General features: G+C 39.7%; 4 protein-coding genes across 4 annotated transcripts; 2 read left to right on the top strand and 2 right to left on the bottom strand.

The window, feature by feature from the left end:
• The first annotated feature begins 24117 nt into the window (after positions 1-24117).
• Positions 24118-29864, top strand: LOC131271178 (nardilysin-like). Its single transcript, XM_058272570.1, has 11 exons — positions 24118-24227; positions 25222-25477; positions 25578-25968; positions 26042-26626; positions 26712-26797; positions 26869-27335; positions 27429-27556; positions 28001-28137; positions 28206-28490; positions 28560-28779; positions 28853-29864. The coding sequence occupies exons 2-11, from the start codon at positions 25233-25235 to the stop codon at positions 29645-29647; spliced, it is 3339 nt and encodes a 1112-aa protein (XP_058128553.1). The 5' UTR covers positions 24118-24227; positions 25222-25232; the 3' UTR covers positions 29648-29864.
• Positions 29513-31201, bottom strand: LOC131271179 (GPN-loop GTPase 1). The gene is made up of 4 exons (XM_058272571.1): positions 30938-31201; positions 30276-30870; positions 29958-30184; positions 29513-29787 (listed from the first exon to the last, which is right to left on the bottom strand). Exons 1-4 carry the CDS (start codon positions 31140-31142, stop codon positions 29696-29698), a joined length of 1119 nt encoding a protein of 372 aa, XP_058128554.1. The 5' UTR covers positions 31143-31201; the 3' UTR covers positions 29513-29695.
• A 2221-nt stretch (positions 31202-33422) lies between these two features.
• Positions 33423-46745, top strand: LOC131271182 (calumenin-B). The gene is made up of 4 exons (XM_058272574.1): positions 33423-33558; positions 44224-44508; positions 44571-45092; positions 45159-46745. Exons 2-4 carry the CDS (start codon positions 44285-44287, stop codon positions 45382-45384), a joined length of 972 nt encoding a protein of 323 aa, XP_058128557.1. The 5' UTR covers positions 33423-33558; positions 44224-44284; the 3' UTR covers positions 45385-46745.
• A 236-nt stretch (positions 46746-46981) lies between these two features.
• On the bottom strand, positions 46982-54618 carry LOC131271209 (LIM/homeobox protein Lhx3-like). The gene is made up of 3 exons (XM_058272603.1): positions 54200-54618; positions 53979-54120; positions 46982-47415 (listed from the first exon to the last, which is right to left on the bottom strand). The coding sequence occupies exons 1-3, from the start codon at positions 54589-54591 to the stop codon at positions 46993-46995; spliced, it is 957 nt and encodes a 318-aa protein (XP_058128586.1). The 5' UTR covers positions 54592-54618; the 3' UTR covers positions 46982-46992.
• Between the last annotated feature and the right edge of the window lie 589 nt (positions 54619-55207).

Below are 55207 nucleotides of genomic sequence, written 5' to 3'. Positions count from 1 at the left end.
AGTAGTCGCTAGTGTAGAATCGCTAGCGAGTAGCGTATTGGCGGTAAGTACTTGGCGGTAATATTGGCGTAGTCTGTAGTGCACTTAAGACACCAACACTTCTTTTTTTTCTTCTACCACTTTCGCGAGGATTTACTACCGGACGGTTCTTGAATCCAACGTCCTGGGCTTTCGTAAGCCAACCTGGAGATGGCCATATGTCCGTTTTTCTGAAAACACTACACAAAATCACAATTTTTACTGTTCAAAACGCGCGACCGAACTGTAAGTTCACAGACTGCACAAGTTAGAAAATTAGATTGCGCTGCAAAGCCTGCTTTGGCAGTTTTTTACTCGCGCCGATCGACCCAAAGTACGCGGTTCTTCTGTATTTGTCCCGCAGAATTCAACTCATCGTTCGATTCTCTCTCGTGCAGGCAAACTTTTGCTCACCTCACCGCGCTTCCCCACGTTTCAGCCTACCGCAACGTACCCTTCGCCTAAGAAAGTACACTCTCTTTGCTTGCCGGGATGTTTTGCTGCGCTAGCGATCGCTAACGATCCATGTCCATGTAGTCCATACAAAAGTGTACTAGATATATATTATACCTTTAGCGCGCCTTTTTCAATCAAGAGCTCCGGTCTAGTGGTTAGCGTACACAGACCGGAGTTAGAGAGGTTGGGTTCGAAACCTGCTGTGTGCTCGAGGCGTGAGAGTGTAGAAAACAGAAGAGAAGAGAGGGCCCAACAGGGTTCCCTCCTCTTTTTCGTTTTTGCTGGTTTTGTTTCGAATGAATTCAATCGTTTAGAAAACCGGCTTCCATTTTGTATGGAGAAATGTTCATCTTGTGTTGGTCTAGGTAAAACGGCCCGGTTACACGGCCCAGTTACAGGACCCATTTTACAGGACCCATTTTACAGGACCCGGTAAGTGGGCCAGTTTACAGAGCCTAGTAACACGGCCCGTTTAAAGGGCCCGTTTACAGGACCCGGTTACATGGCCGGGTAACACGGTCAATTTACAGGGCCCGGTTAATGGACCCGTTTACAGGGCCCTGTAACACGATCCGTTTATAGGGCCCGGTTACAGTGGCCGTTTACAGGACCCAGTTTATAGGGCCCGTTGACAGATCCCGGTTACAGGGCCCGGTAACACGGCCCGCTTGCAGGGTCTAACCTTGTAGATGAAGTTTTACTGTTAATTTTTTTCTGCGTTGGTTCATCACGTTGAAGCACCACCTTTTTCCCAAGAGTCAATGCAATGTTCGATTCGAAATTGTCCCCAAAATTACGAAAACGTTTCATTTCCCTCCTATTACAAACTTTGAATGACACTGTGTCTGCAGATTTCCGCTTTGTTTTGTTTTATTTTCTGCCATAGTAACCATCGATAATCAATGTAACCATCGACTACCAAAATCTCGCTCATCAAATCGTTCAGCCGATCAGAGCGCAACAAAAATTTTCCCTTCATCCTTAGTATCCTTAGCAAAAGCAGAACGCGTGGGATAACCGGTATGCTGTAGTGCATCTTACTTTCGCGCTCGCTTCGCTCGTTCGTTGCTATATTGCTATCTAAGCGTAAGAAAAGCGTGAGATCAGTGCATCTCGCTCGCTTCACTCAACCGTACTGTCTAATGGAACCACTCACCCAAGCGCCACAAGCTTCGGGTTGAGGCTGGAAATCAATGGGCAAGAGCGAGATGGTGATATCCTTGTCTCTTTTACACCAACGCAGAAATTTCCCCGTCCCGCCAGCGCCAGAAATCTCTCCTTACCGCACCCATCTGTTGCCGCGGCAGCCGATCCGAACTAAAAAATCGAGGTTTGTGATTGGCTAGCCGTACCCTCATGTGTGAAGTCGCAAAGTGCGCATGCGCAATGCAATACAGTACGAAGTTTAAATGCCCTGCGCGATCGGGTCTTCGAAAACCCAGCGCGAGCGATCGAAAACCCAGCGCGAGCAATCGTTGACCAGTCGAATACCCAGCGCGGACGTACGGGTACCCGTACGGGTATACCCAGCGCGAGCGGTCATTCATTCATACGTACGCAGCGCAAGCGATCGCTAAATGAAGAGCAAAAACCGAAACGCGGTGGCCATATGAATTCGCTCCGCGAGAGGTTTAAATGGCTAGAGCGGGTTGAGCGTATACCGATGCATTCCCATACAGTCCATACAAACGACTACACAGTAGATATATATTGGGCCTTTAGCACACCGTTCTCAACAAAGAGCGACGGTCTTGCGGTAGGTGCGCAGAGACCGGAGTGGAAACAACGCGGTTCAATTCCGCGTAACAGCTCGAGACATGAGAATGTGTAGAAGGAAGAGAAGAGAAAAAGAGCGAGGGCCCCGAAAGGGGCCTCCATTTTTCGTTTTTGTCGTGGCAACTTCGGTTTTGCTTCGGCAATTTCCAACCCTACCAGCCATAGCTTCGGGTGGAGATAGGGAATTCAATGGGCCAGAGCGAGATGGTGATATTCTTGTCTCTTTTACACCAACGCAGAAATTCCCCCGTCCCGCCACTGCCAGAAATCTCTCCTTACCACGCCCATCTGTTGCCGCGGCAGCTGATCCGAACTGAAAAATCGAGGTTTGTGCATCAAAGTGCGCATGCGCAATGCAATACGGTACGAAGTTTAAATGCCCTGCGCGATCGGGTCTTCGAAGACCCAGCGCGAGCAATCGAAAACCCAGCGCGAGCAATCGTACCGGGGATGCAGACGACGTGTGCGCGTTCTTCGGGCCCGACGGACGCGCAGACGAAGTGTGCGGGCTAGCGAAACTCCTCCCCGAAAGAAATTCCTGCAGCGAGAGTGAACAGCAATATACTGCCTTTCTTTGCAACCTTACAGGAACCAACGAAAAATCCGAGCTGCGCGTCGGACTTCATTATATTTACCCACACAATCTTAAAAATGCCGTACATCCCTAGATATGCAACTTTGGTTTTTCTCTGGAACAAATTAACTGCCAAGCCTATTTTGTGACATTATTAGTTAACGATGCACGTACCGACGTAATTTATGCATTTGTTCGTTGTCAGTTCCTACGAGCTGACGCAGCGTGATCGGAAAGTTTACTGTTAGTCCTTACGGACTGACATGCCGGGAAATGTGTTAGCCATAAAGAAAATTTAGAAATTATGGTAGTCGTTTTTCTTGTAGATCCAACAGAAGAAAGAACAAGCATTGGGTGACTGTCCAAACCAAAAACTTCCGAAAGGAAGTTTTGAAACGAACTGAATTTCAATTTGTTGCTTTCTCTGGTCTCTTCACGATGCTCTCTTGATGGTAGTTTCCTACGGTGTTTTCTTTCCTTCGAAAGAAAAACTTTATTTATATCCAAACTAGAGGAGTTAGACTTTTAGTACCATAAATGAGTAACACTCAAAACATCTTATGGAAAGGAAATACCAAATTAAAAGTTGGTACCCTTATAACACGTTGGTTGAAGGACAACACAATCCATGGCAATCATTACGTTGGACTTAAGACTCATCAGATTACGAACGGTTGAGCAAACACTTTCTCTATACCGTGAGAAGAACACAGCAGCTTTCAACAGAGGTTTGCGAATTTTGTGCTTCTAATACTCATTCCTTGCCTGATCCACCAACAGTAACACAAAATCTTGACAGCAGCGAGATTGGGAGGTCCGAAAAGCCGAACATATTCCTATCCTGTCCAACTTATGATAAACAATGGACTACACGAAGGATTCCGAAACCAGGCCGAAAATTTCCGAGCGATTTTTCTCACTACCACTGCTTTGATTTGTGTACGTACACGAAACGACAAAATCGTTACTTCTCCCTTTTTCCCACAAAAATTTTTGTTCTTCCTTCTCTCTCGAAACTGTTAAATCGGCTGATGTTTCAGTACTTCGTGTTTTTTGCATGTGCCGAACATACATCGGAGAGGGAAGGAAGAACCAAAATTTTCGGTGGAAAAAAGGAGAAGTAATGAGTTTTACGTTTTGTGTACGTACACAAATCAAAGCAGTGGTAGTGAGAAAAACCCCTCGGAAATGTTCGGCCCGCTTTCGGAAACCATCGTGTCGTCCATTGTTTACCATAGGTTCGACAGGATAGGAATATGTTCGGCTTTTCGGCACTCTCACTCCCACTGCCACCAAGATTTCATGTTACTTTTGGCAACAGAGATGTGGAAAAAGTATGGAAATTGGTTAAGTACTTGTTTCTCAATGTTGCGACCTTTATAGCTAAAACCACTGTTGGGTGATCGTCGGAACTGAGATGAATCGCATGTGCAGAGCTACGGAGCTGAACGGTAAAGTAGGCAAAATAATTTCGTGGTGGAAGTTCTGAAAAGAACTGATTTTACTTTTGCTGCTTTCTCTGAATAACGTTGTTCTCTCGTTGGTGGTTTCCTTCGTTGTGTTTCCTTCTTCCGAAGGAAACACTCATTTTATACAAAACTAGGCGAGTTACGCTTTTTTTCTACCCTAAATTTGGCGAGTTAGACCAATCTACTATGAGTACCCTATCATTCTCCCTTTCCAGGCGAGTTATTATTTCTAGACGAGCTACGAGTGTCATCTCTCGTGTCACTCAATAACAACTATTTTGTTTGAGAATGATTTATACTTTATCCTATGTTTTATTAGTTTCAGTATGTACATGTAGATTCTAGATAGTTATCATTGTTGGAAATAGACACAAAAATTGTCCCTTACTTCAGATGCTTTTGGTGAATCTTCAAATTCCTCATACACTGAATTTAAGGGAATGTCTTGTTCCTCAACTGAGTCAAAATCACTGCATGTCGAGGTCCTTCTTAAAAAGTTGTGTATGTAACATGCAGCTAAAACTATCTGCGAAGCCTTTTCCGGTTGAAGTTTCATGGGCTGCTGAAGTACTCCAAATCGGCTAGCGATGATACCAAATGCGTTTTCGACAACCACTCGAGCCTTGGACAACCGATAGTTGAAGTGACTCTTTTCGGGGGTTATTGAAGCTACGCTATATGGCTTCAACATGTTAGGATGTAGCGCAAAAGCTTCATCTCCAACAAATACAAATGGCGCCATAATGTTGCTTCCTGGTAAGCATTGGGCGGGTGGCAAGTCCAGCATTCCTTCGTAAAACTCTCTGCCAAATTGGGATCTACGAAGAACTCCTCCGTCTGAAATCCGTCCATTTGTGCCTACCGAAACCATGAGAAACTCATAGTTAAAATTTACAACGGCCAGAAGTACGATGCTGTATCTCCCCTTATAGTTGATGAAGTTTGACTCGGAGTTCGCTGGTTTTCTAATCAGGATGTGCTTCCCGTCAATAGCACCGAGACAATGCGGAAAGTTGCACTTCACGTTGAACCCATCGGACACTGTTTTCCACTCTTCACCCGTTTGAGGAAGCTGGAAGAAAAAAATATGTTTGTATTATAGCTCAATAAGCTATTTATAGGTCTGAACAATAAAAAAACATTATATACTTACAGAAATATATTCAGCTAACGAATCATTTATTGCCAAACACGTTTCGTGAACTATTTCAGCAATGCAACGTTCAGATATTCTCATTGTAGAAGATAGATCTTTGAATGATCTGCCAGTAGCCATGTATCGTAGAAACACTATTAAGCGATCCCTGGAAGAAACACTTAAGCGCATATTTGTGTCTTTTTTCTCGATTAAGAGTTTCACTTTTTCATGCAAAAGTTCAAAACACTCAATGTTCATTCGCACCAATTGTTGAAACCGTACTTCTTCTCCTCTGATTATCCCCAATTGTTGAATCATTGTTATTTCTGAATCTGCAAATCCTCTTTGTAGTAAATAATCTGAGGACCAAATACGAGGTTTTCGATGCACCTGCTGCACTTCTGAGGTTGTAGTGGCATTTGAATCATCCATTTCAATAAAACTATGAAACGATACTTTCAGTAGGCAACAAACACACACCAATAACTTAAGACACCACTATGACGTTGGAGAAAATGAAATAATTTTTAGTTTAGCTCTGAAAAGAGCAGTTTTTTTTGCTATTTTATCAAGATCGTTGTTCTCTCGTTGTGAGCTGCCTACGTAATAACAAGGCTCGTCAAGAAACGCTCTTTTTATACCCTTTTAAGGCGAGTTCCCCAATTACTTTTAATGTACCTGTATTTTGGTGAGTTCTCTTAAAAATTTGTCAAGCATATTTTAAAACGTTATAAATACGCATGTTTTTTTTGCAGAGCTATCAGTTCCACAGTGCCCGTAAAGCTTGGTGTACGCTAAAGGTGTTCTATGAAAATGACAGAAATCGATGATTCTGAACAAGCTTTTGTAGAAGCTGTGAGTAACTATCCAGAAATATGGGATCCGCAGTGTGCAAACTACAAAAATAAATACGCAAGAAAGCGAGCATTTGAAAAATTGGCAGATATTCTTAAAACATCGGACGTTAGTGCTAATGAAGTAGTAGCAAGAAAAAAATTTACCTCGATGCGCAGTAGATACTTAAGGGAATTAAATAGACATAAAAAATCCCTGCGATCAGGTGCTGCCACGAGTTCAGTTTACATTTCCAAGTTGTGGTATTATGACAGTTTTAGTTTCTTGGACGACAGTAAAAAAGTTATGAATGAAGTTAGCAGTATGCCGAAGAACCGAACAACATCTGTTAGAGACAATACCACAGAAAATGCCGTCAACTCTTCTAGTTCTGCTGATGAATGTTCGACTATAGGCTTGATGATAACCGGCATGCTGAGACAACTGGAACATAATGAAAGGAGGCAATTCGTTAGTAGCGTGTTGGCATTATTTCATCACCGCTACTCAACAGCTGCTCCTTTTTTGATTTCTGGCCCATTTGCAACATTATCAACCATTAGCCCTGGCGAACCATCACACATGAATACAGACGAAAGATTGCTTCAAAATTCACCCAGAAATACAACAGAAATAGTCCAGCCTTCATTTACTACTGAGGAGCTACATGTCAACGCAGATAGACAAGGCCAGGGTTCTTCATTATTAATAGATGCAGACAATTCAGCACAACCAGGGTCGAACCAAAAAAAGTCGCATAAACCTGTAATTGCAAGAGAAGAACAACTTCGGGAAAGTGATCATACAAATATACCTTTCGTGCCATCTAGCACTTCAACTCCGGCAAAATCCATGGAACCTCCACCATTGATTTATTTTTATGAAAAATAAAAATATGATTCGAACTATGCAACATATTTGTTGATTATTTCTTGCGGAAATTTTAAAGAAAGGCAACAGCAGCTCCTCTAGGGATGTACGACATTTGTTAAGCAGTGTGCGTAAATATTTGGGTTTTGCATTGCTTCCCGTAGGGTTGCAAAAGAAAGCAACATATTGCTAGTCAGTCTTGCTGCAGGATTTTTTTTCCGGTTTTGCCGAAGCTAACCCGCACACTTCGTCTGCGCGTTAGCCGCGCCCGAAGAACGCGCAGACGACGTGTGCACACCCCTGTAGACCAGTCGAATACCCAGCGCGGTCGAATACGGACGTACGGGTACCCGCACGGGTATACCCAGCGCGGTCGAATACGTACGTACGGGTACCCGTACGAGTATACCCAGCGCGAGCGGTCATTCATTCTTACGTACGCAGCGCAAGCGATCGCTAAATGAAGAGCAAAAACCGAAACGCGGTGGCCATATGAATTCGCTCCGCGAGAGGTTTAAATGGCTAGAGCGGGTTGAGCGCGAACGATGCATTCCCATACAGTCCATACAAACGACTACGCAGTAGATATATATTGGGCCTTTAGCACACCGTTCTCAACAAAGAGCGACGGTCTTGCGGTAGGTGCGCAGAGGCCGGAGTGGAAACAACGCGGTTCAATTCCGCGTAACAGCTCGAGACATGAGAATGTGTAGAAGGAAGAGAAGAGAAAAAGAGCGAGGGCCCCGAAAGGGGCCACCATTTTTCGTTTTTGCCGCGGCAACTTCGGTTTTGCTTCGGCAATTTCCAACCAAATCTTTCTGAATATTCGTGTCCCGATTTGGCCACAATTTGGCTGGCTTTACTTCGTGCAGTGTTTCGGGGGAACCAAATCTTTCTGAATATTCGTGTCCCGATTGAGCCACAATTTGGCTGGCTTTACTTCGTGCAGTGTTTCGGGGGGGATGATGATGTACCTCCTCGCTTCCTGTCGCATCTTGTCCCTCTTTGTTGTTGCGATCGTTTGTATGATAGTAAGAGAAATGCAATCAGGGCTAGCAAACATGTTGTGCTTAATGACACACCACCGAATAAACTCCATTTCCAGATATTGTGGTAGTACTGTTGTAGGTAAACGTGGCTCAATCGATCTCGGTTTTGTAACGTTACGTTGGTAATCTGTTCGATGTCGTGCAATTTCTGTAACTGCCTGTTGATTACCAGGTTGTGAAAAGCGCCTTCAATAATTTGGAGTTCAACGGAAATTTCGTTAGAAGTGAACTCTTGGCTTTTGAATATCACAGTGCAGTTTGAGAACGTTAACAGAAAATTGCCTGTCAATGGTCTATTATCTGGACCGCAGTTGGTTTCTAACAAATCACCTTTTGCATTCGTGATCAAAATTTGGTTATCATTGACCAGTTTTACCTCTGTTGTTGTATCTAGTCTTGTAGCGCATAGACTATGTCTGCCGTTGATTAGAGGGTTAATGCATCTGTCTTTAAACTCTTCTATGAAACTGCTTACTTGAATGTATTGTTCAGGGTGTAGCGTAGTAAACGTTTGCTCGCCGTTTTTTATCAAAAAGCCGGATGATCTGCTATAACGGTGTCGTTATGTGTGAGAGCAAAAATTCTTAGTATGATTGCTTCTATTTTGCTCAGTATAGGTACACTTAAAATGTACAGTATAGCATCATTGTTTCGAGCTATTTTTGGCGTTACGTAAGACATTGCTTCTTCTGGGATGTGAATTTCGAACCCTTGTGTCTTCAACAAGTCTATTATGTTGTTGATTTCCTTGAGGTCAAGCAACTTTCCGCTGGCTTTGCCCATTTTCGACAAGGTTATCGTTTCATCAATATCTAGTAGTACATCGTTCATGATATCTAAGTGCAATATCAGTGCCATTGTATCGATTTCGTTGAGAGCCATTTGATTCATGTTATAATTTTCTGTCAAGTGGTTTACCGTCTCGCTAAGCTGTTTCATTTTTTTGTTGAGGTTTTCGTTGATTGCATATTGGTAGTTGTTTTCGTCTATCAACCGATTCATTGTAGTATTTATAATTCGAAGGTCCTCAGCATCTGGATTCCCTGCTATGAATTTCCATGCAGTGCCTAACAGATCCCATCTCTTGACCCTAGCTAATGGTTTGATTTTGTATAGATTATTATACGCTGTTCTAACTTTATGCAACATTATACCTGTTATTGGGTTTACGATTTTTGAGTTTTCAACGTATGCTACATTTGCAATTGAATTGATTGCTATTTCTATCTCGGTCATATTAATAGGATGTATTACTTTAGTATACCCTGACTGTATTTTGCAGGTTCCTACTTTTAACATTATTATAGGATCATTGTTGAGATTTTTTATCCCTAAACTCTGACTCTGAGTGGGTCCTACAACCGCGAGTAATAATAATAATATTATGAACTGCATGCTTAGCATCTTTCCTGAAATGATGGAGGAAGAAAAACAGTAAAAGAATTATAATTCGTTTCTTTTCCTATTTTGTTTTCATTTGATCCGTTTTTTTTTAATTCCAGTTCCTTTTTAGAAAGTTCCTGTTCCTTTCTTCTGTTGATCCTTGAGACTTCTCTGATACCTTCTTGCTTTCCTGGAACGAGAAATAAAGTATTAGTATCTTATTGTTTAAAATTTCTTAACCGTTTAAGTTTGTTTTTATTTCTCTTCACGTTTCTATTGATCGTTACGGTACGATCGTTTGATTTTAGGCATTTAGATTCATTGTATCTTCGATCCAGTTTTTTTCTTGTACCTTTTTTTATATAGACATTCTCGTCTGGTTTTACTTCTGGGGGTTGCTCTTTACCCTTGTGGTGATTCACCATGTTTGTTTGAGCTTTAGTAAGGTTTTGTTGACCCTTTATGAAAATGTTCTGTGCTGCTTGTACTACATAATTTGGGTCTAGAACATTCATTTGATTGAAAACAATTTCTTTTGGCTTGTAGCAAGTTGCAGAATGAACGGTGTCATTGTATAACGCTACAACTATTGCCATTATTTCTGTAGATTCTAGGTCGGAAAATTTATGCTTGTTAGTGTTGTACATCTCGATGATTGTACAATGAGTTTATTCAATTTGACCATTGGATTCTGATGATGAAGCAAACTCTAGTTTTATGTTAAGATCAGATAGAAAACTCTTCAATTGTAGACTTGTAAATGAAGCTTCGTGATCACAAACAATAGTCTTGGGAGTGCAAAAGCTTAGAAAATATTGAGAGAGAGCTTTTTGTATATCGATAATATTCCTTGTTTTAATCTCTACAAGGTGTAAATGTTTGGAAAAGGCACAAATTAGTGACAAGTAATTGTGTTTGTCCATTCCAAAAATATCCATGTGCACTCTATCAAACGGTGCTTTTTCGATAGGTCTAGGAGATATTTTTATATTATATGGTTTTCTTTCGTATTTATGCTGTGCACAAATAGAACATGCATTTGTATATTTACGAATTTTCTTCACCATTCTAGGGAAAAAATACGATCTTTTTATTTGCCTTTCGACTTCTTGTATACCACGGTGGGCACGCTCATGTTCATTTTTAATGATTTGGTCTTGTCTTTCTTCAGCGGTTATATCTTTAACTATGTTTTGTGCTATCACAAAATGTATTTTCGAATCAACAAAATGTTCTTTGTAGACATCTTGTATTAATTGAAACATTTTTTCTGGAGCATGAATAGCAGTTTGGTTTCCATTGTGATAACGCTTTAAAGCATCACTAATGCTTTGCTTATCAAATGATTGTTGGCAAATAATAGTTCTTTTATAGTTTTGGAACGGGGGTCCGCGACAGCCGAGCGGTAGCGCCGGTTAGAAAATCGTCCCATGAGCGCCGGGGCTCACCACCTCGACGGCGTGGGTTCGAATCCCAACCGAGACCGGACCCTCCCTTGTACGAGAGGACTGACTATCCACGTACAACAGGGAAACAAGTCTCGTAAGCCCTTAAACGGGCAGGCATGACCAAGAGGTCGTTACGCCAAGAAGAAGAAGATAGTTTTGGAAAATCTCTTCAGAGCTTGTTGAACTAGTATTTGATTCACGGAATATAATTTGATTCCTAAAGTTATTTATGGGTCTTTTGGTAAAGTGTACGTAATAATCTTTGGATGTGTTCCCAGAGTGTATTGTTTCTGGCACAGTTTCATTAGGGTTATTGACCTGTGAATCTTTCGATGATGGTGGTCTACCTGTTTCGTTCACGTTAATATCAGCTTTTCTACTTAAAGCATTGGCTACAACGTTGATCTTGCCAGTTTTGTAAATGACGTCATAGTCATAGTTTTCCAAATCTAATCTCCATCGAATAATCTTCTGATTTTTATTTGAGCTTTTTATGAAGGTCAGAGGCTTATGATCAGTAATAAGCGTGAACTTACTTCCATAAAGATGAGGTTTAAATTTTTCCACATCCCACATTATTGCAAGGGCTTCTTTTTCAGATGTGGAATAATTGATTTCGTGTTTATTTAGTGTACGCGAAGCAAAAGCTATTGGGTGGTCTTTCGAGTCATGTATTTGAGACAAAACCGCTCCCAATGCATAATTTGAGGCGTCTGTTGTTAAAACGAAGGGTTTTGCAAAATCGGGGTATCTCAGAATAGGATCTGAGATAAGAATATGCTTACATTTTTCAAACGCTGCTATGTATTCTGGATCATTAATATTGATGCTTGTTTCTTTTTTTAAGAATCTTGTCATAGATTTGGTAAGTTTAGCGAAGTCTTTTATGAACTTCCTATAATAACCTAAGAACTTTTTGATTTGTTTTTCTGATGTTGGCAGTTTCCAATTTTGTATTTCCTTTATTTTGTCGGGATTCGGTTTTATGCCGTGTTGAGTAATGATATGGCCTAAAAATTCTGTTTCTTTTTTCATGAATTTACATTTGTCTAATTGAATTTTTAGATTAAAATTGGAAAGCCATTTTAGAATTTTATTGAGGTTTTTGGCATGAGTATTTAAACATTTTCCCAATACAATTATGTCATCCAAGTAGACGTAACAGATGGTACCAATGTACTCTGCCAAAATGTTGTTCATCGCTCGTTGAAATGTCGCTGGGGCATTTTTGAGTCCAAAAGGCATTCTAGTGAACTCAAAATGGCCTAGCGCCGAGGAGAACGCTGTTTTCGGTCTGTGATCGGGGTCCATTTCAATTTGGTGGAATCCTGCCTTGAGATCCAATGTGGTAAAATATTCGGATTTTCCTAAATTTGCAAGGATGTCTTCAATTTCAGGAATAGGGAATTTATCGTTTACAGTTTTATCATTTAATTTCCTGTAGTCGATTACTACTCTTATTTTACGCGTTCCTGAAGCGTCTACTTTTTTAGGCACGACCCAAATGGGTGAGGAGTAAGGACTTTTAGATGGCGAGATTATACCATTTTCTAACATTTCTTTTATCTCTTGCTCCACTTCATTCTTCAAGTGGTGTGGATACCTGTATGATTTGGTATAAACTGGTTCTTCATCTTTTGTAATGATTTTATGTTTGATTAAGCTAGTGCTTGTCAATTTTTCATTAGTTTTCAAAAGGACAGAGTGATTGTTAAGAATTGTTGTAATAAGAACTTCTCGCTCTAGTGGAGATAAATGGTCTGTTCTTATTAATTCCTGTATTAACGATTTACTGGGGGGTTCCCCTTCATTTATCGGTATCGGAGAGATAGTGTCGAAATTATTTACTACCAACTCTAACTTTGGTATGATTGGTGCCTGTTTGTTTGTAGAAATTATATTAAAGGTGGTCTTATTTTCAGACGATCGATAGAGTCCTGGTTGTATTACAGTATCTTCGATAAGGTTTTGAAATTCCGGTACAAACCAATCACCATTTTTGTCAGTTTCTACTGTTATTGTATGGTTGAAATACTTTTTGTTAGGGTAGTATTTATTATAATACGTTTTGATTCCCTGTATTGTAATAGAGTCATCAAAGTAATCAATCTTTGTGTTAGTTTCAGACATAAATTCTGACCCAATGCTTTATGTTTGGTCCGAGAAGTTTGCAGGTTACTATCTCATCAGCTTTATGCACACCAAACATGTTTCGCACTGTACATTCCTGTTTAATGTGTGAATGTTTTAGAATTCCGTTTGCTATAATGTTTTTGTTCGCACCCGTGTCTATCAACATACGGATGTGCCGTTTTTGCGACTCATCAAAAATCAACAAATACGGAAAATCACACTTCCCATTTATGTTAGATTTGGTTGTTTTTCGATTATCCGAAAATTTCCGTTGCTGTTGTCGTTGCTCGTTGCGTGCAGTTCGACATGATTTATTTGTTTTTTATTAAATGTATGACCGCTTGTAATTGAAGGGTCAACTTCCATAGGCGTATCCCGACTCATATTTTTTGCATATTTAGGATTGCCAAAATGGTTCTTTTTGGAGCCTTCCGCGTGTGGAGGTGAACGAATACTGTTTTCGTTTTTATTATGAAAGTTGAATTTGTTGCTGTGTGCTGGCTTAAATCGGTTTTGCTGCTGTGATAAGTCAGCTGATTTTGCCATGCTTACACTTTTCCTTTGAATAGTTGACGTTGTAGATTCCCTAGATTGGAATTTACAAATAAATGCATAAGCATCTTCAATATCTTTCGGGCGCGCTGCTTGGACGTGGCCAAAGTATGGTTCTTTCAGTCCAGCAATAAAAGCGGCAAGTCCATCCTCATCAATAAATTTATTGATGCCAACCCAATGTTGGTTGTAGATTTCGGACTGTTTGGCAAGAGTCTTGATTTTTTGAACAATTTCTTTTGTTCGTTGGTAATACTTATGGACGCCGTGATGCTCGGTCATCCTGTTCTCCCACAATTGGCACTTATAGGTAGACAATTCTTGTCTGTCACCTAAAGCATTTATTAGCACAATTTTCATATCTTCAAAACTCTGTGGGTTTCCAGCGAGGCATAAAATGTCTTTCGCTTTCCCTTCAATTTTGTTCGCGATTTCCTGCACATAAAAGGAAAACGCTTGCTCACTTACTAACGGTTCGAAAATTGACAATGTATTTTCGACCATCGTTAGCCATGAGTTAAGTTGTTTGCGGTTCCCATCGTATCTCGGTATACCCTTGATCGGGTCCGGAATGCGGAACGCATCAAGTTGCAACTTAGGTGTTTCTTGCGACGACAAAACTTGTGCGGCGGACTGTTCATGAGACGGGGGGGTACTCGGGTTTCCGATCTGAGCGGCAATGCTCGCGAGCGTCGCGTCATACTGCGCCTGCTTGGTAGTCATCGCATTTAATGCAAGAGTCAGCTTATTAAGCTGCTCTGACACTTGTTGGATAAAATTGTTGTTTTCGTGAGCCATTTGTTCCGAAAAATCTACGCTGTTCTCACTTGAGTCGTCTTCACTGCTAATCAGACGGTTTGAGAATAGGGCTTCAGCAAGTTTCCTACTCATTAAAAAAGTATATACACAGTACACTTTTTTTTTTTAACCCCAAAGGTTTGAATCTCCGGAAGGTAGTGCGGAATTAAATATTGGAAGCTCACACAAACGGTTGTACTTCCCTACCTGACTATTACAGGACGTGAACAAATTTTCACACTAACTTAGCTAAATACCTGTTATTTAAAGCGTCTATCTGGTAGTGCGCTATAGTTAATTGTAAATAGCAGTTGTGTTAAAATTTGTCACGATTTTTTTTTAAGTTGAGTGCCGTGGGCCCTATCTGGTAGTTCTCCCGACGGCAAGATAAAAATACTCCTATCTGGTAGTAAGTACTTTTCTGCTTAAGAAACCCAAGAAGTGCTTCTTAAGGACGTAAGCACTTTAATTTTACTGCACTTAAGAGAAAATAAAAATTACTTACGATTTGGTTTCGCTGTCGTGTCGCGGGTTCGTAAATCGACGATGCTGGTAGTCCAGGTGAGTGCATACGTGGGGGATCCTCAATTCCTCGGCGGAGTTTGCTATAAACTCCTTTGCTGATCCGGATGCCGTAGCGGGAACTCTTTACTGGAAGTTTATTATTCTAACAGTTTTCCACTTTTTACGTTACACTACACTCGATTCACACCGGACGGCTGCGCCAATACACCTTTTACCACTGTTTAGCGCGATGGCCAAGGCCTATAGTGACACCGTCCAAAACATTAATACGATCGCCGGAGCTATTAAGACAGCGCGAGCGCCGTTTAGCGACTCCGTCCAAACCGTAACGAAGATGGCAGACCCTTCTAAGATAATGGGAGCACCCTTTGCGCGTTGCCCGCACCTATTAGACCGTTCGCCGCACCTTTTAGCGGCAGTCATTTAAAGTTAAAGTTAAAGTTTAGCTGGAAAGTTCTTTAAAATGTCTCGGGAAATTTTTTCTATAAATTGGAAATGAAAATATTAATTTCCATAAAGAGCTTTAATATTTATTTTCGTAAAGGGCGCCTTTTCAAAAACATTCTTATTTACATTTGTATTGTGTTTGGTCCATATTTACTCCACAATTGCTTCCTTTCTGAGGCATTTTGTGATATATGACCACATATTGCACATATAGCCTGCACAATCAGATGGAGTAATTAACGAAGCTGCTCCTGCGATGGCGTTCATCAGCTCCGCTTCGTTCTGTGGATTGGACCGTCGAGTAATTTGCTTCAACGTCAATCGAATACTCACTTGAATGACACTTTTTCCTAAAGGAAAGTAGTGCCTCACTTGAGATCAAGAAACATCTCGATAGCCCGCGCTATGAACCGTAATACGTAGGTTGGCTTTTAAGTTTCGGGATTTGAAAAAACTGGTGATGCAATCTACCAACTAACAATTTTATCGTAAGGTTTAACGTTTTTGAGGTTATACATACTCAGAACGTTTTGACATACGACCGCTATTTGTGTTGTTAAAAAAATTTTGAAAGTGTCAATGTCCGCCAAATTGTGGAATTGGGTCGTAGACATTTTCGTGCGATTATTTTTTGCAACTTTCGACGTGAATTGACACAGCAGTAGTGCATGAATGAACTTAATTCAACTTTTGGTGATAAAGCTCCATCAATGATCAGTATTTATCGATGGTTTGGAAAATTAAATCGTGGTCGGTGTTCACTCCAAGATGAATTTCGTGAAGGTCGTCCAAAATCAGTTGTCGTTCCGAAAACAATTGATGCTGTGCGTGAACGGATGTAGCAAGATCGTCATGAGACTTTTTGTGAGATAGAGACAACCTTAGGTATTACTGGGACCAGCATATACTTAATATTTCATAAACATTTAACTGTCAAAAAAATTTGTTGATGTTGGATTCCACAAAATTTGTCAATCTCTCAAAAAAAGACTCGTGTCGATTGGTCGGAAGAAATGCTCGAAAAATACGATTGCGGTGCTTCAAAACTCGTCTTTAATATCGTGACAGGTGATGAGCCGTGGATTTACGCGAATGATCCCGTAACTAAACTGCAATCGACTGTATGGGTGTTTCAAGATGAGGCGAATCCAACCAAAGTTGTTCACGCACGAAGCACTTCTAAGCAAAGGGTCGCACGTTTTTTCGGAAAAACTGGATATATCGCAACCAAACCTCTAGAACAACGCAGAACAATCTATTCTGAGTGGTACACAACAATTTGTTTGCCAGTTGCCTTCCAACTAATCAGGAAATTCAACCGCTGTCGACGGATCACCCGTCATCACGACAATGCGAGCTCTCACGCATCGGCTCAAACAACTGCATTTTTGAGTACTCAAAACATCGATTTGATGAGTCATCCGCCATATAGTCCTGGATCTAGCACCAAATGACTTCTTTTAATTCCCGTACGTAAAAAATAAACTAAGATTTCAACGTTTTTCAACACCTGAAGAAGCGAAGATCTCTCAAAAAAGACTGATCTCGATTGAAACTTTAAACTTTTTTTTAACAACACAAATAGCGCTCGTATGTTAAAACGTTCTGAGTACGGATAACCTCAAAAACGTCAAACTTTACGATAAAATTGTTAATTAACAGATTGCCTCACCAGTTTTTCCAAATCCCGAAACTTAAAAGGCAACCCTCGTAGTATCATTCATTACTCGATGAAAACAAGAGCCTTCAATCGAGAATTGTTTCTCGAATTCATCGAAGAACTGAACGAAAAGCTGAGCAGCCACAACGTGAACCACAGTGTGAGCATTATGGACAACGTAAGATTTCACAAGGGTGAAGCCGTGCAGAATGCCGTAGAGCAAGGCGGACATGAGCTGTTATTCCTTTCTCCGTACCCGCCATTCCTCAACCCGATTGAGAATTTGTTCAGTCAGTGGAAGCAAATTACTCGACGGTCCAATCCACAGAACGAAGCGGAGTTGATGAACGCCATCGCAGAAGCAGCTTCGTTAATTACTCCATCTGATTGTGCAGGCTATATGTGCAATATGTGGTCATATATCACAAAATGCCTCAGAAAGGAAGCAATTGTGGAGTAAATATGCACCAAACACAATGCAAATGTAAATAAGAATGTTTTTGAAAAGGCGCCGTTTATGAAAATAAATATTAAAGCTCTTTATGGAAATTAATATTTTCATTTCCAATTTATAGAAAAAATTTCCCGAGACATTTTAAAGAACTTTCCAGCTAAACAAAAAATATTCTAAAATATTGATACGTAACGGAAAATTCAAACCACAAAATGAAGCGTCCACCTCTACAATCGACTCTTTGAACAAAAGCGCTCACAAAAGGCTCGGAAAAATGACTGCCGCTAAAAGGTGCGGCGAACGGTCTAATAGGTGCGGGCAACGCGCAAAGGGTGCTCCCATTATCTTAGAAGGGTCTGCCATCTTCGTTACGGTTTGGACGGAGTCGCTAAACGGCGCTCGCGCTGTCTTAATAGCTCCGGCGATCGTATTAATGTTTTGGACGGTGTCACTATAGGCCTTGGCCATCGAGCTAAACAGTGGTAAAAGGTGTAATGAGTTGGACGCCGAGTTAATAAAATAAAACTAATTTTTATTCTACTTCATTAACTACTGAGGCGCGTCCTCACTCGTTGAGTTCTAACTTAAAACTAATCTTCTGCCCGACCCACTAGGTTGACTGTTCTAACCATCTCCTATTTTGTTTGCGCTAGCTAGCTCCTATTACGTTGCATTCTTTCCCACGCTCACGCTGGAATCTGCTGACGCGATGTTGTATTTGGAGTCTGGCTGGGTCACTGTCATAACTATATATTGGGCCTTTAGCACACCGTTCTCAACAAAGAGCGACGGTCTTGCGGTAGGTGCGCAGAGACCGGAGTGGAAACAACGCGGTTCAATTCCGCGTAACAGCTCGAGACATGAGAATGTGTAGAAGGAATAGAAGAAAATAAGAGGGAGGGCCCCGAAAGGGGCCTCCCCCCCGAAACACTGCACGAAGTAAAGCCAGCCAAATTGTGGCCAAATCGGGACACGAATATTCAGAAAGATTTGGTTGGAAATTTCCGAAGCAAAACCGAAGTTGCCGCGGCAAAAACGAAAAATGGAGGCCCCTTTCGGGGCCCTCCCTCTTTTTCTCTTCTCTTCCTTCTACACATTCTCATGTCTCGAGCTGTTACGCGGAATTGAACCGCGTTGTTTCCACTCCGGCCTCTGCGCACCTACCGCAAGACCGTCGCTCTTTGTTGAGAACGGTGTGCTAAAGGCCCAATATATATCTACTGCGTAGTCGTTTGTATGGACTGTATGGGAATGCATCGTTCGCGCTCAACCCGCTCTAGCCATTTAAACCTCTCGCGGAGCGAATTCATATGGCCACCGCGTTTCGGTTTTTGCTCTTCATTTAGCGATCGCTTGCGCTGCGTACGTATGCATGAATGACCGCTCGCGCTGGGTATACTCGTACGGGTACCCGTACGCACGTATTCGACCGCGCTGGGTATACCCGTGCGGGTACCCGTACGTCCGTATTCGACCGCGCTGGGTATTCGACTGGTCTACGATTGCTCGCGCTGGGTTTTCGATCGCTCGCGCTGGATCTTCGAAGACCCGATCGCGCAGGGCATTTAAACTTCGTACCGTATTGCATTGCGCATGCGCACTTTGATGCACAAACCTCGATTTTTCAGTTCGGATCAGCTGCCGCGGCAACAGATAGGCGCGGTAAGGAGAGATTTCTGGCGGTGGCGGGACGGGAGAATTTCTGCGTTGGTGTAAAAGAGACAAGAATATCACCATCTCGCTCTTGCCCATTGAATTCCCTATCTCCACCCGAAGCTAGTGATGGTAGGGCCATTTTTCGTTTTTGTCGTGGCAACTTCGGTTTTTATCTTCGGCTCGAGCTGGATATGATCTGACTATACTGGCGAGAATCCAGTTTTTACCCAGCGGCGTTTTACAAGGCGCAGTGATTCTAGGGCATCAAAGTGCGCATGCGCGTTGCAATACGATACGAAGTTGAAATGCCCTGCACGAAGACCCCCTACCAGCCATAGCTTCGGGTGGAGATAGGGAATTCAATGGGCCAGAGCGAGATGGTGATATTCTTGTCTCTTTTACACCAACGCAGAAACTCCCCCGTCCCGCCACCGCCAGAAATCTATCCTTACCGCGCCCATCTGTTGCCGCGGCAGCTGATCCGAACTGAAAAACCGAGGTTTGTGATGAATTCGCTCCGCGAGAGGTTGAAATGGTTAGAGCGGGTTGAGCGTATACCGATGCATTCCCATACAGTCCATACAAACGGCTACGCAGTAGATATAGGGGTAGATGGGGTAATACGCACCCCTTAAGGAAAACTATAAAATTTTCTAACAACTTGGCTCTTGATTGTTGATTTTATCACTGAATAGGGTTCATAAAGGTTCAAACTATATACCAGTTCAGGAATGTTTGCTTTTTTTGCTAAGAAAAACGTAATTTTTTCAGTTTTGAAAAAGTTTAATTTTTGATCGATCTGTATCTGGTTGAGGCAAAACGCACCTTTGCTAGGGGTAATACGCACCACAACAAAGGGGCAATACGCACCACAACAAAGGGGCAATACGCACCATAACAAAGAGGCAATACGCACCACAACATAGAGGCAACATCTACTGTCAAATAAAGATAGTTTGTTTACAAACCGGTGCATTTTACCCCGACATACTGGGTGCATATTGCCCCCATTCATAGTTGAACACATTTTAGACTAAAATATGAGTAAATCTGCATACTTTTCGCAATTTTCATGAACAATCTCAAGCACTGATTCTCAATTCACTAAATTTCGCATTCCTCGTGGGTAAATATAGGTTTTTGCACTTAATATTCCTTAGCGGAATAGTACATCACATTATAACAAAAACTGTCTGACCGTCCGTCCACACGGCGCTGCGACAATTCTGCGACCGGGGTTTCTGCGACCGATTTGTGCTCACCGGAAGTGTCAAAGTAATCAAAAGTAGCCCAAGTCGGCCATCTTGCATGTCAAAAGTGTCGCAGAAACTCCCGCCGGCACTGGGTCGCAGCGTTGGACAATCTGGCCAACGTTTTCGTCGCAACTTTCTGCGACATTACAAAAAGACCGTTATTCGTATGTAAAAATGGTCATTGTCGTGGTTTATTCGACGAGAATGAGTTTTGATATAGTAAATAAATATACTGGCGTGCTAATTCATGTTTTTAATGCGTTTTCTTATTTAACTATTGTGTTAAAATGAAAGAATGTAAATAATAATTTTAATGTAAATGCATATTGCATATTTTTATTATTCTAGAAAGTCAACAGCATTAAAGTAAAAACAAGTAACGCCGGTTTGTTCGACGAAAAGGAGCTTTAATATAGTAAATAAATATACTGACGTATTAATTCATGTTTTTAATCCGTTTTTTAATTTAACTATTGTATTAAAATGTATGCTTGTTTTTACATTAATGTTTTTGACTTTCTAAAATGCTTATCCATGTAATGATTCCCCAAAATATGCCATAGGGCGCATTTACATTAAAGTTATTATTTACATTCATACATTTTAATACAATAGTTGAATTAAAAAACGGATTAAAAACATGAATTAATACGTCAGTATATTTATTTACTATATTAAAGCTCCTTTTCGTCGAACAAACCGGCGTTACTTGTTTTTACTTTAATGCTGTTGACTTTCTAGAATAATAAAAATATGCAATATGCATTTACATTAAAATTATTATTTACATTCTTTCATTTTAACACAATAGTTAAATAAGAAAACGCATTAAAAACATGAATTAGCACGCCAGTATATTTATTTACTATATCAAAACTCATTCTCGTCGAATAAACCACGACAATGACCATTTTTACATACGAATAACGGTCTTTTTGTAATGTCGCAGAAAGTTGCGACGAAAACGTTGGCCAGATTGTCCAACGCTGCGACCCAGTGCCGGCGGGAGTTTCTGCGACACTTTTGACATGCAAGATGGCCGACTTGGGCTACTTTTGATTACTTTGACACTTCCGGTGAGCACAAATCGGTCGCAGAAACCCCGGTCGCAGAATTGTCGCAGCGCCGTGTGGACGGACGGTGAGCTGAGAATAAGTTTGTTTTACGTTTATTTCGCGTTTCTCTTGATGTAGAGATATCAAACTTACAGGGTGACCATATTATAGTTTGATCTTACAGGGTGACTACTTTTTACGCGTCCAAAACTCGTTTTTCAAGGGAAATGGGGAAAGGTGCGTATTGCCTCAGGGGTGCGTATTACCCCAGCCACCCCTACATTGGGCCTTTAGCACACCGTTCTCAAGAGACCGGAGTGGAAACAACGCGGTTCAAGTCCGCGTAACAGCTCGAGACATGAGAATGTGTAGAAGGAAGAGAAGAGAAAAAGAGCTAAGGCCCCAAAAGGGGCCTCCATTTTTCGTTTTTGTCGTGGCAACTTCGGTTTTTATCTTCGGCTTTTGCTGGATATTACCAGAATATGCACACGATTATGCGTTAAATATACAGCGTCGGCCCCATAGCGCTTCGTTCCATGGGATATTTAACACGTTCCGTACCGCGTCACCCAAATATGGGAAGGAAGAAATTAATGGGCAAGAGCGAGATGGCGATATCCTTGTCTCTTTTACACCAACGCAGAAACTCCCCCGTCCCGCCACCGCCAGAAATTTCACCTTCCCGCGCCCATCCATTCGCTCGGGTTTGTTCCAGTGCGACCGATCGCTATATGAAGAGCAAAAACTGAAACGCGTTGGCCATACGAATTCGCTCCGCGAGAGGTTCAAATGCCTCCTCTCTGGTCGAGTTTGTTTTGTTCTCCATCCGTTCAAACAGCTGTGCACTTAACTGCGCAATACGATACGAAGAAGTGATTTGAATCCCGGCCCCAAAAGGGACTTGATCCGACCGATCCGTCTTGAGATCGATCCTCCGAATCCGATCCGAATCCTTGTTGACTATAAAAAAGTTCATGCGAACGGTTTTGCTCGAATCAGTTCATTTTACAGGCTAGGGGTAGAGAGAATCCCACCTCCGCGACCCTCTACTGTGGACAAGAACAAGATAACTGCTATTGTTGCTATGCCCTGACTCTTTCTTCCTCATTGAGTCATGCATTTGCTGTTAACGTGGAATAAAAACCGGTTGATGGTGTGCGTGAAGCGAAAGGCATATGCATTGTATGCGTGTTGCGGAGTCTCTTTCAATGCTTTCTGCTGTGGGCAAAAAGAGCATGCCTCAAATGTGCTATCTCTTTCACTCTTATTGGACCTGTGTTTGTTTGTATGTGTTAGGATTTTTTTCTGTTATTGGCACAGCTGATTGCTGAGCAATGTAGCGGTCTCCAGATTTACAAACGTTCGAAATTGGTAGCAATCGCCGTACGGTTCTGTAAGTTTCAATAATGTGAATGACGATTATTAACCAAAGACTTTGGCTCACTTCTTTGAACCGAAATCTGATGAACCTTTACTCAAGCTGACACGTGCATACGTAAATTGAATTTACCTTAATCAACCCGTAAAATATGCATACAGCGATCAAAGGCATTATTGCGGTTGTTGTGTTAATGTGATAACGCGTTGCTACTATATTTCAAACCATTGCAATTAAAAAATGTTCAATTCTATAGTAAAACGTACGAAGAACAAAGAAGATGAAGAAGTAAAACGACAAATAAAGAAATTACTTAGTTTCATGCATGCAATTTCATTCCATTAGCTTGACGCAATTTCATTCCACAATCAAAACAATACCCCGCGTATGCATCGAACACATACACCATTCGTATCATTGACTGCGCCGTGATGGGAGAGAGAATGGAACGTCATGGAAAACTATGTCCATTCCTCTTAAATTACAGCCGCTACCGGCCAGCTCTGTCGTACGCTACGCGAACTTTGTCTTGTAAGCCCGATCGTTGGCTTCTGTGCCAATACGTTCAGCTTTCGCTCCGATTCGCTCGTCTTGTTCGTTGCTGAACAAAGTGACTAAACCAAGCTAAACAACTCGCGAAGGTTTATAGAACATCAAAGTCAAGGTGTATAGTTTTGGTGTCAAAAAAATAAAAAAATAATGGCCGTCGTAATGGCAGTAGAATTGATCGAAGTAATAATTTTCATACGCTTCATTAATCACTTGAAAAAATCTTTATCAAATACACAATTTGGTCAATTCTACTGCCATTACGACGGTCTTTGGTTTTTTATTTGTTTGATACCAAAACTATACACCTTGACTTCGATGCTCTATAAACCTTCGCCAGTTGTTTAGCTTGGTTTAGTCACCTTGTTCAGCAACGAACAAGACGAGCGAATCGGAGCGAAAGCTGAACGTATTGGCACAGAAGCCAACGATCGGGCTTACAAGACAAAGTTCGAGGAGCGTACGACAGAGCTGGCCGGTAGCGGCTGTATCTTGGCAGGCATTGCTCAGGTGTGCAAGAGTTTTTAGACTCCGTCAGATGGGATTCGAATCTTTGGAATCCGTTTAACGATTGAATGTTGGAATCTTCGGAATACTGATTCTGCCAACACTAGAACGTACGAATGTCAATGATAAACACGCCGCCGTGTTCGAGGATAAATAAGTGGAGCTTGCATGCTTCAATTGTTTCCCGAGCTGGAGTATCTATTGGTTGCATCGATTGCAGTTATTGATCACGCTACCATACGAAGGTATACCAAGCTATTAGTTATGTATTTTGCTAGTATGAAGAACTACATTTAAAAAAATGGAAAAAAGAGAAAGTGAAATCAAGAGAGTAACATTAAGGATTAGAGCGATTACCAGAGAGTTTCATGGGGGAAAGTGGTGATAAAACTAGTTTCTGTCATTGATAAAATGCTATTACCGTGTGCAGTAACAGGATAGACATAATTTGAATTCGATTTTAATTCATTCCAGTCCTAGCGCCGTAGTTCGGTTTGTCTCTAACCTTCCTGTCCGATGTGTAAATTGTAGTTGAATCCGTTTTTTAAAGGATATAAGAATATCCTTAGGATATAGGGATATTAGTTATACTATATGTTATATTAGTTATTGTTTATGTAGTCATAAGCATGTGAGCGAATAAATATAATAAGCTAATATTTGTGCAATAACTAAAGTTGTAATAATCCCATCATAGGCGAAAGAGTTACTTGAAATACGTAGGAAATGTGCAAACCGTTCATCAGATAAGTGCACATCAATATAGGTTATGCCGAATGTTTTGTTTCTTCTTTGAATTGTGTTTGAGCCAGTGACACTATCAAAAACAGATTCGAAACGGGTCAAAAGTGAAAATAAACAAGGTTCCGTGTGAAGCTATAAAGACAGCGTGGTATGATTTGAATTTGTCCAATTATTCATTTGATAGTGTTTTGTATTGAAGTCACCAGCAACAATAGCAGTAGCCGCTTGGTAAAGCAACATAGTTGTGCAGATAGTCGGTAAAGTCTAAAACCCCAGTCGGTCAAGTAGCGCGCTAATTAGTTAGATTCACAATAACCGTGAATTTGCTGTGGACCATTATTTTATCAGTTTTTGATTCGTTCCTTCAAAGATGCAGCGGTGTTCGTGGTGTAGAAAATGTGCGAAAATGTCGATTCTTTTCAAAACTTAGTTTTTAAATCATATTACTTATAAGTAGCAAAGACACATTTGCTAATTCTACTTTTTTGTTTGCAGGTCATGTGTTTATGTTTGTAGCATTTATCCTATTGTTTGCACGTGTAGCCAGCCGCAATCCCAGAGGATCGTTGATGACTCGGAAGCGTCCTGCACCAGAAGTAGGATTCATGAATCCATCTAGCAAAATGCCAACGAGAGAATGTTCAGTAGTTGATGTCCAAGCCAACGCGGATGCAAACAACACCAGTAGCATTCCTTCGGTGCGCTACCTCCCAGCTCCGGATCAATCGTTTTCCGACCGTAAGCAGTACAGGTAATGTACAGCATAAGACGAATCAAAACTCTTTGGTAGCATGTGAGATTTTCAATACTGTACTACTAACTCAATGTCACTTTTCCCTTTTCTTATACAGATCGATTCTGTTAGCAAATGGTTTGCATGCATTGTTAATAGCCGATCCAACAGAGAATCAAATCATGCGAGATGCTAACATAACGCAACGAAATGACGGCGTGTCCACGACGTCATCAGACACCGAGGAAGAATCAGACGGTGACGATAATAACGGACGGTCAAAAAGCGAAACCAGTGAAGAAGATTACATTAGTGATAGCAGTGCTAATGAACCGACGTCGATTGCCGAAGCCGAAGGAGAAAAGCTTGCGGCTGCTGCCCTTTGTGTTGGTGTTGGCTCCTTTAGTGACCCTAGGCATGTACAAGGCCTGGCGCACTTTTTAGAGCATATGATTTTCATGGGAAGCAAGGCATATCCTCAAGAAAACGAATATGATTCTTACATAAGTGTGAGTTGTGGAAATTATGTGCACAATTATCCGCAATCATTTGTTTGCTTCATTCTCTTATTCTTGTTTCCAGAAATGTGGTGGATTCGACAATGCTATAACAGATTTGGAGGAAACGACTTTTTACTTCGAAATCGACGAAGCTCATCTCGAAGGAGCTTTGGACCGTTTTGCTAGCCTTTTCACAGACCCATTGATGTTGCGTGATTCTGTATGTCGTGAGCGGGATGCGGTTGAGAGCGAATTTCAAACGAACAAAAATCGATTTTCTTCCGCTCGTGAGCAATTAATGGCATCGTTAGGACGTGACGATCATCCGTGCAGCTTGTTTTCGTGGGGAAATTTAGAAACTCTCAAACATAATATTACGGACGACGAATTGTACAAGACTCTGCACGAATTTCAACGCAAACACTACTCCGCGCATCGGATGCAGTTCGCCGTGCAAGCTCGCATGAGCTTGGACGATTTGGAAGCTCTTACTGTTAGGTATTTTTCGAAAATCCCCTGCAATGGTTTGCTAGCAGAAGATTTGTCGAAAGTCTACAACGAAAAAAATGCATTCCGAGATGAATTTTATAGCAAATTGTTCATAGTCAAGCCGATATCCGATGTGTGTCAATTGGATATTACATGGTGCTTACCACCCAGTGTAAAGGTATTTTAACACGTTGGTGAAGGTGTTATTAACATTAACTTGGAAAGCGAGCAGTTGATAACAAAATTTAATGATTTTTTTGCAGGATTATCAAGTGAAGGCCATTGATTACATTGCTTACGTTATGGGCTATGAAGGGAAACATAGTTTAACAAGCTACTTGCGGAAACAGTAAGAAGAGGAAGTCGACGAAAAAATTACCACGTGACACTGATTGTTTTTTCTTTTATTATATTCCATAGTTCGTTGGCATTGGATGTGCACACAGGTGCAAGTTCTGGGTTTGAGAAAAACTCGCTGTACACACTGTTTAGCGTTTCAATAGTAATGACGGATCACGGGCTGGAAAATGTTGAACAAATTCTCGATGCCGTCTATTCATTTGTCCGATTACTGAAACGCGAGGGTCCAGTTGAATGGATTTTCAATGAACTGCGAGACCTTGAAGCCACTTCATTTCGTTTTCGCAAGGAGAAGGAAGCAAGCGATAACGTAGAAGAGTTGGTAGTCAACATGCGTTATTATCCACCAAAAGATATCATTACTGGATCCGAACTATACTTCAAATATGATCCTGATGAGATACAAAAGGTGATTGATAATTTAAATGAGCCACGGTTCAACCTCATGATATCATCTACGAAGCCGTATCGAAATGTGACTTATAATCGAACTGAGCGATGGTTTGAAACCGAATACACAGAGATGGGTAAGAGCGTGAGATGCAGAAATAATTATTAACTAGTCTCGCTGACATTTATGTCGCTAATTCATAAATTTGTTATCAAATGTTGTTTCTTAGACATACCCGACCAATGGCAACGTTTATGGGACGCATCTCAACCAATCTCAGAAATAAAGCTTCAGGAGAAAAATCCGTACATTTCAACAAACTTCACCATTCTCGCAGATGAAGATCATACATTGCAGGTAATGCACCATGTGAACTTAAGTACTAATTGCATTATTTCTTCTGGAGAACACGAAGAATTTCTATTTCAATTAGTGTGCGATCGCTCATACGTGAGAAGTATACATTCCTAAATATTAAAACAAATTGCATTCCGAGCATTGGAATAATTAGAGTTGTTCGGAATGTTTAATTGTTTTTTCATTATGACCACAAAGGAATGATTTGATCCTACGCCGCCTATAGTATGATCCAGCGCTTGTGGGTTGATTTTCTAACTGATTTAGTTGCGCGGTTGCCCCGAGACTATCAAAAAAGATTATTGATCGATTAATTAAACGATACGAACGGTAGCAAAATCATCCACACAATATGAAGCCAACTTGCTGTCAATAGAAAAAGATTGGCCTGACAATACAAGAAATAGCATAATAAATAATGTATAACTTGTATACTCGCTACAGATACCACCATATCCAGAGAAACTATTTGCTGACGATGTATGCGAAATATGGTTTCGGCAGGATGCAAAATTTCGGCTGCCTTCCGCCCTAATGTATTTCTACATCATATCTCCTCTACCGTTCAATGATGCTAGAAGGTAAAGTATTTTATTTTTAATGTAGTAGATTGCACTATACGAGGCATTTTTTATAATTTTTTTTTAAGTTCTGCTTTAACTGGGTTCTTTGCTTCAATGGTAAAGTTTCAAATAGCAGAGGAACTATACCCGGCAGAAGTTGCTGGGTTAAACTATGAATTGTATTCGGCCGAGAAAGGGCTTTTGTTCAAAGTCGATGGGTATAGCGAAAAGTTGCCTTTCATTGTGGATGAAATTACTGCCAAGTTGGGACGTTTTGCGGCCATGTTCAGCGAAAGTGTGTTTGATGTGATCAAAGCTAAACTAGAAAAGGCTTACTACAATGAACTGATGAAGCCTAGTAAATTAAACAGGTACACGTACATTATCGTTTATGATGCATAGAAAATGTGTTAGTTTTGTATATTTTCTCACATTTACAGAGATGCCCGTTTGAAGGTTGTAAGTCCAAATCATTGGACGACGTGGGAAAAATTTGAACATTTGAAAAAGTTCACTCCTGACGATGTACGGCAGTTTGCAGGAAATTTTTTCAAAGGTATCAAAATACAGGCACTCGTGCAAGGTAACGTAAACAATGAAGCTGTTAAATCGACGATGCATAAGTTGTTACAAAATCTGAATGGAACATCCATCACCGACGTGAGTATGGATATTACAACTAACAACTATTGTCCGTTCGAATACATAAATATCTCCAATACCCTCGTTACAGATGCAAAGTATCGAAGCAAAAGCAAGAGAAATGCCAATTGGGGAAAACTACTTGAGGATAAGAAATTTTCGCGAAGCAGACGTGAATTCGGTTACTACTACATTTTACCAAGCCGGCCCAGTAACGCCTTTTTTAAACGCTTGCTTGGAGCTTCTAGTGTCGCTGTTAGAAGAACCATTGTTTGATATCTTACGGACAAAGGAACAACTGGGCTACGATGTTTCTACTTCACTGCGTGATAATGCCGGTATCCTCGGTTTCTCGATAACAGTACATTCGCAGGAGAACAAGTTCAGTTACGAGCACATCGACGAACGGATTGAGCTGTTTAATCGCCACTTTGTCGAGACGTTGCAGAATATGAAAGATAAAGACTTTGTTCTCGTTAAAACTTCATTGATTCATCGTAAGCAAGTGGTTGATACAGAACTTAAGAATGAAGCAAGCCGTCATTGGGGAGAGATCACGGCTGAGGAGTATATATTCAACCGGAACAAGCTAGAAGTGGAACACATTGAGGGTTTGTCCAAGTCAGACGTGATAGAGTTGTTTAGAAAAATGGTAATTGATCCATCAACCAGAAGAAAACTATGCGTACAGGTTGTCGGTAACAGTGGTCAACCTGTTGCAAATGATCCGCCAATAACAGTCACTGACTCGTGTAGTGAATTTAAATTGAATTATTTGTTACCAAACGTTTCACAGAACCATCAGTCCCACATACATGATATAGGAAAGTTTGTCAGTACGTTGCACGTTTATCCGTTTACAAAAATTAATTTTAATCGCGTTTAGTTAAAGTTCATTCAGCAAATGTTGATGCACTATGTACGGTGTCCCAAATTATTTGTTTTGCTTCAGTTGTTTCTCATTCTGCTGGCGACGGTGTTGTTCGATGAAACTGTTAAAATTCATATCCTCTACTTCGTCATCGCCTGAAAGAAAAGAGAAAACAAAGGATATGTGTTTGTCTCGTGTACGGTATCCAAATAAATTAATGTTTTTCGCCTTATTTAAAGTTATTTTTTCCATTTACATTCATCCGACAAATGCATATCATAAATATGTCAAATAATCGTGAAAGTGGAACAAATTTGGAAATTACCTGCTGTTACGAATGCTCCATCACATTCCTGCCCTTCATCATCATCAGAACTTTCGTTGGCAGGATGCCTTAAATATATTCTTTCGGTGTGTACAGTGGGTATATCCGAATTGTTTCCAAGTGGTATTTCTTCACCGATGTTGCCGCGTTGGGATAACTTTTCCAATTCCTTTTCCTTCATCTTTTCTTTTTCTATGCGCAGCTTTTCATATTCCTGTTTATAATCACTGTAACGGTTGTTGAGAGGAAACATAATGCTCGTCCAAGAACGATAGATGTTTTGTTATATAATATAGGTTTCTTCTCTATGAAGCTCACCTGTCGTATTCTTTAACTGCTTCACCGACCAGTTCAAAAAACCGTGCAAAGCCGATTCCGGTGATTGACGAGACGCCGCACGATTTCAGGTTTTGATAGAATTCGTCCAGTGTCAAGGACATTGTTCTTGTTAGATTACTCACATAGGCAGTTTCGTTTTCAAGCGCTTCTTGGAACGCCTCGAAATCTTGCATCCATTGCGTGGCGAACTCGCATTCCTGTACATCTATCTTATTCATGACTATCACAAAGGGAAGTCGCGATTTGTACAAAATCGAACAGGCGTACAACATGTTTGACATGAACGTAGTCGGGCTGGTCGATCGGACGATGTCCATAACATAAACGACGATGGTCGGAAAGGCAGTTGCCAAGGCTTCCGTTATTATTGTGCCTGATGCGGACCAAGTAAAGACTTCAATTTGGCCTGGAGTGTCCAGCACACAGTACTGATGCTTGTCTTTTGCTTTTTCAATCAGTTCCGTGACCTTACCAAACTTAGTGGAGAACAGATTCAGCGCTGTCACGATAGCCCCGTTTGGTCCGAGCTTATAGCGATTCATAACTTCCTTGTATTTTATCGTATCGCGAATGTCTGAAAAAGGTAATCTTGAGAAATTTTACTATTTTTTTTTACTAAAAACTGAAAATTGATTACACACCAACGTTTACAGGATACGGGGTTTCCCGGCAGGCAGGATCAAGATTGATAAGGTAAGGCAATGAGCCATTTGCGTGTCGATATTGAGCGAGTTTCTTTACAAATGTAGTTTTGCCTGATCCAGCCATACCTAGCACAATCAGACACACTGGCTTGCCACATTCGGGTTTAGACGACCCTGCTTCTCGTTGTGTTACAGAAGCCATATTTTAAACACGCGGTAAATGCTTTGTTTTCTTGCTTACAAACAAACTTGAATAATCCCCAACAAGGTGACAGCCAAGCGCCCAAACAGCGCTATTTATGAAGCATTCACAGAAAATCGGGTAGTCTTTTGTCTCCTAGCAAACGGCGGAACACTGAAAATCGAGCAATTTTTTGCCTTTTTCTGTCGGACCCCAAGATCGGGTACACGCTGGCAGCTCGAAATATCGGGCTTAAAAAGTCCTACTCGCGAACAAATGTCCTACTTTTTTATATGGGGATGAAACAAATGTCGAACGTTTTTCGTGCTACTTCGTTCTATCCCTGCGAACGGTTTTGCTCGAATCAGTTCATTTTACAGGCGAGGGGTAGGGAGAATCCCATCGCCACGACCCTCTACTGTGGACAAGATCGAGATAGCCGCTATTGATGCTATGCCCTGACTCTTTCTTCCTCATTGGGTCATGCATTTGCTGTTAATGCGGAATAAAAACCGGTTGACGGTGTGCCTGAAGCGGAAGGCATGTGCATTGTATGCGTGTTGAGGATTCTCTTTCAATGCTTTCTGCTGTGTGCAAAAAGAGCATGTCTCAAATGTGCTATCTCTTTCACTCTAATTGGACCTTTGTTTGTTTGTATGTGTTATGATTTTTTTTTCTATGTTATTGGCACAGCTGATTGCTGAGCAAGGTGGAGGTCTCCAGATTTACAAGCGTTCGAAATTGGTAGCAATCGCCGTACGGTTCTGTTTGTTTCAATAATGTGAATGACGATTATTAACCAAAGGCTATGCCTCACTTCTTTGAACCGAAATCTGATGAACCTTTACTCAAGCTGACACGAGCATACGTAAATTGAATTTACCTTAATCAACTCGTACAACATGCATACCGCGGCATTATTGAGGTTGGTGTGCTAATGTGATAAGGCATTACTACCATATTTCAACCCATTGCAAATCATAAATTTTTAATCTTTTTTTAATGTAGTTCTTTCATTCGTTCAATTCTATAGTAAAACGTACGAAGAACAAAGAAAATGAACAAGTAAAACGACAAATAAAGAAATTACACCTGAGCGGAGCAAAGTCGTGCGCCGTGATGGGAGAGAGAATGGCACGTCATGGAAATCGATGTCCATTCCTCGTAGTTTAATATTGGATGTTAAACCTCGGGCATCGACAACTGACTAATAGCCCAGAGTGATTATTGTACTGACTTATCCTATCGAGACAACATGAAGACAAAATAGTCGAAAAAGACGCATTGGTGAGAATTGAAGACGAGCTGGGAGAAAGAGTGGGGCTGGGCATAGTAGAGAGCGGAATACAAGAGCAATTATGTTTTTGCTCTTTTTTTGCCTGGCGCGCTTGGTGTGCGTGCCACCTCTGACTCAATGTTGTGTGCGTGTAATCCGACCCCCCGTTATACCCTTATTAGACGAGGAATTTATCTGTCATATTTTCCCAGACTTTTACTGCCAAAGTAGGCCCTGGCAGGGCGTTTGACATAAAAATGATGTCCGCTCGTGTAATAACTCAAAAGTTGGCTGTAAACGTCACATATCAATCTGTGCAGATCTTTGACGTCTACAGATTTCCTTTGTTCTCTCGTACCCATCGTCCGTCAAACATCCCTCCAGATATCCCGAATATCTCGAGGGATGTTGGAAAGAGCTAAGGAAAGGCTGTAGACGTCAAACATCTGTGCAGATTAATATGTAACGTCTACGGCTTGCTAAAGATCCAAAAAATGTGTTTTGCAGTTAATTGACCATTTGCATGTTTGAATTTAGCGTATTCTTCATCCTTGAGTAACGTACAAAATCCGGTGCAAACTACAAAGCAAACAGTAAACAAACCGCCACTTTGACATATAAATTCCACCCGGTTGACAAAAATTCAAATTTTTTGCAGCTGTCATGTAGTACCAGCAAGTTTTTCCATGGCAGATTGCTGGGACTCTTGCTGGAACTACATAGTACCAGCAACAATGTCAATTTCTGTCAACCGGACAGTCGAAAGAAAATCGGAACCGGTCGTACCTGATTCCGATTTTGAGGAAGGAGTGTATCTGTCAAACGCGTTTGGCAGAAAATTTCTGGAAAAATATGGCAGATACATTCCTCGTCTAATAAGGGTATTAAGCGGAAATCTGGGGGTCCGAAAGAAAAAGGCAAAAAACTGCTCGATTTACAGTGTACCGTCGTTCGCTGGGTAATTATGACAGATTACCCGTTCCCACATGGCTATTTGGGTTGGTTTGGTATGTCAGAAGGATGTTGTTTACTAATAATCTAGAATGCAGTTATCGAAAATCGTGTCTCGCAGCTAGTTTTTTAGTTGAGTAGAAGTGATTTACATAATTTTCCATGGTAAATGTATTAAACGTGCGTTTTTACGATTTAAAACTAAAAACGGTAAGAGCCAAACACAAATTTGTTTTGTTTTGTAACTTTAAATAGAAAAACTTATAATACTGCTGATAGTTACGTATGTCTGCACTTCTAAATTTCAATGAATTTAAGAAACTTTTAATTTGTAAGAGGCAAGTGGCAAGCAATGTGCACTGGAATTTCGAATGTTCAACAGCAAGAATCGGTTTATGCTTACGCATCATCTCTCGTATGATGTGGCTTTGCACCGGTATAATATAGAGTAGAGTTATAAATAGAACTCCGCATAGTTACACTAAACTGTGGAACCTTGCACTGGACAACTTGTTGGGGTTAGCAGGGATGCCTTTTTAAGGCAAAAAGAAAAATAATGTTATGGTATTTTGGTAGCTGTTTGGATAAACTTATCATTCACCAAACCATAGTTACAAATTCTGACTCCGTGTATTTTTCAATTACAAATGCAGAAACGGTGAAATTTACACATTAATTTCATTGGTTGATTTGATTTCATCTCTTTTGGGTTTTGAATAATTATCTTTTTTTACCACGAAATACCATTTTGACTTGTCAGCAATTAGGCTTATACACATGCGCCAGAGACAAATAATTAGCATGTTTTAGAGCTGTCATTGCCTTTTCTGGATTATTTTAAACTAATCTTAAAATTCTGTTTGTTTTTTTGTATATTAAACTTATTATAACACTGACAGGAATGTTAAGGATGTGCTGCTAAAAGAATGTTTCAACTGACAATACCTATTGATACCTGTGTTCGAAAACCAACCGAGACCGGACCCTCCGCTGTACGAGAGGACTGACTCTCCACGTACACATAGGGAAAAAGTCTCGTAAGCCCTTAACTGGCAGGCATAACCAACATGGTCGTTACGCCACGAAGAAGAAGAAAACCTTTTGATACCTATTTTAACTTGAACTGCATTAGACAAACATATTGATTATATGTAAAAACATTACAACACACGCTGTCGCTATCAATAATACTTTCATACAATCAGATAGTAAGGAGCATTAACATTATTAAAGCATGAACAACAATACAAAAGAGATGAGGAAAATCGTTCTATTATGCTTATGTCAGAACATGGCTTAATCCTGCTAGGCAGCTAGCAATATCGTTCTAGAAACGTCCTACGCGTGAACAAACGTCCTATTTTTTTGTATGGGGACGTTTTTTTTAAACAAATGTAGGACGTTTTTCGAGCAGACGTCCTACTTCGTTCTACTCACCATACAAAATTGGCTGATGTTTGTGTCACGTAGGACGTTTTTAAGGATGAATTTCTCGAAATCGTCTAGCTGGATGTTACTCCTATTCGGTTGCGTGAAGTCATGTCCCAGAGACGGCATCATTATCGACACCCCGCGATGCGGTTTATTTGTGGCACATGGTTTTTCAATCTCCAGGTTACGCGTGGAACACCCTAGGCACATACTACAAAGTTGCTTTCATTTTTGTTGTTGTGGAAGATCCATACATATGTTCACCCATATTGTTACATACATTTCATTTCATTTTCGTTTGAATTGAACGAGAGAAGGGTGAATATTGTATGTGTGTTGTACTAAATATTTAGTACAATACAAAAATTATTCGAATTTCAATGCGTGAAGAATAAACTTTATTGCTTCGAATGACTTTTAAAATCCGTTTTGCGCTGCAATAATAATAGGTCTAGTGCTTATGCTTTCTAAACTAAATCATCACTACATGCCAATTCGTTGTTTGTAATCTGATTTAATTTGTTTTTCATGACTCGGGGTTGTGTTCTATGATAAGAAAGCCAGCCCGACAGAAAAATATGCCCTAATCACATAATTTATCTCTGCAGCAGTAATTGCCTGGTCCTCAAGATGTGGTTCCGGTAGTAATGTTTCCAGTAATGTTCTAACGCGTCAATTTCAGTATCGCTTGGCGTAACGTGGCTAAATAAAGTCCACGCAAGCCGTCTGCTGGACAGTTTATGTGACTGGACTGCTGCTCTTCTTATTCTATTATTCTTTTTTCCCTCTCGATGAAACATAAGACATATGTACAGTTTACGCCTCCTCGCATGATCGCGTACTTGAACCGATGGGTTCAGTTTCTGCCTGGAATACGTCCGATGCACATCACGGAGTTTGTTTCGAAAACTAGGCTGCAAACACAAATTTATTTTTGGTCTGCTTGGTATCGTTTGGACCATTAATATAGTCAAAAGTGTGTGATCAGCAAAGCATTGGATATAGCTGAGGTTTGTTGGAATTCAGGGAGTGCATGTAAAATTGCATTTAAAACAAATAAGTGGTTGATAAATGGAGCAGAAAGTTGATACATCGATTATAAACTTGTTATGTGTGTACTAAAAAGAAACAGACTCGCGAAAAAAAACCAAACTTCTTTACCAATGAATGGATTTCATGAGTAGTGCGTAAATTATTCATAATTTATTGAAGCGACAACTTCTAATTCACGGTGCAGTCTGGAAAGCGTGTAAGACGAAGACTCAATTAAAATGGCTTCCATTCTAGTTCCCATATCTGTTGGCCGCGCCTTTATGAGTGTCAGTTTTTTGCGAATATTTTAAAACGGTACAGTGCATACATACGTCAAAAACTTAATTCAATTTTTAACATTTAGCTTAAGAAGAATTTACCTAAAACTATATATTATATACTGTGCCACTTTATTCGGATTTAGTGACCAAAATATAGTTTAAAAGTATTATCAGGCCGGAATTAATTAACAGACCGACACAGATGCGGAAAGAAACTTTCCAAGAAGCTTTATGCATCGAAGTTTGTTGAAATTAGGCCAGTAAAAAATGTATACTGCTACGATATCAGTAGCGATATAATTTTCTCAGCTTGAAACACCGCAACTTGAAATCAAAGCAGTACTATGCGCTGCATACATACTGGTGCATAACAAGCACGTTATCGATAAGAGCAATGGTACTTAGACATGGAGCACAGATTTAAATATTTTCGGAATTAAAATTATACTTTTGAAATGCCTGTTGCTGTTCTGTTGCTATGGCATTTTAAAATGGCAATTGGTTTGGATCCAATTTATTCAATTTATACAAAAATATTGAGGATGTGAATCCATATGGTGATTAACGCCAATATACACAGTTTCTTTGAGCCGTTTAACCAGTGATCACAGCTTTCCGCAACCGCATGCGGTTGCGTTTTTGATCTGTCAAACGAGCACAGCTTTTTGCCAAAAAAAATTCTTTAATGTTTGAATATACCACTTATATGAGCATACAATCTCATTAAAGTCTACTAGGAACAATGTTTACTGTTGACATATAAAAACGCAAGTGTCTGCGGCAAGAATCAAACTCGTTTGATTTTTTAGTACAGAAACCGCAAGGTCTTGCGTCTGCGGTGACAGCCAATGAAAGCTCCTATCTCTCCCATGGGATAAAACGCAACCGCATGCGGTTGCGCAAAGCTGTGACCAGGGGTTTAATGTTACTTAAATCTGGCTTAACACTAGAATACATTGCTTTGGAAACTTGCCCGAATGCTTTTTAGGGGTCATTTTGACCCCTATTTTGAAAACGCTATAACTTCACTATTTTTGAAGATTTTTCAAATCCGTAAACTGTTACGTTTTAGTATATTTATTGACTATCTTTTGGCGTTTTTAATTTTTTGATATACCACTTCACCATTTCGCTAGCTCGGTGTATAGCAAAAAAGATCGTTATGAGTCGAATTTGAATCCTTTTCAACTTTTATTCTTTGAAAACGTATCATGTAAATTCAAAAAAAAAATTGTGCGCTATGATGTTGATATATTAGGCCACCTTTGAAAAATAACTTCATATTTTTAACTTAACAAATAACGCCACAAATTGATCTTGAAGATGTGGATTTTAACATTTTCCATAGGAAGTTTCCGTTCTGCACTTTGTTCTGTTATTCCGTACGCGAGCGTTTCGAAGCGTTATGCGCGATGCGTTACTATGGGAATTGGCGTTATTTTTAATCTTTGCGGCCAATTTATGGAGTCATTTGTAATGGCAAAAATACCAATTTATTTTTGAAATGTTGCTCAACATACTAGCTTTCTAGCGCACACTTTTTTTCTAGATTGACATCAAAGATTTTGAATGAATAAAAGTGATGAAAAAATGAAAAAAACGCAATTTCGACCTTTTTTGCTATACACCGAGCTAGCGGAATTATGAAGAAATTCATCGTAAAAGCAAAAACGTCAAAAGATAGTTAACAAATAAACTAAAAAGTACCAGTTTACGGATTTGAAAAATTTTCAAAAATAGTGAAGTTATAGCGTTTTACAAGTAGGGGTCAAAATGACCCCTAAAAAGCATTCTAGGTATAGCCACGTTGGTTCTCGGAACTGGTCAAACAGAAAAATCTGAAATTTTTGTTTTAGATATAGCTTTGGATTTTAAGAAAAGCCTTTTTTTTTTTTTGTAAAAATATTCAGCCGTTTTCGAGATATTAAAATCGAAAACTGCGTTGGGGTCAAAATGACCCCAGTTTGGATTCTAGTGTTAAGGATCGGAGTTAAACGATGCGCTCAACGAGTACCGTTATTCGCTACTCACCACAAAAGGGTGTAGAGTCGCTATTACCTGTCAATGTAAGGTTATCTCTATTGAAAAACAATTGTACTGGTGAGATGAGCTACAGCAGGTTAAAAATAAGGTAAAGTGGGGCAACATGCCCCCCTTAACCGTAAAACATGCTTCGCTTCTCCTCCATTCATTAGAAACATTCTAATTTTTTATAAGAAAATACAGTTCAAAGTTATCAATTTCTTGTTAAATAAGGTTTTCGAAGGACCTTTTGGTTTTGACTTTGTTGACAATATTGGGGCAAGATGGCCCGAACGGTGGGGCAGCTTGCACTCCGGCGTAAACATGGGGCAAGCCGACAACAACAGGAGGACCAAGTTTGGTTGTTGAAAGGTTAGTCTATGCAGAGGCACAAGTAAACAGTCCGATATTGAACCCGTATAAGCCACAATGGTTTGAATGTTGTGGTCTCGCTAGAAATTTCCTAACGTTTTCTTTCAAAACTCTTCAGCGGAAACAAAAAAACTCGTTTTTTTGCCGCAAACTAAAAAACTTGTATGGGCCGAGGCCACCTGAAACAAAAAAAAATTTTTTTTTTTCGACCAACAGCTCCTAATTTTGTTTCAGCCCACCTCGGCCAAATTACAAAAAAGGTTCATCCAGACGATGGCAATCTTTTCGTCAATCTTTCGCACACATTCAAACATGGTTGTCAGCCATGTGCAAAAATGGCGGATTCTGTCCATACGATGGCAATCAATGTTCATCAATGTTTCCAACAATGTTCAAGGTTTCTAGACATTTTTCATGGCATGTAGTTATCTTGGTGAAATATGTATTAATAGATAATAACAACAAATGGTAACTAGTTAACATCACAAAAGTGAATTTGATTAGTGGCATGATAGAAAAAGTGAACCAACACTTGCCCAAATGAAACTGACTCGTTCTAATTAATAATGTACTTAAGGGTCGTACAGGATATAGCTTAGCTTCGTTACCTTGTTGAATGCCAAACGGATCGCTGTCAACATTGCTCGTCAATGTTTCTAGCTTATCCATCGACCCATGGATAGCTCGTCAATTCGTTCGTCAATGTTGCTTGGCACACACATACAGTCAACGAAGTCGTGTACGAATACGATAAACGTCAACATTGCCGAGAAACATTGCTGTCGTTTGGATGAACCTAAAGTCAAAGTTTGACGTTTTCTAATCCAGATGATCTGTGATATGAAAACACAGTTGACCGCGTGACTACATCAAGCGTACCATACCAAAAAACTGGTGTCAAAAATCGATTTTTCTCTTTCTAGCGCACCATCGTCACTGGCACGGTGTCACTAGACTGTACCAGCCCGCTAGGCGATTTTGAGCAATCGTCCTAAAAACGTTCTAAAATAAAACAAACATTGAGCAGTTTTCTATGGGAAGTAGGATGACTGCTTGAAAACGTCCTGCATTTAAATGTTTAAACAATTGTTTCACCCCCATACAAAATACCCAGCGAACGGCGGTACACTGAATATCGAGCAGTTTTTTGCCTTTTTCTTTCGGACCCAGCGATATCCGCTTAACGGGGGGTCGGATTACACACACACATTACGGATTGCTCTGGGCTATTTGTCAGTTGCCGATGCCCGAGGTTTAACATCCAATATTAACCTACCTCGGGGTCCACACTACAGCGCGACGTCCCGTCACGAAACGCGACGTCGCCTGACAGGCGGCCGAACTCCATACAAAAAAAATGTCGCACAAATCGCGCTAGTGTAGAGACAGATATTTGTTTAGCTACGTATTTTATGCACCCTGAGTGAGTTTGGCGCTTCTACATTTGAAATTCACTGAGAAACAAACTTAAACAGACTACGACGATATTTTGCCCCACCGTAGGAGGTACAGTCTGGCCTTGGTTTTCGTCACCAAACGGGACTTTGACAGCGACGAAAACCGAGGCTAGTGGACTACAGTTCTTACGTTTATAATACCTACTCCTGCCTTAACTGACACAAAACAAACATTGGATGTGTACATTCTTCTCGTCTGAATTTTAAGTGGTTGATATGAAGGTGTTCTTCAAACTATAACAAAGTTTGTGTATTTAATCATCAAATCAATGGCCATCAACCTTTTTATATTCCATTTTTCTTCTTTGGTTTCCATGCCGTGTAGGTTTACAATAATACATTCAGTGCTTCAATTGGAAGATATTTTTGATTAAGCAAAGTAGTCGGAAGCAAAAAACATGTACAGTAGATATCCGACATACGCGGTACTCGATATACGCGGATTCGGAAATACGCGGTTTTCAAAATTTGACAGTAGATTGGGTTTATAACATCGATGTAAATTCTTGAGATGTACGACCACACGAATAAATATGTAAATTACACATTTACATAACTTACGCATTTTATTTCGTTTATTGCAATGTTGTTTGAATACGCTTGCATTCCATTCATATTAATGGACAAAGTAAAATTTTGAATATTCTATGATACATGTACACAAGACCTCGATCTCGTAACTCCTAGTATAACCTATGTGCCAAGCAATATTCGAGATACGCGGATTTCTCTGGTCCCCACTATCCGCGTAAGTCGGATACTGACTGTACTACTTGTTTATGAGTCCATGTTCGGATCTTCTGTCATACAAAATGCATTGAATCATATGAGTAAAGAACAAAGCACGCTACTATAAACCAGCTTCGAACGATTTGTCAAACGACGAAAACCGAGGCTGACGAAAACCGGGGCCAGACTGTATATATTTTTCCGTCATCTCCTACTTGTTGAAGAGCAGTTTGTTTACGTTTCTACCCTTATTAGACGAGGGCTTTTTCTGTCATCTTGGCCCAGTATTTTTCTGCCAACATTAGCTTTTGACATAAAAATGCTGTCCGCTCGTGTAATAACTCAAAGATCCACAAAATGTGTTTTGCAGTTAATTGATCATTTCCATGTTTGAATTTAGCGTATTGTTCAACCTAGAGTAACGAAAAAAATCTGTTGCAAACAACAGAGCAAAAAGTAAACAAATCGACACATTGACATAAAAATACTAGTCGAAAGAAAATCGGAACAGGTCGTGTCCGGATCCGATTTTCTGACAGCAATATTGCTGTCAATGGCCATTTTACACTATCTTCCAAAAGTCGACGGACAGAAATATTCCTCGAAATTCCTCAATATTCCTTCTCGAATATTGCTTGACACATAGTTTATACTAGGAGTTAAGACATCGAGCTCTTGTGTACATGTATCATAGAATATTCAAAATTTTTCTTTGTCCATTAATATGAATGCACTGCAAGCATATTCAAACAACATAAATTGCAACAAACGAAATAAAAAGCGTAAGTTATGCAAATGTGTAATTTACATATTTATTAGTGTGGTTGTACATTTCAGGAATTTAAATCGATGTAAAAACTCTTGCACACCTGAGCAATACCTGCCAAGGTAAAACCAAAGCAATCCTTGACAACCTCTGTTTTTCTGTCAGAATAGCTTGCCTTGGCATTGCTCATGTGTGAAGTATCAGCGCAAGTTGTCGACAAGTTGGCGACGACAACATTGTTTTCAATTACATTCTATACTCGTTTTTACATTAAAAATAAACAACACCAGTTGTGTTTGAATGCGAATGGTTGTTTACGCTTGGTATACTGGTTTGTTTACCATTTCTGTACTAGGTAATATTGAATTGTTAAACATTGGCGAGGTTGCAACCAACATTTTTTGTTTGAGCAAGATTTGGTTGCAAATTTTTCCGACAGATGGCGATACCATAGAATCTGCATATTGGCAGTGAAAGTTGGCGCCATAACATTGGCAATGTGTGCAAGAACTTTAATAAACCCAATCTACTGTCAAATTTTGAAAACCGCGTATCTCCGAATCCGCGTATGTCGAGTACCGCGTATGTCGGATATCTACTGTATATCAATTAAAACGTAGTTTCATAACCGAATTACATTAATGAAGGCTAGAAATAAGTAGTACAACGAAAAATCCGATGTTTCGTGTAGAATATCGCTTGTTTTGTTCGCGTTTGTGTTTCGGGTTTTTTACGTTTTGTCCAGCTGTTGGAATGTTTACGTTTCAAATTGACATTTGACAAGAGTTAAGCAAGTCGTAGACGTTAAGCAAGCCGTAAGCTGGCTGTAGACGTCACATATTAATCTGTGCAGATCTTTGACGATGGGTACGAGAGAACAAAGGAAATCTGTAGACGTCAAAGATCTGCACAGATTAATATGTGACGTCTACAGCCAGCTTTACATATTAATCTGTACAGATCTTTGACGTCTACAGCTTTTCCTTAGCTCTTTCCAACATCCCTCGAGATATTCGGGATATCTCGAGGGATGATTGACAGACGATCGGTACGAGAGAACAAAGGAAATCTGTAGACGTCAAAGATCTGCACAGATTAATATGTGACGTCTACGGGCTGCTTTAGCGCGACGTTGCGTTTTTCGCTGTTTCTACACCTACACCGCTGTCTAGCATGATTTGTGCGATAGTTTTTTTTGTATGGAGTTCAGCCGCCTGTCAAGCGACGTCGCGTTTCGTGACGGGACGTCACGCTGTAGTCTGTCAATAGTATGTCAATCAAAACCTAGTAAATGGGCAAGGTGTATAAATTAGAAGGTGAAGCCGGTCGTCTATAATTATACACCTTGGTCTATGTATATACACCTTGGTAAATGGGTGGATTCGTGCACCCAACTTTGACTCATCCCTGCGAACGGTTTTGCTAGAATCAGTTCATTTTACAGGCGAGGGGTAGGGAGAATCCCATCTCCACGACCCTCTACTGTGGACAAGATCGAGATAGCTGCTATTGATGCTATGCCCTGACTCTTTCTTCCTCATTGGGTCATGCATTTGCTGTTAACGCGGAATAAAAACTGGTTGATGGTGTGCGTGAAGCGGAAGGCATATGCATTGTATGCGTGTTGAGGATTCTCTTTCAATGCTTTCTGCTGTGTGCAAAAAGAGCATGCCTCAAATGTACTATCTCTTTCACTCTTATTGGACCTGTGTTTGTTTGTATGTGTTATGATTTTTTTTCTATGTTATTGGCACAGCTGATTGCTGAGCAATGTGGCGGTCTCCAGATTTACAAGCGTTCGAAATTGGTAGCAATCGCCGTACGGTTCTGTTTGTTACAATAATGTGAATGGGGATTATTAACCAAAGGCTTTGGCTCACTTCTTTGAACCGAAATCCGATGAACTCAAGCTGACACGAGCATACGTAAATTGATTTTACCTTAATCAACCCCTACAACATGCATACAGCGATTAACGGCATTATTGTGGTTTTTGTGTTAATGTGATAACGCGTTGCTACCATATTTCAACCCATTGCAATTCATAAATTTTCAATCGTTATTTTAATGTACTTCATTCATTCATTCAATGCGATTGTAAAACGTACGAAGAACAAAAACAAATGAAGAAGCAAAACGACAAATAAAGAAATTTCTTTTTTCATGCATGCAATTTCATTCCATTCACGCAATTTCATTCCGCAATCAAAACAATCCCCATGATGCATCGAACACATACACCATTGACTACGACCAGCTGTGAGCGAAACCATCCGTGCTTACACCTGAGCGGAGCAAAGTAGTGCGCCATGATGGAAGAGAGAATGGAACGTCATGGAAAACGATGTCCAGTCCTCCTAGGTTAATATTGGATGTTAAACCTCGGGCATCGCCAATTCAGCTAAAAACATGCTGGTGCATCTTATCCCACCTTGCCCCATCTTGCCCCACTTTCCCCTACATATTGTTCTTCTGTTAGCTGTGCTTTGTTGCCGTTGAGGCGATCGCTGATATACTATACGATGTATTTGGTCAAGATTATTACAAGGAAGGAGTTGGGTCCAGTTACTGCAAAAGTTCTAGCAAACAACAAGATGCTAAATAAAATGAAAATATCTCCTTTGGTGGAGAAAGTGGTACCTTTTTTGTGCCAGTACGGAATTATCTCTTTTGAACACGACGGCAACAGTTGTTCAAATAAAGTTACAACGGCTCCTCTCATTTGTTGATATACATTTTATATCGATAAATCTATAAGTGGCTGTACATATATTTTTTCTTTCAGATTTTCTTCGACTGAAGGTTGATTGAAGGAAGTAAAGATTTGTTAAACTATCTGCAAAACCATGATTCTTGTCCATGCAATATGCATTTGTTTGCTATTTAACTATGCAGTGTCGGGCATCCCAAAGCCCGATGAAAAACGAGTACTGGATCATGATACACTAAGTCACGTTCAACATTACCAAAACGACGAGCACAATAAACAGTACGATCATGAAGCATTCCTAGGCGAAGATGCCAAAACGTTTGATCAACTTGAAGCCGACGAAAGTAGAAGACGCTTGGGGTAAGCCGTTTTTCTTATTTACGTAAAAAGATATTTTAATCTCTAAAGTGTTTCTCTTGCAGACTGATCGTTGATAAAATAGATGGTGACAAAGATGGTTTCGTAAATCTATCCGAGTTAAAATCGTGGATTCAATATACACAGCGACGTTACATAGATGATGATGTTAACAGACAATGGAAAACCCACAACCCCAACAATACCGACAAGATTCACTGGGACATATATCGAAAGAATGTGTATGGGTTTTTGGACGATTTCGCTTCGCAAGAATCGGAAAATATGGGAGAAGAACACTTTTCTTATCGTGCCATGCTTAAAAGAGATCGCCGGCGATGGAGCAACGCCGATCGTGATGGAGACGATCAGTTATCGCGGGAAGAGTTTACTGATTTTTTGCACCCAGAAGAGAGTAGTCACATGCGTGATGTTGTCGTGACTGAAACAATTGAGGACATTGATAAAGATAAGGATGGAAAGGTGTCGGTTGAAGAGTACATTGGGGATATGTACAGGCAATCGGAGGACAACGAGGAAGAACCAGACTGGGTAAAGCACGAGCGAGAAACTTTCTCGAACTTTCGGTGAGTTTTACTTATCGTTTATGAAACAAAGAAATTTTATCAATCAATTGTCAATTAAATATGCAGTGACAAAGACAAGAATGGCTTCATGGATGAACAAGAGGTGAAGGATTGGATAACACCAGCAGACTTTGACCACGCTGAAGCGGAAGCGCGCCATCTCATCTACGAAGCTGACTCAGATGCAGATGAAAAACTAACGAAGGATGAGATCATCGAGAAATATGATCTTTTTGTAGGATCACAGGCTACGGATTTTGGTGAGGCGCTAACAAGGCACGACGAATTCTAAATACATAAGGTATAAGGTGGACCACAATGAAACTCGAAACAACGCGCCCTTCAGTTAAAGAACGATTTCAGGTTCCTTCTTTTTCATGAGTCACTCATTTGTGGGTTCTTATCGATATGTTCGACTGCACGAGTAATTCATAACCTTATTTGGCATGTTAAAATGTGGTCACTTTATGTGTTTTAACCCATGTGTGCTAACAACGTTTAGTTGTTACCAATAACTCGTACCCTGCAACTCATGAAATGATATTATTTACCCTTGAGAAGATACCCATCCTCTACTTACATATTTGGTATAAAAATTTATCAATAAATAAAACTACTACTAACTACTTGAATAAAAACTAAAGTAAAAGAGTAAATGAGGCCCTGGCCGCCATATTTTCGATCGTGGTTACACCTCTTGTGGACGTTTAAACTGATATGTATGTGATACATTAATTCGTAAAATTCAACTTACGAGTATTTGAACCGTAGTTTGTACCGTTAATTTCGGCTACGCAATCAACCTAATGGTGCGGTATGAGGGGGGCCCACGGGCCCCCCCTTATTTCTTAAAACTATAACAAACTCTCTTTTTCGGTAGACCTAGCGCAGTCCGCTCGCTGCGGGCGCGCCGCCGTTTCCAAATCATTTCTTCGGGTAAACTCATTGTTTCATGCTGTCCATCATGTGTGGTATAGTTTAGTTACTAGTAACTTACAGTAACTTAACATGTAAAAGTATATTAACCCGCATTCAACCTCCACTGCGTGATTAGTTTAAACCGTTATGTTCTTTTAAGCGAACCGCGAGCGATCAAATATTTGAAAAGTATGCATGCGTCGCGCTTTGCATAGCTTCAGGCGCATAATGTGAACCAGTAGGAAGAGGAGAATCTAACCCGGGGCCTCATTTACTCTTTTACTATGGTGGCAAGAGCATAACTAATGCAATGAAATGAAAGGGTGACTAATTAAATTAAAGATCCAATCCTTGTTTACACATATTTCATAAGTCTGTTCTATTTCGACTCCAACTGTCTTGTTAGTAAGAAGCAAGCTCTCGAAAAAAAAAAATTTCTGTTTCAGAAACATCTTGTAATAAACACATTCTTCTGCCATGAATCATGTGCGAGTAAAATGTATTGACATGTAGTAGAATGTGACTACTTAGCCAAGTTAGCTTTCCGTATTGTTATCCATATTGCTCATATTCATAAAGAATGTCTAAAAATAGAAAAGCTTTTGCACGTTCTTGGTTTAGACCTAATTGTTTTTTTTTTCTTTTCTGGCAAAACCGTCGTCTTCGGTTTTGGCGGCCCTTACATGGGAAAAAAGGAAAAAAGGAAAAAAAATTGAAAAGATCTGGTGTAGTATATCGTGGATTCTGTACTGGAAGTTCTGATAAACAGTCTTCGAGAATAAAAAATACAATAATAACAAGTAGTATTTTGTAAAACAGCTTTCTTTCCTTCTGTGGTTTCTTTAATAATAGATTCAACCAACATAGTATCTGACTGTTTAGATGTTGTTCGTGGAGGCTTTTATTATTGACGCATAAGAACAATTCCATGGAGCTTTTTCAATCAGCGACGCGTTTTGAGCATTCATGCATTTCACGGGCGTCATTGGTTGTTTGGCGTTTCGAATGTTTCCGAATCAGGACTGCCATATCCGCTGGATCCATCGTCTCGGTTAAGTCCTAGGTTGCTTGGACGCTGCTGGTGCTGATGCTGCTGTTGAGATGCAGGATTGTGCAGGTGTGGATTGTTGTTTTCGGTTTGATGTTTTATGAGAGGTTGTGTTTTACCCGATGATGTGGCTGGACAAGGCGATGACTTGATGGATTGTACATACGAGGATGGCGCTGGTATGGCCGGCGCTTCCGTCATTTGTATCGTTGCAGCAACATGTTGATGACATGGTTGGAGTAGGTTCTGATTTGCTGCAATACTGCTTTTCTCCGTTACGTATGAAGATCGATTAGGGTATGCTGGTGGGAAACGTCCACCGTCGACAGTACCGGAGGGGTTATTTTCTTCGATTGACTGAACTTTTCAATTTTTGTTCAATGCCGGAGAATTCATTAAGCAAGAAAGAAATTTATTTAAAAAAATATTAACCAAAAGTACATTTTTTCAGTTTATTAAAAAATATAGGAAAAAAGTTACAGAAAATAGGCTAATCATTACATTGCATTAAAAAAGTTTTTCAAACATTACAGATTAAACTGATCAAGAGCATCCAAATGGTTTGAATAACAAAATATGTATGGAAATGCATTCTAAGGTGAGTGAGTGAATTTATCGTTTTGGACATTGTATACATTGTATTTTGGACATTGTATTGTAGTAGTGGCGGTGGATAAACTGAGGGCAGCTATTTTGTATCACTTCCAGTGGAAAGGGCAAGCTACCGTATTTCACTGTTCTAAGACTCTCACTAATCTTCCGAACGCATAGGCAAATTATATCATTTTAACTTTCATCAGAAAAAATTAAAAGACTATCAAGATGTATATTGGATGGGAAGAGATTAACACCAGTTGTTTTCTAGATAAAATCAAAACTTATTTTTAAAAGCGTGTCAGCTTTAAATAAAGAATAAAATACGAGCTTATGAAATAAACAAAATTATTAATTGAATAATAAATATCAAGTATAGCGTTTCAAAACTAAGGAGTAAAAGTGCGCGCTCCATTTAACATTCTTCTATTTGTCCTCTAAGTGGCGATGTTGTTCATAGTTAGAAACATATTTTTATTCTAAAAACTATTGTTCTGTTTTCTATATTTTCAAAACTAAAACATGAATTAATGTCAAAATGACAGATCAAATTTTCAAGTTTTAATGCGTAAAAATGAAAATAAATTAATTGACCTCCAAATGCTACAAACTATAGCATCCAAATAGAAATCATCTTATTTTAACATTCCCGATGAGTTTTGTATTTATCTATTTGATCGATAAATAGTGTATTTAAACATTTTATACACATTCTCGAGTAAAAAAGCCTTATAGTAAAACAACATATTTGTAACACATTAGCTCTAACTAAATCTGTTTTTTTTTTAAGATTCCCAGCATTGTTTGCACAATTAATACAAATCATCATTAGCAAATTTTTTTTTTATATTCCATCGGAGTATTTTTAAGTTAGCAACTCTCACAGTATATATTTTCCCAAAATATCAGACAAAACCAAAAATGATTTCATATAGGCATATAACTTCTTGAGTTGCAATAACGAATTAATTTTATTAAATGCCCACGATGCTGACATCAGAAAGGCAATTTATTTATTTATTTATTTATGTATTTATTTATTTATTTATTTTATATGAGCAATTGATCTCGAAATGCTACAAGTATGGTGAAATTTATTAAGTAAAAGAGTATTAGCGAAAGTACTTTAACTAGTAATACTGATTTTAAGCCAATTAGTGGAACTAGAAGCAATGAAACATTCAATATGTATTCTGTAGTTAAAAAGTGAGAAAGGTAAACAAAACACTTGAAAAAACTAGCGAAAAACATTGCGTACAAAAACATAAAAAACGAACCAGCTTGTATGTATAGATACCACTATATTAGTATTTGGTGCTGTTTTGGTTGTTGATCTTGTAGCTGCATTTCATACTCAACTTATCATCTTTCATACACAACTTATCAGTGCACCAATATCTTACGGCGTCTTTGCGCGTGTTGCATAGAAATGAAATTTCCGTGATGGTGGTTTGAGCGAACGTTTAGCCACAAATGAATAACTCAACGAAAGTTGGTCTTCGTGTACGGCCATTGTTGAAAATAAAGAATAGGTCCGCTGCCGTAGTATGCTAGCTTAAAATGTGTAACTGCATTGTTATCTATGATTAAGATCGTGTTATGTTTTTTAGCACAAAGAACCACAAATCGCGGCAACTATTTTCATATCGACATCATATTCTCTACAAAACCTAATTCACCCTGAGGAGAATCCTCGTAAAGTTTGCGGCCTTGCATCATACACATTTTTCGTTCAACACAACCTTATTCCTCGCATTCACGTGGCGTCAAAGTGATTGACCATGTGAGTTTCATAGCGCTAGGCTGTTCAATGTTTAACGTTATGCCGTTACCACGTTGGTCCTTTTCGGCGACTGAGCGGTGTCAAACGAGACTATCATGGGGATTACTTACTGATTTCGGGGATATACCAAGTTATTGGACACAGCCTTATTGGCTTATTAATTTTAATGTTCAGGTTTTCATAAAAGGCAGAAATCTCACTTTTCAGGCGAAAAACACATGCAGTTTATATATGGACTATATTTAATATCCATGATATTTTAACTGCCAGTCGTGTAATTTATCGGAATTTTCTAAATCGATTATATGAATTCAAAAATATTCAGCTTTGTTTGTTTCAGGTTTCAGTACATATTTCTCGGTGTTAAATTTTGCTTTGATTTATACATAACATACAATATACATTTCATCGTAGAAAGCAGTAAAGTATTGTTATGGGCTAAGGTGTTGAAAAGCAGTATTTTTATCGACCCTCACCTCTCTGTAATCGCTGCTGCTGCAGCTGTTATTTATTTTCCATTACTACCCCGGTTTGCGGCAAGTCGCGACAAAATTACTGTGACAAGTTATTCGTGATGCACCATTTAATGTCACATGCGTGATATTGAACTCATAACTGAATTTTACGGGTAACTGATATGGTTGTAAAAACAACACCCACACATTTTCTCTTACCATTATATCAGCTTGGCATACGTCATTTGACGTAAAGCTTTAGAAAATCTAGTGAAAAATTCAGCCACAGAAATCAACATTTATTCAGGACGTAATTGTACGTGACTGTTCCATTTACAATTATCAAAAAAAAAAAAGACTTTTCAAAAGCTGTAAAACTTAACCCAACCTCAGGTGTAAGAAGATAGTTCTTGTTACCACTTTCCCTATTCTTAGGGTTTTATTGTACACATCTCCCGCTGGCAGTTCAATAGGCAATATTCTCGGGGATAAATTATTTTTCCAATCCTATTTCTTAGTTATCATTTAAGACAACTCTGCTCGTTACATCTTCCTTTAAATATTATTTCCATTCTTGAACGTACGGGTTAAGATTAGTGAAGGACACCTTTTTTGTAAGCATCTAATCGCCATTCACTTTTTGGACCCCTATATCTGGAAGAACAATTGAGGAGCAGATATAATGACGTGCTCTACGAGTTATACGAAGACTTCACTGTCGTACAGCAAATTAAGCTCATCACATTCTGGTGGGCTGATTATTCATACGAATTGAACCATACGATCCAGCCCGTAAAGCTGTTTTAGATTTTTACGAAGGACAGAGAAGACGTGGTAGGCCTAGATTGTGGCGAAGGATGACGTAGACGAACCCGCTAACAAATCCGGGATGTGAAATTGGACCAGTTTGGCGAGCGACCATAAGCGGTTTCGGTTGGAGCTTCGTCAGACCAAGACCGCAAAGCGCTTATAACGACAATTAAGAAACTAAGTCGCTATCCGCGATTTCATCTATGAAACACATGGCATTTCATGTTTGCATATTTCTGGCAGGATTATCTTATTCAAATAACCTTATGCAATGTAATGGCAATATTTAAAAAATAACAGCGAAAATGAAATCAACTGGTTAGAATCTGGAATGTTTAAACCTGTATAATTGAACAGGTTTTCATATAGTGTCCGTTAAGGTAACAAAAACGTATACTACTTGTATGTTTAGAATACATAATCTTTTAAAGACATTCATCATACATGTGTTCTTCTTTGGCGTAACGACTGTCTTCGGTTATTCCTACCCTTAGTGGGATTAATAGACCTTTTCACATTGCGTATGTGGATACGGATTCGAACCCACGCTGTCGAGGGAGAACCTTTCTAACCGGCGTTACCGGCGACCAGTACCGGCGGGTAGTCACGGACCCCCCAAATTAAGGCAAAATGTAAGAAACAACAAAATCTAGAAACAACGCTTATAAAGAATTCTAGTCAGATAAATCTTGATGTTTTCAGTAAACTACAAACATGTTGTGTGTTATAAGTTAATATTTTTCTGTTCAATGTGTATGTTATTCGAAATTGGTCGTGAGTCGATTCTTTCTTCTTCTTGGCGTAACGATCTTGTTGGTCATGCCTGCCCCGTTAAGGGCTTACGAGACTTTTTACCCTATGTGTATGTGGATAGTCAGTCCTCTCGTACAGGGGAGGGTTCGGTCTCGGTTGCGATTCGAACCCACGCTGTCGAGGTGGTGAGCCTCGGCGCTCATGGGCCGATTTTCTAACCGGCGCTACCGCTCGGCTGTCGCGGACCCCCTATACAAAAATTGTATTAAAAAGATACTTATGCGAAGTTTGGTTTTATCAATTGGAGTAAATCTGCATAGATATGCCGATGAACATGAGTTCGAATTCTCACAACATCTATCCTCTAGGAGAGGTGGTACGTAAGCGAACGAGAAATGTATAGTAAATTTGTGATAGCTAGGTCAAAAACGGCTGTTACGCTAAAGAAGAGGAAAAGAAGATTAATACATTTTAAAAGTATAGGTTGTGCTGTTGTACTCTGAGCTAAAATGGAGCTGCTAATACTTCATTTAAATATTATGTTTAGACGTATGTTCAGTAGTTTCATGTGTTTGTGCTTAGCCAACCCTTTGGGCGACTTCATAATTGCTCGTATGTGTAGAACATAAATGTTTTGTTTGTTAAGTTTGTGCAGCTCATGCAATCAATTTCTACTGAAGGTTAAGCATGCATTTGTTTCTCAATTGCGCTAGAGTAAATATTTTGCTCGAAGTTTGATAATGGAATAACATATGCACAGAGACGGATCAATCTATTTCGGGGTCCCAAGCGGAGGAATAATCCGGGACTCTTCAGACATTTCCAATAGGAATAAATTCTGCGAAGTATGCTCTTATTTCTGCTAACTTTGTTATATATGTTATAACATAACATGAACATATTCATACTTATTTTTGTTGAATTTTGAGCTCTTTCAAAAAATAAATAATGGTTTGTTGTACTGCTAATTTTATTAAATTGTACTTGAAATTAATCATCTACTCAAATTATTCATTATTTGCAATATCAATTACAGATCAATTATGCATTAACGATAGAAAAAGCCTAAGAAAAAGTATATGAGGTTATTACCTATACCTCGTTCAACAATTTCATTCTTCATTTTTGGCAAATAAACAAGCGTGACATCGTGAACAAATCCGATAAGAATTGAGATGGGGTTTTCGTATGTAGCACCAAACCAGTTTTGTCCGCGGGTCGGACATTGTTGACCCCTGGCTTCGAGCTTTGATTTCTTTACAATTTCCGATCGGATTCCGATTCAGATTCGATTACCAAATGTTTAAATCAATTCATGAAGTGATAGGTAATTCACATTTCTTGTTAATATGTTCTTTTAAAAATTTGACGTAATCTTTTCTATCTTTTCTATATCTATAAAAATGAATGTTTGTATGTTCGTGATGCTAAAACTCAAAATCGGCTGGACCAATCTTGATGACGTCTTTGTATGATTTTTTTCTGTTTACCCAAGAAAGGGTTAAGAAAAAAGAGAATTTGAAAATTCCCAAGGAAAAGCCGGAAAATGGGAAAATTCGGTAAAAACGGCTGTTCATTATGGTCTCCATATATGGAAATATCCAACGACGAAACAGGCATGGTAATGTTGCGTTGTTAACAACTCTTCAATTGGATTCAATTGAATTGCGACGAGGCAAATAAATTGTATGGATAACAATACACACGCATGCACTTTTGAGTCAAACAGAAAATTTTACCGAAACAACGTATATGAAAACATATTCCGCGCTCACCTAGCAACCCCGGCAGTGTACGTAGAACATCAAGAATGCTAGCCTACTGTAAAGTAATTGATGTTGAATCGTCAAACTTTCAAATTGCAAGACAAACGGGTCAAGTAGAAAATTCATCACTTTTTAGGATCTACCAAAATGATAGCTAGCGGTTGAATGTTTGTAGTAGAGACGACCAGTTGAAAGGTAAAGTAGGCTATGACCGCTTTTTCGCATCAGGAAACGAGCGCGAATCACAACAATCCTCGCAAAAGTATCTCTTCGACCGGAAAGCAATTTTACCCCACTTTTACCTGCACCCCTCGACTGGTCGTGTTAACTACAAACATCCATGCGACAACTATCATTCTGGTAGATCCTAGAAAGCGACGAATTGTCTACTTACCCGTTTGTGTTGCCATTTGGAGGTTTGACGATTCAACAACAATTACTTTACAGTAGGCTAGCATTCTTGATGTTCTACGTACACTGCCGGGGTTGCTAGGTAAGATGTAAAACGCTGTAAGAACACTAATACAATTTATAAAACGGAAAATATAAGTGATAAATAATGTCGGTGGTTTCTTTTTCGATCTTAAGTTTTTAGTCCGGGTCCCCAGAGGCTCAGTCCACTCATAGGCAGATCCGCCTATGCATATAGAAACAGATTTGTCAACTACATATATTAAAAGCAGTGAACATAGAATTTGGCAACGGAATAATGAAATTTCAACAAAATTAAACGCAAACAGAAACTATTGATGCTTTTACCTGTAAAGTACTAACTTGCCTCCGTATATGTGCTATACTAGATGGATTACATGCCATATTGGCAAAAACAAGCCGCTCCTCGTAATCGTATTCGCATAAAATTTTATTATCACATAAATAGAAACGATCGCCTACGCAGAATCTGTAATTAAACGAAAAAAAAATCTTCCGTTGAATTATGAGACAAATGGAAAGACACAGGCCAGTTGCTTCAATTTTACCTATGATTGCATTGTTGGCATGCGAAGCACTCCAGATGATAAACATTGTTTTTTGCTCGCATCACCATCTCGAACGCTGGTATCACCTTATTGCATGCCGCACAGTAACCAGTCGTGCCGAATAGTCTAAGGTAGTCTCTCTTACATAGTATAAGGTTTGCTTTAGTATACAAAGTTGAGCCAACTTCACCGAGCCGGCAATCACAGCAGCCACACTTCAGACAATCCTCATGCCAAAAGAGATCCAGTGCCTTCAACATGAAGCGTTCGGTTATATGTTTCCCGCATCCAGCGCAATCCTTTGACAGCCCAGTTGTACCAACCAGGTTCGGTGCGGAAGAAATCGAGGATTGTATAGCTGGTGTGTTTGGTGTAACAGTGGTGTGCCCCATGGTTTCCACCGTGCTTCCAGCGCAGACACTTCTTCTATATTGTACATTGACCGTGGGGTCGATAAGCTACACTGCAAATTAAAAACAAAAACGTAGACGTGTTCATTAGTTATGTTAGATACTTAAGGTACAGTGAATGTTTTTCAAGAGCATCTAAAATAAACATATTTAAAAATCTAGCAACTCATATTTAAACTGTTTTAAGATTGGATTGTTGTATTCTTATAATATTTTAAAATCGCTTGTTTTATATTAGTGTTTGGCAGTGGCGTCTCGTCCACCTGAGTAACCTGTGCACTGCACAGTCATGAATTTTTAAAATGAACCACAAAATTAATTGTTTAATTATGGTATTGTAATTTCCATCTGCAACAGTTGCGTTCAAAATCTACTTAACGCTTTACAATGCTGCGCTGGGGACTTCTGCTGGTGCACCGCTGCTACAGACGTGCATCTTTAATCAAATAAGAACAGTTTTCCTAACCACATTCTCATGTGGTTCATTCGGTCTTCACATTCGGTGAAGAAGCGTTAGTTTTCTTATTAGCAAGAATAAAAACCCAGTTGGAAAGTCAAAAAGTTTTGTTTATGGGTGGGCACTTCAGCGAGTGCACCA

This window comes from Anopheles coustani, unplaced genomic scaffold (assembly GCF_943734705.1).
Source record: "Anopheles coustani unplaced genomic scaffold, idAnoCousDA_361_x.2 scaffold_12_ctg1, whole genome shotgun sequence".
NCBI lineage: Eukaryota > Metazoa > Arthropoda > Insecta > Diptera > Culicidae > Anopheles > Anopheles coustani.
The sequence above is the reverse complement of the archived record's forward strand: the minus strand, read 5'-3'. Positions and strand labels throughout refer to the sequence as shown.

Coding starts and splice junctions, on each gene's coding strand:
- LOC131271178 (XM_058272570.1), top strand. CDS start 25,233: ATGTTTGTAGCATTTATCCTATTGTTTGCACGTGTAGCCAGCCGCAAT. Junction 27,557..28,000: donor ATGAAGATCATACATTGCAG/GTAATGCACCAT, acceptor TACTCGCTACAG/ATACCACCATATCCAGAGAA. Junction 28,491..28,559: donor AAGCCTAGTAAATTAAACAG/GTACACGTACAT, acceptor TCACATTTACAG/AGATGCCCGTTTGAAGGTTG.
- LOC131271179 (XM_058272571.1), bottom strand. CDS start 31,142: ATGGCTTCTGTAACACAACGAGAAGCAGGGTCGTCTAAACCCGAATGT. Junction 30,185..30,275: donor GCAGTTAAAGAATACGACAG/GTGAGCTTCATA, acceptor CAACCGTTACAG/TGATTATAAACAGGAATATG. Junction 29,788..29,957: donor TGGAGCATTCGTAACAGCAG/GTAATTTCCAAA, acceptor CTTTTCTTTCAG/GCGATGACGAAGTAGAGGAT.
- LOC131271182 (XM_058272574.1), top strand. CDS start 44,285: ATGATTCTTGTCCATGCAATATGCATTTGTTTGCTATTTAACTATGCA. Junction 44,509..44,570: donor GAAAGTAGAAGACGCTTGGG/GTAAGCCGTTTT, acceptor TTTCTCTTGCAG/ACTGATCGTTGATAAAATAG. Junction 45,093..45,158: donor GAAACTTTCTCGAACTTTCG/GTGAGTTTTACT, acceptor TTAAATATGCAG/TGACAAAGACAAGAATGGCT.
- LOC131271209 (XM_058272603.1), bottom strand. CDS start 54,591: ATGGGGCACACCACTGTTACACCAAACACACCAGCTATACAATCCTCG. Junction 54,121..54,199: donor TGCCAACAATGCAATCATAG/GTAAAATTGAAG, acceptor GTTTAATTACAG/ATTCTGCGTAGGCGATCGTT. Junction 47,416..53,978: donor GGCAAGTTAGTACTTTACAG/GTAAAAGCATCA, acceptor TGAAAAGTTCAG/TCAATCGAAGAAAATAACCC.